Source organism: Megalobrama amblycephala, linkage group LG14 (assembly GCF_018812025.1).
Source record: "Megalobrama amblycephala isolate DHTTF-2021 linkage group LG14, ASM1881202v1, whole genome shotgun sequence".
Classification (NCBI taxonomy): Eukaryota; Metazoa; Chordata; class Actinopteri; order Cypriniformes; family Xenocyprididae; genus Megalobrama; species Megalobrama amblycephala.
The window spans coordinates 34,579,032-34,643,551 of record NC_063057.1 but is presented as its reverse complement, the minus strand read 5'-3'; the positions used below and the strand labels follow the sequence as shown (position 1 = coordinate 34,643,551).

Here is a 64,520-nt window from a genome sequence, read left to right as displayed (position 1 = left end):
TCATTGGACCTCTTCAAACTGGACAACAGACCGTTCGACCACCGAATCCAGCAGTGTCTGCCATAATACTGAAGTAAGTGTGTATCACGGATCATTGTTCTCGCTAAAATATTTTGTCAGAACGTCTGTGTTACAGGTAGATAAACACAGGGCAGGAACAAACAACATACACATCCCAGTAGGGATGAAAATCCTGGTAGGCGCGTCCTCGCGCCGTAGATGGAACAACCGGGAGGGGGGTGGGCGCCCTGGTGCCCTGCACCAGGTGTAGGGAGAGGAGCGGACTGGAGTGGAGGTCTCCAGGGCGGGTTCAAAAGCCATGGCGGGTCAGGGGCCGTGGGCGGCCGTGGCGGGTCAGGTGCAGCGGGGTGCCGTGGTGGGTCAGGTGCCGTAGCCGAATTGCAGACAAGCCCAGGTGGAGGTGAGGATCCGGCGGGACATGGCGATGCTGCAGGCTCTGCCGACTGAGGCGCAGGCGGGGCTCCAGAAGGCCGCAGAGGAGCCAGAGCAACAGACGACCAAAGGGGAGCAGGAGGGAGTGAGGAAGCCAACGGAGCGTGAGGGACGAAGGGACGAGGTGAAACCCGAGGAGTGCAGTCCTGATGAGAGGACAGGCCGACGAACGACCGATGCGGAACCGGGGGAAGGATGGAGCCTGGCGGAACTGGTGGACTGATGGGCCACGGTGGAGATGAGGGAGGTTGGAGCCAAGGGGGAGCAGATGGACCAACGGGCCGAGGTGGAGTCCTGGGTGAGGTGGCTTGAGGTGGAGGTGCAGTGTGGACACAAGTGGGAGGAGGCGGGAGAGGGAGGCAGGGAGGGAAAACAGTCTTAGGGCTGAAGAACAGCGGGGAAACACAAAGTTCATAGACTGTAGCAGGATCGGGCTTGTGACAGGCTGGAGCTGAGGGCTCGGCGGCGGCGGCTGGAGCTGAGGGCTCGGCAGAAACTGGAGATGCTGGCTCGGCGGCTGAGACTGGAGATGCTGGCTCGGCGGCTGAGACTGGAGATGCTGGCTCGGCGGCTGAGACTGGAGATGCTGGCTCGGCGGCTGAGACTGGAGATGCTGGCTCGGCGGCTGAGACTGGAGATGCTGGCTCGGCGGCTGAGACTGGAGATGCTGGCTCGGCGGCTGAGACTGGAGATGCTGGCTCGGCGGCAGAGACTGGAGATGCTGGCTCGGCGGCGGAGACTGGAGATGCTGGCTCGGCGGCGGAGACTGGAGATGCTGGCTCGGCGGCGGAGACTGGCTCTGCTTGCTCGGCGGAGACTGGAGATAATAGCTCGGCGGCTGGAGCAGAGGGCCCGTCCATCCCCTCAAATACAATCAAAATTCCTGTAGGAATGGGAGCGGGCTCGGCGGAGACTGGCTCTGCTTGCTCGGCGGAGACTGGCGCTGCTTGCTCGGCGGAGACTGGAGATAATAGCTCGGCGGCTGGAGCAGAGGGCCCGTCCATCCCCTCAAATACAATCAAAATTCCTGTAGGAATGGGAGCGGGCTCGGCGGAGACTGGCGCTGCTTGCTCGGCGGAGACTGGAGAAACTTGCTCGGCGGAGACTGGAGATAATAGCTCGGCGGCTGGAGCAGAGGGCCAGTCCATCCGGCTTTCTTTTCTTCCTCCGCCTTCTGGACCCAGCCGAGGAGTGTGGGTCCAGCATGGGACAGGCAGGGAGTTCGCTGGAGGGGTATGCGGAGGAAGACGGAGGCTGACTGACTGGCCCGGCCAACCGTGTTTCTGGATGGACTGGAGACAAACACTCATCCTGAACCTTATCAACGAGGAATTTGGAGCCATTTAACCACAAAATTAAATTGATAGTTTCGCTTAAGGAGAAACGATAATCAGGTTCATCAAAACGGATAGTGTCGTCATCCAGTCCATCCAGAAACAGGGAGATTAAACAAGCATCAGGCCAGTCAGACAGAAAAGCGAGTTCAACAAACTCCTCCACATACCTCTCCAGCGAAAGACCAACCTGCAGGAGCCCGATGAGGCGATCGCCGGTTGACAGAGGAGTGGGAGGCGTTGGAGGAGCAGGAGCCAGGGAGCGGAGGAAAGTCTCCATTCCTTTGTGGAAATCCAGCGTTTTGGGTCCGTTCTTCTGTTACAGGTAGCTGGTGTAGAGATGAGGCAGATACGGATTTCCACAAATATAGAGACTACTTTAATAAACACAGGACAGGAACACCAAACATACACTTTAACACAACAGAGAACGGACGAGGAGTGAATGGAGTGAGTGCAATATAAAGGCAGTGAGGATAATCAAGTCCAGGTGCGGGTGATGAGTGATGATGGGGAGAAGACGAGGGAAGTGAGTGCAGGTGTGGAGAACAGGAGGATGATGGGAAATGGAGTCCGGGGAACAAGGGATCTGTGACAGTCTGCAGTTTAGTTTAAAGAGGAATTATTGTGCTCCTAGCACTCCTCACTGTCATTAAAATAGCGTGTCACAGGAAAAGTGATCAACAGTAGCACATCCACTATCTAAATTGTTTTAAAAAGGGATGCAGAGATGGCTATTTTTCTGCTGGACAGGTAAGACAATTAATGGTTCATTGGGTAATAAGGTTACAGTAGCACACGTTTTCATTCAATTCATACATTTATGGATAACGATAATACACACTACATACACAGAGTCACACAATGTTGGTGTTTCAATTCGAGAACAAAGTATAACAATAATAATTTGCACCATTGGTTGTGTTATTTAAAGTGGATGACATGTTACTTCTTCAGGTGAAACTTCTTATTTTGGACATACATACAAGACGTAGCATCTGTAATTATGGTGTAGAGTGAAGATCCACACTGGTGCGTTGACTGACAGCCCACACACAGCTGTAGCTGCACCTCACAACATTACATTCATCCGCACTCATTGAACCGCGCTGAAGCACAATCCACGTAAAGATGATAATGCCACAAATAACTGCAATTGCAGGTTTTAAACAGAAATGGTGATAAAGAGGTAAAACTTACAGACTGCAGCTTTAAGTGAAATAATTCTATATTCTTGTTGTGACATTTATCTTCAGATATATTATCAAATTGTTCATGAAAAATTACAGTGTTAGTTCACCCAAAAATGAAAATAATGTCATTTATTACTCACCCTCATGTTGTTCCACTCCCGTAAGACCTTCGTTCATCTTCAGAACACAAAGCTCCAAAAACGGCAACAAAAACTACCTGGTGCAGCCTGGACCACAAAACATAATAAACATGCTCCAGCCAATACGTAAGCTACTTCCATTTTAAATGCGCGTTCATGACTGTTTCAGGAAGCACGGAGGGGAGGGGAGGAGGAGGAGGAGGAGGAGGAGGAGGGAGGGTCTAGCTAGCCTCTGTTTTGTTTGACAACTCTTCGAACGTAAACAGGAAGTTACTCCACCCAGGATTGCTTAGAGCACCTTTAATCTTATTTTGTCTTATTTCATATTTTATGTATTATTTTAATTAATTCTATGTAAAGGACTCCGAAGGATTCTGAGTTGTCTATGAAATGTACCATATAAATCAACAAAACACCGACCTAATCAACTTGAGATTCCCATCTATGTGCCATAAACTGTTTGTCACTGGATCACTATCCTGTCATTGCTTTGCAGTCTGTATTGATGCCAGCGTATCCCTCTGGATCCACCCTTTCCATGCATGCCTGCACATGATATTCTGATATGTCTTGAGAAAGAAAAAAAATACATTGAAAGAATTAAAAAACATTGCAGTTTACCTTATAAAACAGGAAAGTGCATGGGAGGTGTGGCTACGGGACTTGAGCAACTGCCCCGTCACACTCGTCATCTAGTAAATCTGCACTCACATTGTGTTTCCTTACACATTATCTGCATCCAAAATCACATACTCTAAGTAGATGCTTATTTTTAGTAATTAATTATGACAAGTAAAAAAATCTATATAGTATTAATATGTGTGGTATAAATGTATCTGGATGAGTTAGATTTGTCATGTTGTCATTATCCATAACCTACTAGTGTAATTTGCTCATGGGATAGTAAAGTTTCGATCATATGCACACTTCAGATTCTCGCTGGAAGTAGTAGGTCTCTTTTATGAGTGCTGTGAGTTTGGACATGCTTCTTTCATCATATACGGTTGAGACGGTCACAGAATGACCACACATGGGAAAATGAGTAAAGTGTAAGTGAGTTTGTCCCTCCCCATGGAGTAATGGTGCTGGCCGCCAGTATAAATGAGCTCTTCTTTGTTTAATGGGGTTCAGATTATTCCTGTTTTGCAGGTTTAAAAAAATATTCAATTATATTTTAAACTTTTTGTATTCACTCTGCCTGTTTATTTCAGCCACACATTTTTGGTGCCCATTACTGGGTTTCCATTACAACAGTTTTTCTATATAGTAGGGAAGTATGTAATTTCTGATGTGGCCCGTGTCTGCACTGGACTCCAGTGACACAAAACAAAACAGAACCCATTATAACCAGTAATTACTGTCTACACTGGCTGCGTCACGTGAAGTTTGTTGCCGTATGTACTGAGTAAGAGTTCATCACACAATGAAAAGCTTACTTTGCTCACCTTGACATCATAAATAAAGAAAAGAGATGCATAAATTAAAAGATCAACATTCATTTACTTTCCTGTAAACTCCTCCATGACAGAGTTTGTTTCTGTTTAGTAGTTTTAACTCCTTTTTCTCAATCCGGTCACAAATTCTTCTTTTCATATTTTAATAATCATCTGCAGTGCTGGTGCGCTATCAAGATGAAATAGAGAAAAATATATCAGTGTTTATAGAGTGGTGCAGGGATGATGTGTTTTTGTAGGCCAAGACCTGGAAACAAGTTAGCATTTTATTAAAACACACATAATACCCTCTTGTGATTTATTTTTAAAGCTTTTAATGTAAAAGGCAGTTGCTAATTAGTGGCTAAATAAGACTACAGAGGTTATCAGGGACATAAAGTGTCATCAGCTGAATAGATAAACTCATCTATACTCACTATTGCTTTCACAGCCTCATGTTTACAATCACACTCTTCATAACTATCATAACTTGAACTTTCAGTTCAGTTCAGTAAAATGTTTTAAACAGAGACTGAAAGATTTCTCAGAAGTTTAATAGTGCTGATGTTGAAGTCATGTGACCATGGTGTAGTTCATTTATAACCTGCTTTTTACTTCTGCCGATCGTATTTAATATTCGGATGTGTGTAATGAATGATCGGATTCGATATTCATAAAAGTTATATGTATTTGTGAAGATTTTCATGTTTAACAAAAGCTTATGATTCTTACATGTTTGGTTAATCACAGAGCTTATTTTCTGCAGTAATCCAAAAACCAATGGAAAAGGCCAGTTGAGTTTTTGTCAAGGGACTGAAGAGAAATCATCACACACCGCTTTAAAAACATCTATTAGGCTCGACAGATGAATCAAGCAGTATCAGGTACATAAACATTGACTATACACTAAAGCTGACTCTCACAAACCATTTCTATTCTGAAATTTAAACTAAATACATTCTGTTGTTAAGATTCACACATTTCAATTATATGACAAAAATCCAACAAATTGGATATTTTTTAAAATGTGGTGTCATATTTCTTTTATATGTAACCGTGTTTAGCAAGGAACAGATGAAGATGATGGTGAAGAGAATCAAAGTGCAATGTATTTACAGTGTCCAAAAACATGAAATATAAACTAAAGAAAATTCAAAACATGAAACAAACCATGAACAAATCATGAATAGACTCTGAACAGACCTAGTGCTTGAAAACATGGAACAACATGAACTTCAATATACAATGAAAACAAATACATGATAGAGGGGAGCACATGACAATCACAACCAATGAACATACAGAACTAATGAAACTAGAACCAACCAGAACATGACATCTGTACTGAGGAAACACATTAAAGGATCACATGAGGGGAACAGGGAGTCACATGACAGAATACAGGAAACAAAGGAACCATGACATGATAAATTACAAAATAAAAGACAAGATTCATGAGCATGAAGTCAAACCAAAAACAGACGTGACATTATAACGGTTGTCTAGAGTAAGTGTAGCGTTCACACTCCAGTGACTTTATCGCTGCACATCTCCATTGTCTGGTGGTGAGGTCACTACTGCTGTTCCCATTACTGGCTGCCTAGTCATATTTATGAATGACATTCATGAACGTTATTACATGTTTTAGACACTGAATCAGTTTACCTGCTGCTAAAACAAAATTTAAGTTAAAGGAATAAATAATGGAACCAGTACATAAAATGCTTAATATTAAAGATGAATGAGAAACAGTGAGTTTTTCTTTTCTATCGTGTTTATTTATCTGCGGTAAAAGCACAAGTGCCGGTCTGTCTGGGTTCACGAATTCATTCAGGTTCAGAGTCGGCACGGCGAGTACTAACGTTTGTAAATGGAGTCATATACATTATAGGGAAGTTGATGAACGCTAAATTAATGACATGGGCTTCTTACAATATATGGACCTCATGTATGATTTTTACAGAAATCTCAATGACTCTACACTGGTTTAAAAATCAAGTTAGTATTTATCAGAAGTAATTCTTTAACATTTCTACATGTTTTTCATTTATAATGTATCTGAGGCCCAAACATAGACTTTATCCACTGTAGTGGACGTTATATATTAGCAAATTTCTCTGTTTTCAGAGATACCAAATGTTTGGAAGTTTTAGCAGGACATCTGCCTCTCTTTGGTCTTTGAATATGACTGATATTGATGATCAAATTTAGCACTCTTATGGAAATATGATATTTTGTAATTATTTCAATCTGACTGATTTTCTAATTGTCATAAATCAGCATCTCAGGAAAATGTTATGGGGTTTCTAATCAAAATATTACTTTCTCTTACAAAACAGGGCATTGATTTCATACATGTACTCAGTAGAGGACACCAGTAAAAAGCTGCTTAAAGCATGAAAATCAGGGATTTTGGGAGACGCAACAAGTGAATAGGGAAATAAATTATATATCAATATTCCTATGAAATATTGGATATTATTATGAAAATGCTGCCAATAATTACTACCATTATTACTCTTGTTTTTTCATTACTTGTTGCTCCAAGAACACGTTAATATGCAAATTAGATACAATGTATCAATGCATTGTATAGAATGGGAAAATCCACTTATGTACATTTTACACACATATTGTAAAAATAAAATAGTATTTCAAAAAATTGAGAATAGTTCAGCTGAAACATGAGAAACCAGGAGCTGAATATGTGTAGATCAGACACCCTCAGATTTGATCAAAAATATCTTAATTTGTGTTCTGAAGATGAACGAAGGTCTTACAGGTGTGGAACGACATGAGGAGGAGTAATTAATGACGGATATTTAATTTTTAGGTGAACTAACCCTTTAAGTTCGTTGAGTTTGATGATTCATTGAAAGCAATGTCCCATGTTAACGTAGGCTTGGTTTGTGAGCGTGACACACGAGCATGATAACTTCCTTAAAACTGCTCCAAAAAACACAGAAACGAACACTGCGAAATCAAAGTGCTTTATTCATATCTATGTACAACTGGTGAACTATACATTTTTAAGTATATGATCCGTTGAATATCATGTGATGAAACTGTCTCCATCTGCTGGAGATCCTGGTCAATACACTTGTGTTCAGGCACACGTCCACAGTTGACCCGTAACAAAGTGAACCAAGCTGCTCCATTTTTCTGTAAACAGTGCTGGTTGACAGTGAGATATTTCTTTAGCTGACAGTCACATCATGTTTGCCTCGATCGCACTTCTGTTTTCTTCCCTATTGATCTCTCACAGAATCAACATGTGTATTTTCCAGTTGAACACAGTGCTCAGATCTATCAAGTTAATACCTGTTCAAATAACTTAAGTCTGCACATTTTTACATATTTTAGTAAGTAAAACAATATTTTTTGTTAAGTAAATACAGTCATTAAAGCATGTTCTTCACACACACACACACACACACACACTGATCTCACTGTCTATCTGAGGATTCATTACACACATTTATTCTTCATGTTATTTCACTGACAGAAGTTCAGCTGTAGTATTAATGTAATGAAGAGAAAATAAGAGACTCTATAACATCTCACTGTTACTGATTCATCATGAGCTCAAAGCATTATGGGTAGAATCTCTCTACAGTCTATTCTGATTCATCAACACAGTTTCACTGATGATCCAATATAAACACCAAACCCAGGATAGAGCGGTTGAGTGAATGTGGTCTGGACTGTGTGGATGAGGCTCATTGTGTCTCCAGAGACGCTGTAGAAGGACAGAGTTCCTGCACTGTGATCCACATACACTCCTATTCTCCTGATGATGGACTTTACTGGGAGTTCAGTCTTTATGTTATTGTGTCTGAATGAGGAACTGGAGGAAGAGCAGTACAAACTCCAGGACTGATCATTATACCCAAATACATGCTCATTACCCAATCCCTTCCTGCCGATGCTCTTATATGACACTGATATATCCACACCATCAATCCACTCAATCTCCCAGTAACAGCGTCCACACACACTCTCTCTACACAACACCTGAGGATAACGATCAAATCTGTCTGAATGATCAGGATACGACTGCTCTTTGTCAGTGTTAGTAATCACTCTGTTCCTCTCAGACAGATGTAGATATTTATTCACAGTGTTCAGATCCAGATTGAGCTGATGGGAATCTGATGGAGAGAAAACACATCACAATCAGGAATTATTAATCTGTCTGATCTTTTACACTGTAAAAATTATCTTTGTTGTTTGTTAAATGTACTTAATTTCAACATTTCATTTTAATGTTATTGTGTAAAATTAACTTAAATATGTAAAACAGAAGTTTACGTAATCCATTTGTGTTGAATGAACTGAAACTGGGTAATGGATTTTTAGTTCCCAGCATGCTTTGCAATCATCTGGATCTATTACAGAGATTTTCTATGTTAAGTCTTAGGCCCCGATCATTCAGGATGTGTGTTTCAGGTTTGAAAACTGCATTGCCTTTTGCCGAGGTGCACTGCATTGCCTTTTTTTGGCTGACTTTTTTTACTTTTTTAAAGAGCAGTGCACTGTGGGGATTTTATGTTGCTAGGCAACCACCGAATCAGCTGACCTGTCAGTCTAATCAAGGATTACAGCGCGAGCGCACGAGAATCTCAGGTTTGCTGTGAAATAAACTGTCATATTAGCAGAAAAATTAGCATGATTGAGATTAACCCGCGACAGACAATTTCTCAGGGCAAAAAACACTCACTGCCAAAAAACACGTTCTGTCTGATCGGGGCCTTGAGGCTTAATTAACTTAATTAAGTTAATGTCTGACAATTTAGGATTTTTCACAAATTTGTTTTACAGAAGCAAATCTTACATTTATTTATGATGCTGATCTTATCTTATAAAATCTCATCTGTACTGTAGTTCAGAAATCTTAAAGCGCTATAGATCGAGTTCGATAATCAACTCTCAGGTCTGTTACCAAGCAACCAAAGACGCACGAGCAGCTGCTGTGAAGTACAGGCAAAAAATATACACAAACATGAAGCAACACTCAATAGAAAGTTCCATTGCAACACAGGCGCCCAGCAGCAGTCCTGCGTTTCCGCCATTTTGTGGTGAAAGTGAGTCAGCAGTCCACTAGTTTCTATGGCAATATCAGCTTCTTTGTTAAAAAAACGTACATTAAAGCTGAAATCCAACCTGAATGATGACAACACAGAATAAAATACTATCGCTAGTGATCATCAAATCCTTTTAACAGTTTATTTTACACACTTTGTGTTTAAGTCTTCCAATTTTTTTTACAAAACCTTTACTCTCTAGAAACCCAGTCAGTTTGGGTTAAAATTCTTTAAAGCATCAGAAAAAGGGAATGTTGGACAATAAATACATGAATATAACAGCTTGACTAATGTCCATTAAAGCAAAAGATAATGGTGCGATAACGGACACGGCAATGCATCATGTATTATAAGATCATTATGTTTGTAGCGTGATCCATTAAAACATACAATATAGACTATTTCAATTCAGACCTAGATATTATTACTATTACTCCACTAGGTCTGAAATATATTGCTTGCCGCAAACATGTTGATCTTCAATTTACACATTTATTAATAGTAAATAAATTAATAAAGTTGCAGAAAAAGGAAATACTCAAAGTAGGCTAACTACGTTACCTCAGATGGAGGATTGGTTGGATTCCACAACTGGTAAAATAAAACATATATAAGACAATACAACATTTACTGTAGGAGCCATACAATTTACTGGTGACTTAATTTAAAAAACTGTTCTATTGCGTTTCTGATTTGGCAGTGAAATTTGCAGATTTTGGGTGCGTAAGATGTGAAGGATTCAATGGTCCAGTTAGTATTTTCACCCCATAATGGCGGCCGAGCTACCGAAGCGCCATCTAGTGGCTGTTACCCAAAAATGATCAGAGTGTCGCCTCTTGGGTTCTAAGCTCTTTGGTACGGGGGCACGTCAAAGAGCGTAGAACCCAAGAGGCGACACTGATACTTTTTGGGTTACTGTATTCTTTGGGCACGTTCAAGCTGAAACTGGTGCGCAATGTTTTGCTATGGTTTCCGGGTTGAACAACATGTTTCCTGGAAACGGTGTGCAACGGGGTTTGAGATACGTTTGCTCTTGTTTGGTGGGTGTGTCAAAAATGTCAGCCCAATCAGCAGCATGTATATAAACCTCGGGATTAAAGAGACAGCTCTGGGTCCAAGTAAAGTCGTTTACAACTCTGTTCTCTCTTATTCTAGACAGCAAGGGCAGTGACTGTAACATAGAGGGTATTTTGCAGTATTAAACACGTATTTATACCGATTTCATCTAGCTCTGAAAATTCTTCAAAAAGAACACAAAGAATGGCCTTCTCAGCTGCCGTAGTTTCAACTCGTGCATTATCAGAACAGGGTGTTCAACGCACCTCCGTTTCTGTTTAAAAAAATGTTTTGTCAGGGCTGAACGCAGCCCAGGCTCGAGATTAAAATAGAGAAACATAACAGGTGTGCTTTTAATGAAGAGCTGCAGAAAGAGACGTTTTGATAAGCTTGGTAGAAAAGGCAAAACCTATCACTGTATTTCATGAGTCTGTAATTATTTATCAGTGTTCTTTCATGAAAGTGCAGCACATTTGAGTGTTCAGAAAGTCTTTCCACCATCAAACATCGCTAATCTTCATCGTTTATCATTAATAAAAAAAGCAGTTCTCAAACTGTGCTATTTATAGTAACCCGGTTGAATAAAATAAATTTGCTCTCTCACTGATGTCTGTGAATGTCCTCCTTTTTCAATTATTTTCCATTCACTGACTCACGATATACCATAAGAACTAAAACAAGCCAATAAAATATTGCAGGGGAAAACTAGATTTGACAACGAAACAAAACAATTTGCTATTATAGGACAAAATTACAAATGAAACAACCTAAATGTACTCAATCAAATTAGATCAACTGAATTGGCACAAAGATATACATAATATAAACTGAAATAAATAAAATGAACATTTCTGAACTTGTGCTCTTATCAATCTGGTACTAAACAGTAAGTTAAGAAAAAAAAAAAAAAACTTATTTTAACTACTCATTTTTTAACTCAGGAACAGTGAATCATTAACTTGCTCAAATCGGAACCACACCTCAAAATAAAAGTCCCTATAGAAATAATAACTCAAATGGAGGAAATAATAATACAATATAATAATTTTAAAACAAAATAAGTACACAACAAATACTAAAACACACACTAATATACATTATATATTATACTATAGCGAACAAAACGTCTCAGGTTACGCATGTAACCATGGTTCCCTGAGAACAGGGAACGAGACTCTGCGCTGATTACGCTATGGGGAACGTGACTTGTGTTCGAAATGCCAAAATCACAACACTCCAATCCTATTGGCCGGCGACAGAAAATCACCCCCAACGCCACCAAGGAGGCCTTACTAATCTATCGAAAGCCAAACCTTGCCTGCCTAACCTTGTCTGATATACAGAATCTCCAAGCGCAAACTACAAAGAGGAGAGCAGGAAAGAGTGACTGCGAAAAGGCAGTAAGCAACTCAAACCCACACACAGAGATGGGCATCCTGGAGAGCGGAACTCAGCTGAGCGCTATAAACCCTCGTATTGAGGGGAGTAAAACCACTCATACTAGGAACTACTCAGCTTCTGATAAAGCGCTGAGGAGGCTGTGTGCTAAAGAAACCCTGGTACGGGGAGCACAAACCAGCCTAGGGCCAGTCTGAACGGGAGACTTCACAGAAGTCTACAACCAATGACCAGCTTAGGGAGCTAAGCACAATTACACAGTCAACCCAAATGGCAGTACGAAGCTCAACCTAACGGATAGACCATACTGCAGGTACATAGCCATGGAGGCCAACCAGAAGGGGCCTACAACATAACTAAAGTTCTAAAAATGAGCTTTATATCACAACAGAACCCAATCCATAAGGTGGCATTCAGGATGGCCCATAAGGCCATTTGACTGGAAACATAGCATGCTAAGCGCATGACCAACCAAATAATTAGGTAGCTGTGAGTTCCCACAAAAACAGCCCGTCCAACACAATCCGAGCAGTGTACTCGGTAGAAGCACCTTCTACTCTTTAAGCAAGAGGAGTACAGTGTACGCCATTACGCGCTAAGGAAGGCCCCATGAGGTTATAGCAGACACGTGGCATCAGCTCGTGGCAGTGTTATCAAGGTTCAGGCTAAAAAGACCGACTACAAAAGGAGGTCATCAGTCAGCCTGAGCCCCGGCCAGCCAGCGACACAAATCCTTTTACTGCTACAACCATTGGTTTGGTCCGGCGCATGTTCTGCTGCGATGACACATCTGTCATGTCAGCTCATGTTACTGTCCTGGCTTTGTCTAGTTTTTCGTCTTTTATGTGAGTTATCTGTTATTAAGTTTTTGTCAAGTGTGTGCGGTTAAGTTAAACAACGACATAATGCTGAAATTGCTGTGGATTACCCTCGTGATTTTGTGGATTATCAAGAATGGCACAGCGCTCACGCCACTACAGTCAGATGTTACCAGAGGCGCACTACTCACCTACAGCTGGGACGAGCTTCTGCGACTCCGGTCATCTATTCTCTGTAACGAAAAACCTGCTGACATCCCTCCGGAGATCCGACCGAGGAAAAGGGGCAGCCGTGGTGGTGTCCATGCCCGGTTGGTAACATATGAGCAGCAGCAGAGCTAATAGCGGAGAATGCTAACTCAATGCCAAGTAAATACCCCCGAGCCCCGGTGTTTTATATGGGCGATTACAACAACTGCAGTCTTGACAGCGTACTGCCTTCCTTCCATCAGTATGTGCATTGTCCCACAAGGAAGGGAAATATCTTGGATCTGTGTTACGGGAATGTTTTGGATGCATTTGCTGTTCGGGCTCATCCTCCTCTGGGCTCTTCGGACCATAATGTCTTGGTCTTTTTTCCTGGTTACAGACAGGAACTGAAGCGCATCAAGCCACAAGTCCACAGCGCTCCTCAGTGGTCGGCGGATGCAATTGCATGTCTGCAAGGTTCTCTTGCTTGCACTGACTGGACCGTTTTTAGCGGCACTTTGGATAAGAGACTGTCAGTTATAATGAACTATATAAAGTTTTGTATGAATAACTGCATACCAACAAAAACCTACAAAACTTTCCCCAAATCCAGGCCTTGGATTACCCCACAGATTAAACACAAACTTGTTGAAAAACACAAAATATTTCAATGCAAGGATTGGCTTTCACTTAAAGTACTAGACAGACAGATAAAAAATGACATTATTAAAGAAAAACTTAAATACAAAGAGAAAATAGAACATGGGTTTTCTACAATGAACACAAAACAAGCTTTCCAGAAAATAAAAATATTGACAGGACAGAATGTGAAACAAGATCATAGCACAATCACCAATCCCACAACCTTTGCAAATAGTCTTAATACCTTCTATTCCAGATTTGACGTCACTGACTATTCAGCTGTCTGCAATGAGCTACTTAATGCTCTCCCTTTAGATCCACCAACAACTCCTCCCTTTACAGAGGTGGATGTTTGACGGGAGCTGAGTAGGTGTAAAATTGGCAAGGCCATGGGGCCAGACGGCATCCCTGCCAGGGTGCTCAAGCTTTGTGCAATGGAACTCTCCCCGGTTCTCTATTCCATAATGGATGAATCATACAGCACAGCACGGTGGCCCACCCTATGGAAAAATTCCACCATCATTCCTCTACCAAAGAAACCCCGCCCATTAGAGCTCAACCACTACAGACCTGTTGCTCTCACACCCATAGCGAGCAAATGTTATGAAAAACTGATTCTGCGCACCATCCTGTCAACTGTCAATCCACAGCTGGACAAACATCAGTTTGCCTATAAAGCCAGGCGAGGGACGGAGGATGTTGTTGTATGTCTCCTTCATTCCCTCCTTCAACATCTGGAAGTATCTGGTAACTTTGCTGCAGTTCTTTTTGTGGACCTAAGCTCAGCTTTTAATACAGTCCAACGTCATCAGATGATTAAAAAAATTACACCAACTCAATGTTGCATCTCAATACATCCATCTGATTCACAGTTTCTTGAGCAACAGGCCACAGGCTGTAAGGATAGGGCCTGTCACATCAGACACCACCATAACTAACACTGGAGCTCCTCAAGGCTGTGTCCTTTCTCCCTTTCTCTATACACTCTACAGTAATGACTGTATTAGTCCTTCACCCATTACAACATACTACAAATATTCTGACGATACTGCAATTCTGGCTCTCCTCAATGATCACACTACCATTGCTGCTTACCACGACACAATATCACATTTCACACACTGGTGCACAGACAATTTTCTCCATCTCAATGTTGAGAAAACAAAAGAACTGGTCTTTAATGCACCCAGTCTCAGTCAGATCTCCATTCATGGCAACATGATAGAACAGGTTGAGAAATTAAAATATCTTGGACTCATCCTGGATAACAAGCTCACTTTTGACCATCACATAACAGACATTCAGAAACGCTCACAACAACATCTGCATGTTCTACGAAAACTCAGTTCCCTTCACATTGCCCCTCATCTTTTGTTATTACTGTACACAAGCATTATCCAGCCCATTTTGCTATACTGGTCCACTAGTTTTTACACCATGCTGTCAGTCATCAACAAAAACAAACTGAATAAAATAACATACATAGCTTCAAAAATAAGCTAGTGCAATCATGACTCACCCATGGTGATGAGACATACAAAAACCCATACAAGCTGTGCCAACATGCATAACGAAAGGAGGCCCTAATGGGGGCCTACAACTTCCATGAACACATGGCAACGACCAGTGGTAACTTGTGACAGATGCCAGCCAGCAAGCCAGTACTCGAGAAACCCATAGGTAGGAGAAGTACACACTACGCCACAGAACTCAACGAAAGGCCTGACCTAAGGCCTATTTGTACAGAGGGGGGTATGGCTAATGGCGGCATGCGTCATAAGACATGACTCAACCATGGAACGAGTCTAGATATAACCAGCTCAGCTGGGCCAACACAGAAGCTACAAAGGAGGCCTGGTAAGGCCTGCTAATTTGAGCACCATGTGGCACCAGCCCATGGTCATAACAGGGCCCAAGCTCAAAGGGGACCAGCTCCAGACCCTAGACGATAACTGATGGTAACTAGCTACACAACCTAAGCTTAAGCCTACACATTCCAACAGGCAATGAAAATATAAATATGCTATCACGGTCTAAGGAAGGCCTATAAGGCCTAACACCTCAAATAACGTGAGCATAAGCCTAAGGCAGTGCTAAAAAGCGTGAGCAAACTAGTGATTGTAGACCAACAGCGCCACAAAAACAAGCTGTATTAAAGAGAAGCTATAATAAAGAGCCAACAATCTAACAGCAAATGTAAAACAGCTGCTGCGGTCAAGATCGACTGGGAGAAGTCGAGATCACACTATTCTAACCAGAATAGGACCCTCTACACTCACCCTGAGTGTGCAATCCAACAGGTGATGCACTCAGTGAAACACAAAACCCTAACCGGGGAGTACAACAAAACACCACGTTCATAGACAGAGGCTAAACACAGCATGCTACCACAGAAACAAGTGTAACCTGTGGCAGCACTAAAGTAAGCTCACATAAATATGTAGGGCTAAAGTCTAAGAACCCCAAAGCAAAGAAAATGCTTTGAACACACATGCCATCCATAAGGATAAATGTTTTCCACAGGACAAATATGACATTTGTACTGAACCCAAGAAAAATGGGGGCTACGAAGCCAAAACACCGTAATATCAAACTTAATAATACAAGGGGTTCACGTGAAAACATTAAAGCATGAAAGGTTCTGAGCAGTGGGGCCTAGCGTAATGCACAACTTATCTCCTCAGAGATAAGGGCCTGCCACCTGAGACAAACAGCATCAGGAAGACTAATAACAACCTAACACCCTAGCTGTTGATCTGACTAAAGCACCTACATACAAAAATATCAAGGGGAAATATGGGCAAAAAAACGGCCACCAACTCCCTCAGGAGGAGGCCAGAACTAGGAACTATACAACCGCAAGGGGATAGAAAATAACAGGGGTGATGTAAACAACAAACACCTAACCTAGCTCTAGCCTACCCGCTAGCTAAGGCCTATAGAGACCAAGCCATGCTCAGGCTTCATTACAAACCTTCTTAATATAAGGAGAAATGAAGCAACACAAGCGACAGCATCAGATGGCCGAAAAACCGGCTAAACTGATACAAATAACTGAAATAGTGATTGCTAGCTCTAGCTACAAACCACAGTATCAGCCGAGAAGCTACTCAAGCACCGGAGGCTAAAAACAACATAGTGGCCATCAGCAGCCTGCCTGTAAAACAGCCAGCTTAGCATTCAGTTATTCGCCCAAACAACCCCTCTAATAATGACTATATACACGGGAAGCTATACAGGAAAGCAAGGTCTACATTAATAATAAAAATGGACCTGGCTTACCTCCTGCGGCTTGTAGAACGCAGATTTCTCCTTGCTTCTTCCACATGGAAAAGGATAAAGTCCAAAGTTCTTTAAGCCTAAAAGCACTTTCACTATCAAGCCAGATGGCAGGCCGTCAGAAAAATATTCATCATAGGCCCACATCGTCAGCCTGACTGTCAAAGCCCGTAGCATATAGTTGTCAAAGAGTGCTACCGGGAGGTGGAGGAAGAAGGAAGAGCGAGGGCAAAAAACAGCCCTCATGAGAGAGGAGATGGATCATCGGCGCTGCTGGGGCCGATTTTCGATCACCTCCCTCAGATCCTGTTTCTTCCTCCTTGCATCCCGCCGTCTCTGCGACTTACTCCGGGGGAGGAGGAGGCGCACGAGCGGCGACGCTAGTTTTCTGGGCCTGCCGAGAAGGCCCGGGACCTCCCGGCTGTCTGGGCCCAGAACGGGATCTGAGCAGGATGCAAGATCTAAACACAGCGGAGCGAGCCTTCGCCTCCCTGAACTTCTCAACCACCACCTGCACAGAGGTGCCAAAAAGTTCAGTAGGAGAAACCGGGGCATCGAGGAGAAAGCGTTTTTCTTTCTCCCTGATTCGCACAGTTAAGCCACAGATGTCGCTCTGTGGCCACCATGCCCGCCATAGATCTCCCGAATCGAGGCAGTTTGTTTGGTGGCCCTCAGAGCAAGATCCGTGGTTCAGCGCAACTCCGCGACCGGCTCAGCGGACAGACCCTGGCCCTGATCCAGATCTGTTAGCAGATCAGCCTGATACGTTAGCAGCACCACCATTGTTTGCAATGCAGCACCAGCCTGACTTACAACGGCGTAAGTACGGAGCTTTTAGTGTCGGTGCACTCCCTGTAGCGAGATAGTTCGTAAACGTCTCATCTATAGGTGGCATCGACACATACCCATGCTGGCCCAATCCCTCAACATCAGCAAAATTAGCTCACTGATGTCGATGAATTCTAGCGGAGTATGGGTTCTTTCATGCCTTTTTTGATCTCAATATGCAGATCGGGAAGGAATGGAAGGCTCGCTGGAGTTACCGGGTTATGGCTCGAAAGAAACCGATTGTCCAACCTGCTGCGAGTGGGTTCCTTTCTAATGCGCTCCCAGGGCAGCTACAGCCTGCTCAAGGTGCATTCCATAACCTTGAGTAACTCCGAAAATACCGGGCAGGGCGGCCCAGGAGGAGATGCAAACTCACTCACTTCTCCCTCTTAGGCCATCTCCTGCTCTCTGGGGCTTTGAGCCAAAAGATCACTCGCTCCTGGATCTGACGATATCAGAGACAGGAAATTTTGTCCTTTTTTTGTCCTATATGAGGTTCTGACTGAAATTGCTATCATTACCAAACAGATAAGATAGGATTCTAAAGTTAGGATCTTTCTGTAATATGCTGGAAAGTAAATGTTGAATTCAAGTGTTATTATATGTTTTTGAGGGAAGGACCTGTTAATGTTTAATGTTCAGTTATGAAGAGAGAGAGAGAGTGAGTGTGTGTGTGTGTGTGTGTGTGTGTGTGTGTGTGTGTGTGTGTGTGAGCGTAGACATACATTTGCATACTCCTGCTGTAATCCTGATCTCTCCCCCGTGATCCACACTAGAAAACACACACACAGTTAGTCAGTAAACACACATACACAGGTTTGTTTGTCTATATTAGTGACTTCCATTGTCTTTATATCAGGTTAATGACACACACACACAGCAGTGCAGGGCTGTAAGCAATTAATCACATATTTTCGATATCTAACTGCATCTAAAGATTTTTCTGGTCGACTAGTAGTCGTTCATTTAAAAGTGATTAGTTGACTAATCGCACGTTTATTAAAGTGGTGAAACTTGTTCACGGATATCTGTGCCCCATGGTGATTATTAATTGAGGGTATTTAGGAAAGGGCATCAAAACACTGCTTCATGAAGCTTCAAAGCTTTGTTTCGAATCAGTGGTTCAGATCACGTATCAAACTGCCAAAATCACGTGAACTTGAAATTGTGTATCACGTGAACTTGAAAGTGCGAAACACTTATGATGTAATGAAGCCTCGTTTACTGAAATCACGAACCACTGATTTGGAAACAAAAGATTTGTAAAGCTTTGAAGCTTCCTGAAACAGTGTTTTGAAATCAGCCATCACTAGATATGTGACCCGTTCTGGAGAAATGAGTCAGAAGTCACATTGTTCCATTTTAAGATACGGGCCGATAATGTGGAAAAATTCTCTCTCTCTTTTTTTTAGCTAATTTCAAAGAACAGACATTCAAAAATAATCTCCCAAAGTTTCGTAGTCCAGATAACTGAGTAAAGGTATTTAAAACCCTTGTGTTATGTTGGGGGTCAATTTGACCCGTTTAGATTTTCTAGTTGTTGGAAATACTGGTTAACCTATGTTTTTTTTCTTGATATTTTGTTACTTTTTCTCATTTATCATCTTGAACATGCATGCAAAGTTTCAACATGCTGGTGTTTTTTGACATATACAAACAAAATTACTATTACGTTCGTGATGTTCGCGGGTCAATTTGACCCGCATATTTTAACGCTCTAAGGCAACTGTACTGACCCAAAATAATAACATTTCTTGGTTATATTTTGTTATTTTATTTTTTTACTACCTTATGAAGCTAAAAAATTAGGTTTTCCACACTTATTTCAATACAGAAAAATATTTTGTCAGCCACAGATGGTAAAAATTACCTATCATTTATTTTTTCAAGCTACCTGATATAATATTAAACCTTTGGTTTTTTTCTTGAAATTTTGTGACTTTTTCTCATTTATAGGGTCATGAACATGCATGCAAAGTTTCAACACACTGATGTGTTGTGAAATGTGCATACAGAAATTTTATAAGTTCGTACTGTTCGTGGGTCAATTTGACCCCCATAGGCAACCATTCAAAATCATCTACAGACCCTAAATTCAAAACACTTCTGTGTTGTACGTCAGAACTCCTCAACTGTAGTACTGATGTGTCAGTGTCTTAATGAGTTTAACTGCTTTTTATTTTCAAAGTTTGTGGAAATATAATGTTGTTTTACCTGTTAATTATCTATCCCACTTTTTGAGCATAGATATTAAAATTACTTTTCTAACTTAAATTGTTAAAAATTTTGAATACTTCAGAGCACAGACTTAAGTTTGGTATCTTTTTAAAGGGAAAACTTCACAGATTATTGTAGAAGTAAAAAGTAAAAAAAAAAAAAAGTTGTAAAAGTAAAGTTTAAAAAAGTTTATGAAAATTTAAAATATATAAAATATATATTTTTTATATTTTATATAAAATATATATTTTACAAAACATTTTCAACTCTAAAACATCAAGAAAATCAAAGTTAAATATCTGAACAAGTTCTGTGCCGAATTTTAGGTTGATATCTCAAAAAAACAAGTTTTAGTAAGACTTTTTGTGCGCAGTACCAAACTTTTTCACTAGATGACATCAAGACTCCACTGGTGACTCTTCGATTTCCATATATGGTTTGAGTGATCTGAACCATATTTTCCATACTTTTCAAAATATTTATGAAGTAGACATCCTATTCATTAGAAGTTTGGGGAGTAATATTAATATTTGATTTGAATTCGATCCCTAAAACACATTAAAAAAAACATAAGGAAAGAATCAGAGCGTGTTATAGTTTGGCACCGCATCACAAATGAAGAATCTATCGCTATGTATCTATTGTTCTGTCATTTATTTTGAAAATCAGTCACCAAATATGAAAACTAGAGTCTGAAAGCTTTCAAACGATATATAGTTTGTCATAGATTACTTTAGGTTTAGACTAAGATATTATTGTTATAAATGTATAATGGTAAATGTCCCACAGGTCGGGGGAGGGGCCATCTTAAAAATAGTGGTTAAAAATATTTTTATTAATCATAAATTCAGATATTTATTCTTTGTAATGTGTGAAAAATATTGATATTAAAAGTTAATTATTTAAACATGATTGTATGTTTTTTTTTATAGTGTGATTTTTGTGGAATTGTATAGAATCCAATTAGGGTCAATTTGACCCGGACCATAACGAGTGTACACAGAATTTGAACAGTGCACGATGACTATTAAAATTCGCTGGAAATGAACATTGTTTTTCTCAACTCCTCTCGTCACTTTTGCGCATTTCCCTATAATTCCAGGTATCCCCTGAAATGTCACTATCTCTGCTTTCCAAATATGGTGTTAAACATTGTATAACATTGTATAGCAATCAAAAATCTTAGAAATGTACACAAACAGTGACAAACACTGATCATTTGTCAATGGAAGCCCTGTTTCGACTGACCGGCACGTGATTAGTCCAGCCACCCTCCTGTCAGAGTAGCAGTGCTCAGTGTAAACAAGCTAGCAGATCTCATCAGAAAGATAGTTCAATACAAAAGTCGCCAAAGCGTTAAACTCACTGGAGGCTCTCTGTGACTGCGTGTACATGTGCGTGTATGCGTGAGGTGACGGTCAGGGATGCAGACACACACACACACACACACACACACCCTCTCTCTCAAACAAAAATGTAGCACCTCTGTTCAATCTTTCTGATTTTAGTAAATCTTTGTACAAGTGCCTTTTAATATTTATTCAAATAAATACTTAAAAATAATTTGAGTTTCAGCCTGGTTTAATAGCATTTATATATATACAAATGTCTTTTGGTCAAATTAAGCTGTAAAATAAATAGTTTACCCCTTTAATGGATTTTAAAAGATATCAACAAAAAAACAGGCAAAAAACTTTAAAAGCTTTTTCTCAGGTTTTCAATTGGAAAAAGATGGTAGACGACCATTATTCAAATGGGTATCTTTAAAACCATTCAAGGTTTTGCTGGATCAGATTACATATAGTTGAAAAGCTGGGATTTTTTGGGTCACAAAAAGTATTCTTGACACTTCCTAACATTTAGGGTTGAACCACTGTACTCACATGAACTGTTTTAAATATGTTTTTAGTAGCTTTTTGGATATATGAAAGTGTTAATGATCTTGCTGGCAACAGAGAACTGACTAAGCCACCGGATTTCATCAAAAATATCTTAATTTGTGCTCCGAAGATGAACGAAGGTCTTATGGGTGTGGAACGACATGAGGGTGAGTAATTAATGACTGAATTTTCATTTTTGGGTGAACTAACTCTTTAAAGGTATGTAATTTAACTTAATAGTTTGTTTTGTGTATTTTAGGCCTGTAAATTGGGTGCGGTCTATCGTGGCATAGCTTAGTCTCGACACTGCTGTTTTGCGTTGCCTTTTTTTGATTGCTCCTGTTTATTTTATCTTGTTGCTTTGTTTTGATTGATGTCATGGTGTTTCTGATTTATTCAGTTCTTTTCAGACCATTTTCTTTTTTTGGTTTATTCGTATTCTTATTTCATATTTGCATCCTTTTTGCTCTTTTTGTTTAGTGTTATTTTGTTTTTGTTCTGGCTGCCAAGTATACATTTGGAATTTTAGTTTAATGTGCTATTTTTGGTGCTTTTGCTTTCTTCAGTAAAGGCTAGTTAATTTTTTTTTTTTTTTTTAGTGTGTGTGTGTGTGTGTGTGTGTGTTTATAATTGATTATTGCTGTAAGATTAACAACCAAATCTTCCATTACTGAGTATGCCTACAATTTGAATTAATATTCAATCCTTTGACCGACTGGCTAATCGTTAGCCAATAAAGATATCCGATCGTAACGAGTATCTCTCCGTCAAAGAGTTTGACACACACTAGTGATGCAAAGTCCGATTCATTTCTGCGAACCAACTCTTTTCAGACAGTTCAGCTCAATGAACCAGTTCAAAAAGCCAATTCATAGGTTCATCATGCTATGATGTCACTATGCATTTATTTTCTGACGACTCAATGGCTGTCACAGACACGTCAGGTTCCACCTCACTCCCTTACCCACGCACTCAATCACCAGCATACTGATCACCGCCACCTGTTACTCATCAGCACCACAATCAGCACCAGTATATAACCACCACACTCACACACACTCACTGTCCGGTCTCGTTTGCACTACTACACATGTATGCTTACCTTAAGGACTCCAAACGCCATACTTACCTGCTCCAGTCATCTCCTCCATCTCCTCCATCTCCTCCATCTCCTTCGTCTCCCGCTCTCCTTGTGAGCTTACCTGCCTGTGTGTGTGAGTGTCTCCGTCAGCTTCAACCATCTCATCTCTTCACCTGCATCTGCAAGACAAGAATCAGGACAGTATTATATTCCCTTCATCTCTCAAGAACTCTTTACCTGCTTACCATAACCCTGTGCTCTGCTTATTGTGAATAAACTCACCTGGATTGTTTATACCTCTGCCTCCGTGTCTCTGTACGTAACAGAAGACCGGACCATAACAACTTCACAGCATGAGCACCAACGACCCGTTTCACTCACACCACAGCCATCCTCACCATCACCATCCACCGCTGCAGCTTCCGCACCTTCCGTCACCGCTCCTTCACCAGCATTCACCGCCAGTCCCATGGCCAAACCGGCGCCCTACTCAGGATCGGCGGAGGAATGCAGCGGATTCCTTCTTCAATGCGAACTGGTCCTGGAGATGCAGCCGCACCTCTACACTACCGACACGGCAAAAATAGCGTTCATCATTTCGCAACTGCAAGGTAAGGCCCTGCAGTGGGCAGACTCCCTGTGGACTCAGAAGGGCTCTGTTGTCCAATCATATTCGGCGTTCGTCTCTCACTTCCGTGAGGTCTTCGGGAAACCGCTGAAGGATTCTTCCACTGGTGAGAAACTCTATAATCTAAAGCAAAGGAACCTCACTGTAAATGATTATGCCTTGCAGTTCCGAACGCTAGCCGCCACCAGCGGATGGAATGAACAAGCCCTCATCACCTCGTTCCGTCAAGGGTTGGAACCCAACGTGCGGCTGCATCTCGCTGCATACGAGGACTCAATGGGACTTGAACGCTTCATCCAACTCGCCATCCGCGTGGGTTCTCGTATGCAGTCGTGTCTCCTCGAGCACCAGGGCCAGTCGCCTGCCACCAACCTCCTCCGCCGGTCTGAACCCGTCAGCTCCCCAGAACCAGCCACCGAGCCTATGCAAATCGACCATTCACGTCTCACCTCCAATGAAAGACAAAGAAGGCTGACCCTGAACTTATGCTTATATTGTGGATCTCCGGGGCATGTTATCTCCACATGCCCAACCCGTCCTCCTCGGCCCATGGTGAGTGCTATTTTCCCCTCCATTCAGAAAATGAAACCACTCACGACTATTGTAATCCTTACTGCTGCTAATACCTCTGTTCCAGTGGTGGCGCTCCTCGACTCAGGGTCAGCAGGAAATTTAATCTCCGGTGCCCTCTGTCGACAACTCAAGCTCAAGATCTCCCCGTCTCCGGTTAACTATCAAATCCACTCCATCACGGGCAAACCCCTGAGCCGTAAGAACATCCGTCATTGTGCGGGACCACTTCAACTCTGCGTGGGCATTCTGCATACGGAAAAGATACATCTGCTGGTTCTGGAGGAATCCACCGCTGACGTGGTTCTAGGGCGCCCGTGGCTGGAACAACACAACCCTACCATCTCTTGGCGCACGGGCGAAGTCCTGAAGTGGGGCGACCACTGCTTTCCAGATTGCTTCCCAACGCTTCCTGTTCCAAAGTCTCCACTCTCCAAGTCTCTCTCCATGAATGCTACCTCTATCGAAAGCCCTGTCGAGAATCGCTCCGTGGATGTTCCCCCGGACTACGCCCCCTTCAGTGACGTTTTCTGCCCGCAACGCGCCTCCAAGCTTCCTCCACACCGGCCATGGGACTGTGCCATCGATCTGCTACCGGGTGAACCAGTGCCCAGGGGACGCATCTACCCCCTGTCAATACCGGAGGAGAAGGCCATGGAGGAATACATCAAAGAGGCCCTCAACCAAGGTTACATCCGCCCGTCTACTTCCCCTGCTGCTTCAAGCTTCTTTTTTGTGGCGAAGAAGGACGGAGGCTTGAGGCCCTGCATTGATTACCGTGCCCTCAACAAAATAACAGTAAAATTCCGCTACCCGCTTCCCCTCGTCCCAGCGGCCCTGGAACATCTCCGTGGTGCCACTGTGTTCACTAAGCTGGACCTCCGCAGCGCGTACAACCTCATCCGGATACGCGAGGGGGACGAGTGGAAGACCGCCTTTGTCACACCCACCGGACACTACGAGTATCTCGTCATGCCGTATGGCCTGGTCAACGCCCCCTCCGTATTCCAGGATTTCATACACGAGGTGCTCCGGGAGTTTCTCCATAAGTTCGTTCTGGTGTATATTGACGACATACTCATCTACTCCCGGAGCTTGGCCGAACATCGCCACCACGTTGCGGAGGTCCTCCAACGCTTACGGCAATTCCACCTCTTCCTCAAAGCTGAAAAGTGCTCCTTTCACCAGCCCTCTGTCCAATTCCTGGGGTACGTAATAGATCACAGTGGCATCCGGATGGACGAGGGGAAGGTCTCCGCCATTCAGTCCTGGCCCACTCCATCTTCAATCAAAGAACTCCAACGCTTCCTAGGTTTCTCCAACTTCTACCGCCGGTTTATCAAGAATTACAGCACTATCGTCAGTCCATTAACCAACCTACTCCGTAATCAGCCCAAGTCTCTGTCCTGGTCCCAACAAGCCACCAACGCCTTCGAGACCCTTAAAAGAGCCTTCACCACCGCTCCCCTCCTCGTCCACCCTAATCCAGAGCTCCCATTCGTCGTGGAAGTGGACGCCTCCACCACCGGAGTGGGAGCGGTCCTCTCACAGCAGCAGGGGATACCCAGTAGACTCCATCCATGCGCCTTCTTCTCCCGCAAGCTCAACCCGGCGGAGGTCAATTACGACATCGGTGACCGCGAACTCCTGGCCGTCAAGCTTGCCCTCGAGGAGTGGAGGCATTGGTTGGAGGGAGCTACTCATCCATTCCAAGTCCTCACTGATCATAAAAACCTTGAATATCTGAAGGCTGCCAAAAGACTTAACCCTCGCCAAGCTCGCTGGGCCATGTTTTTCTCAAGGTTCAATTTCTCTATCTCCTACCGCCCTGGTTCAAAAAATACCAAAGCTGATGCTCTGTCTCGCCTCCATTCCCCTGAGGAAAAGCCTGAGGATCCTGAAACAATCCTGCCGGAGTCCATCTTCGTGAACCCCATCCAGTGGTCCGAAGAAACCATTCCCTCCTCCAATGCCTCCACACGGACTCCGCCGGGTTGCCCTCAAGGCTTGCAATACGTCACACGGGCACGTCGCACCCCACTTCTGCACAATACCCACTCTTCACTTGGCACTGGTCACCCGGGGGTCAATGAGACCCTCTCGTTGCTCAAACAACGCTTCTGGTGGCCCAACATGGCCAACGATGTCAGAAGGTACGTGCAGGGCTGCAGGGAGTGCGCCATCTCCAAGAGCCCACGCCATCTTCCCACCGGCAAGCTCCTACCTCTGCCCGTTCCTGAGAGACCCTGGTCACACCTGGGAGTGGACTTCGTCACAGATCTCCCAGAGTCTGACGGTCACACGTGCATCCTGGTGGTGGTAGACCGCTTCTCAAAGTCCTGCCGCCTGATACCCCTGGAGGGTCTACCTACCGCCATGGCAACTGCTGAACTGATGTTTAATCATGTTTTTCGTCATTATGGAATACCTGAAGATATAGTCTCCGACAGAGGACCCCAGTTCGTCTCCCACGTCTGGAAAGCCTTCTTCTCCCTCCTGGGTGTGACCGTCAGCCTGTCATCTGGATACCATCCTCAGTCGAACGGGCAGACGGAACGCAAGATCCAGGAGATAGGCCGCTTCCTGCGTACCTTCTGTCACGGCCACCAGAACTCCTGGAACCAGTACCTGGGTTGGGCCGAGTACGCACAGAACTCCCTCCGCCAAGCCACAACTGGACTGACACCCTTCCAGTGCGTACTCGGCTACCAACCCCCACTGTTCCCCTGGGATGGGGAACCTTCCAACGTCCCCGCAGTCGACTACTGGTTCCGGGAGAGCGAGAGGGTTTGGGACTCAGCTCATCACCAACTGCAGAGAGCCCTGCGCAGACGCAAGACGACAGCCGACCTTCGGCGCTCCGAAGCTCCAGTATATCAACCGGGGCAGAAGGTCTGGCTGTCCACCAGGGACATCAGGATGCGTCTGCCCTGCAAGAAGCTGAGTCCCCGCTTCATTGGCCCGTTCACCATCATCCGGCAGATCAACCCCGTCACTTACCGTCTTCAACTCCCAGCACAGTACAGTAGGATCCACCCTACATTCCATGTATCACTGCTTAAACCTCACCACCCTTCTGTTGTTCCCTCCACAGAACCTGACGTGGCAGCCGCCGAGCCCCCCCTTCCACTCATCCTGGAGGACGGCACAGCTTACGTGGTTCATGAAATCCTGGATTCCCGGCGCCGTGGTGGTCAGCTAGAGTACCTCGTCGACTGGGAAGGCTATGGCCCCGAAGAACGCTCATGGGTTCCCAAGAATGATATCCTTGATCCTATTCTGTTACAGACCTTCCACGCCAATCACCCAGACAGACCTGCCCCACGCCCTAGAGGAAGACCACCACGACGTCGGGGTCCGCGGCCCTCAGGAGCGGGCCGTGGGAGGGGGGGTACTGTCACAGACACGTCAGGTTCCACCTCACTCCCTTACCCACGCACTCAATCACCAGCATACTGATCACCGCCACCTGTTACTCATCAGCACCACAATCAGCACCAGTATATAACCACCACACTCACACACACTCACTGTCCGGTCTCGTTTGCACTACTACACATGTATGCTTACCTTAAGGACTCCAAACGCCATACTTACCTGCTCCAGTCATCTCCTCCATCTCCTTCGTCTCCCGCTCTCCTTGTGTGCTTACCTGCCTGTGTGTGTGAGTGTCTCCGTCAGCTTCAACCATCTCATCTCTTCACCTGCATCTGCAAGACAAGAATCAGGACAGTATTATATTCCCTTCATCTCTCAAGAACTCTTTACCTGCTTACCATAACCCTGTGCTCTGCTTATTGTGAATAAACTCACCTGGATTGTTTATACCTCTGCCTCCGTGTCTCTGTACGTAACAATGGCATGTTATATCAATGAAATGTTTCAATATGCGTTGATACAAATGACTTTATTCAACTTTAAATAATGTCATTTGTGTCAACGCATTTTGAAACATTCAAATAAAGAGTTAATAAAGTATAAACTCATTAATTTCACTTTACAATTTATAATCTGCATATATATGTAACCGGGGCAAGAATAATATTTGTCATTTGATTAATTCCCCCCCCGGCGAATCACCTTTATGTTTGCTCCGACTCATGTGTGCTGTCTCCTTTAAGAGTTTGTGTATGCGTCAGAGAGGACTGCACATCAGACTGAGAGAACGCGCAGTTCAAAACAGGAGTTAAAAGAGGAAGAAATAGTTGATAAAACTGTCAAAGAGAGGAAACTTCCAGTTTTATATACACTTGTGAATATGTGGTGATTACAGTTGTGTGATCGTATTTAGCGGATGGGTTAATTTACCATTCATACGAGTATTGTGTTGCTACGTGAGAGAAATCTTCGGTGGGGTGGAGAATTCAGACCACGATAACGGAGATTGAGCGTGAGTTAAACTGTTGTGAAAGTTGTTAAAATGTTAAATAGCCCTGTTTATTTCTTATATTAGCTGAACATACGGTAATTTTTGCCCTTTATACTGTGTTAGAGGGGAGAGCAACGATATATGTGATCACACGTGTGGCAATTACCACGTGAGCTTCTTCTTTGACTCAAAAAGTGAGTTTTGCTCATTTTATTCATATAAAGTGTGTAAGTTTAAGACATGAAAAGCTTTGTATTCTGTATTGAGTGTATACTGTTGTCTTTAGTTACAGATTCATTTATACAAAGGGGGTTAAAGTGTGAGAGATAATGTGTGTGATGTATTAATGCGGTAAAATGTGCTGATTTCTCATTTATTCTGTGTTTTATTTGTTTTATTTAGGCACATGTAGTCCACTACCTTGTTTTGCACACCTGTAATGGTTCTTTAACATTGTTTGCACTATTTCCAGTGAAATTGGACTGGTGATCCGGTGTTTTGAATAGGGGTTATCGATGTAAAGAACCCATTTTATGTTTTAGAATTTTTCTAGTACTTACTGCTCTTTTTTGGTACCCATTGGAGTCAAGTGGGTGGGTTTGTTACATTTTTTTGGATTATATAGGCCAACTTTAACTTTAACTGGATTTTCTAAAACTGTTTATTTTGCCCTGAACAAAGAATATATTAATGCTGTGGCCCTTTTAGGCCCAGTCAGGAATAAAAGAGCCCCTTTGCTTTAGATGTTGTGGCTGTGTATTATTTCCATACATAATATTGAAGGGTAAGCGGCCACATCTAATTTTGGTACCAGGAGTGGGGTTCCGTTTCTTGTTTGGGGTTCATTTTTTGTCGAAACTAAAGTGTGCTAAAGTAGTAGGGTGCAAACAACGGTAGTGGGTAAGAGCAGCTGAGTGCAAGAAGAGCCTGCAGAGGATTGTGTGCCATCCTGACTGGAGCTGCAGGAGGATCAGGGGCCAGCACGCCAGGACTGCTGTGTGTGAGGAGATTGTGAAGGACGGTGCTTATTGAACTGACTGTTTGAGAACTGAGACTTTCTGCATCCACGAGTCATGGACGCTGAGGACATGGACGGTGCAGCCGCCCAGGCTGAGGAGATTCAAGGTGCAGGAGCTGCAGCTCCAGAAATGGACATTGACGGAGGTAACCCCATCTCACAGCTACAGTCGCAGATCCTGGAGTTGGGACGTAGACATGACCAAGTAATGTCTGCCCTTTCTAACATGACTAATGTACATACTAGGTCCTATGTGTATATCCCAAGAGAGAAACAAATTGTACCTTTCAGTGGGGATCCGAGTAAAGATTGCCAAAATGTTGATGAGTTCATTGAGGAACTCGAGCGGGTCATTAGAGTGAGGGGGTTGAATACAGAGGATCAGGTAGATTTTATCCTCTCCCACTTAAGGGGTTCAGCTCTAGATGAAGTCAGATTGTGTATGGGAGGGGAGGATAAATTACCACAAGACCTGTTCTCCTATTTGAGAGCCGCCTTCAGGGAAAAGCGGAGCACCCCTCAGTTGTTACATGCATTTTATGCACGAAAGCAATTAGACGGTGAGGATTTCCGTGATTTTTCACATGCCTTATCATTGCTGTTAAATGCTGCACTTCAACAGTCACCCCACATTGTTCCAGATACACAGCTGGCATTGAGAGATCAATTCATAGAGGGGGTGAGGGATTCAACCCTCCGGAGGGAACTGCGCAAGTTGGTTCGAGAGCGGTCTCACGCTACACTATTTGAAGTCCGTGAGGAGGCCCTCATGTGGTTTTCGGAAGAGAGACCCCGTGTAGTTAATGTGGCTAGAAACCGGAACCTAGTGGGTGTGGGCGAAAATGTAGAGCATGCGAGGATGACTGCCACCATACCAAGTGACTTGACTGTAGCCTTGCAAGAGGTAATTAAGGTAATTACACAACAAGGGAAAGCAATAGGGGAACTTACCAATGCTGTCCGTGATCTCACAGTCCAGAGGTCTAACCCAAGTGGTGAGAAACCGAGTAAGGCCAGATTTAAGCCAAAATACACCCGTGAAGGCCAACCCATTTGTTTGAGATGCGAGGGTGTTGGACACATAGCCCGGCAATGCACTATGCCGCACTTCCAGGGAAACCCCGCACCAGCTACACCCGAGCCTCAGAGTCTGCAGGGAAACGGTGTGCCTCCATTGCGAAGAGCCGAGCAATGAGAGGTAGCATTGATGGCTCAAAAAGTGGCACCCTGACTAAAGACAGATTCCTAGAGCGTGCAGTGGGCAAGTGCCCAGAAGTAGAAATACACATTGGAGGGGTCGCTGTCAGGTGCCTTTTGGACACTGGCAGCAACGTGAGTACTTTGACTGAGAGTTTCTTTCAAAGAACATCTTAATGGAGAAGACAAAGACATGCATTGTACAACCAAGTGGTTGAAGATCACTGCTGCCAATAAATTGCCGCTTCCCTACCTTGGGTACGTTGAACTTGATATCCAGGTAATGGGGTTGACTATACCTGGGTGTGGGTTCCTAGTGATATGTGACCAAGATGATGGGGAGACTGATTCAGCACCCCCAGGCATACTCGGTATGAACATAGCACAGCGTTGTAAACAGTTGATTCTGGCAGAGTTTGACAATGCTTTGGAGGGGACGTTGGATGCTGATTGGAGAGCCGTCTTCAACAAGGTACAAGAGGCTACCCCAGTGGAGGCGACTTCTATAGTCCGTGTGGCAGGCATACATAAGTCGTATGTACCTGCAGCTTCTGTGGCTACCATTCAGGCTAGAACACACAAAGAACTAATTGGAAACAGGGGCCTAGGTTTGTTTGAACCAGGTAATACATCACTGCCAGGTGGCCTGGTCCTGGTTCCTACCTTGGTGCCACCCGGTAGGCGAGTGTTCCCAGTGCAGATAGTAAACTTGTCGCCAGAGGATGTGTGGTTACCGCCTAAGGTGAAACTTGGCATACTTGCCTCAGGTCATTGCTTTGAAGGTAGCTCCTGTGAGGTTACATTCCATCGGATCTCAGCTAATCATGAGGAAGTAAAGGTTAGCCAGATGTCAATGATAGGGGTGGGGAGTGACCTGCAGTGCCCATTGGAGAAAGTGCAGATAGGTGGTACCCCTACACAGCAGACAGAGCTGAAGGCACTCCTGATGAAGTATCTGGATGTGTTCGCCATCAGTGACGAAGACCTTGGTTATGCTGACCTGGTAAAGCATGAGATTCCCCTGAATGATGACCTCCCTGTCTCACAGCCATACCGGCGAATACCCCCTAACCAATTCAAAGAGGTAAAGGATCATATCTCTGGGCTTCTCAAAAAAGGTGTCATACAAGAAAGCTCCAGTTCGTACGCATCTCCGGTGGTGTTAGTTCGTAAGTCAGATGGAAGTCTCCGGCTATGCGTGGACTACAGGAAGCTAAACTCTAAAACTAGACGTGATGCATTCCCGTTGCCACGGATAGATGAGAGTCTAGATGCTTTGAGCAGGGCCAAGGTGTTCTCATCCATCGATCTCGCAAGTGGCTATCACCACGTGGCAGTTCATGAGAAGGACCTGGCACAAAACAGCCTTCATTACACCATTTGGGCTATTTGAGTACCAACGGATGCCGTTTGGAACTCTGTAATGCGCCTGCAACATTCCAGCGCCTCATGCAAGCCATAATGAGTGACCTGGTATTTCAAATGGTACTTGTCTATTTGGACGATTTGCTTGTCTATTCGAGTACATTTGAGGGACACTTAGTGAGGCTAGAGACTGTGTTGCAGAGGTTGAGGGAGGCCGGACTAAAGGTTAAAGTGGAAAAATGCCACTTCCTGCAGTCCGAGGTAAAGTTCCTAGGGCATGTTGTATCTGCTCAGGGGGTGTCTACAGATCCGGACAAAGTGAGTGCAGTGAAGCAGTGGCCAGTCCCTGACACTCTGAAGGAGCTGCGATCCTTTTTAGGGTTCTGCAGTTACTATCGGAGATTCATTGAGGGTTTCTCTAGGGTGGCGGGTCCGCTCCATGATGTGGTAAACACTTGTGTTCGACAGGGGAGTGTTGCTCAGGCCAATAAGTTGTTCAAGGACTCCTGGACGACAGAGTGCCAACAGGCCTTTGAACACCTCCAGGAGAAGCTTACCTGTGCTCCAACGCTGGGGTATGCAGACTTTACCCTACCTTTTGTGCTGGAAACTGACGCCAGTAATCTGGGATTGGGCGCTGTGCTATACCAGCAGCAGGGGGGAAGGAAAACTGTAATAGCCTACGCGAGCCGGAGGTTAAGGGGCGCCGAGCGAAATGACAGAAACTACAGCAGTATGAAGCTGGAGCTCCTGGCACTGAAGTGGGCAGTGGTGGAGAAATTCAGGAGTTACCTGCTGGGATCTAAGTTTACTGTCCTAACAGATAACAACCCCCTGTGCCATCTCAACACGGCCAAGCTGGGTGCCATTGAACAGAGGTGGGTTGCGCAGCTTGCAGTATTCGATTTTGACGTGCAATACCGTCCTGGGCGGTGTAACACCGCTGCCGATGCTCTCTCCAGAAGACCAGGGCTAGAGGGGACGGAGGTGGTAACTGAGGATTCGGAATTTGACGGCTGTGTGGCTATTTGCAGTGGGCTTCGCACAGGTACTGCAGTTGAGGCTGACCTGTCAGAGCTAATGGCAGGGCCTAGAGAAGGTGAAACAGGACAGCTTCAAGTAGCCATAGATGATGAAGGGACTGAAGGGGAACACTTCCTGGAGAATACCCCCACGTTACCTGGATACACGAAGGATGAACTTCGTCAGTTCCAAGAGGCAGATCCGACCATCAGCATACTTAAGAGTTACTGGGACAAGAAGAGGAAACCCACAAAGAGTGAGAGAAAGGGTTTTTCTCGACCAGTGCTATCGTTGTTAAAGCAGTGGGACAGAATCCAAGAGAAAGAAGGTCTGTTATACAGAGTCATTGACGATGTGTTCAATGGAGAATGTCAACAGTTGCTGCTTCCGGCATGTCTGGTCGAACTGGTTCTGCGATGCGTTCATGACGAGATGGGGCATCAAGGGGTGGAAAGGACGCTGGGACTGCTTAAGCAGCGCTGTTATTGGGTTGGGATGTATGATGCCGTGGATAAGTGGGTGAAGAAATGCCCGCGGTGTGTGCTATCCAAAATGCTGCAGCCCAAGATACAGGCACCATGGACTCCGTTCTTGGCTTCTCATCCATTGGAGGTGGTTGCAATGGATTTCACCACATTGGAGCCTGCAACGGATGGACGAGAAAATGTCCTCGTTGTGACCGACGTATTTACTAAGTTCAGCCAGGCATTCCCCACCCGTGATCAGAAGGCAAACACAACCGCTAAGATCCTTCTTAAAGAATGGTTCCTCAAGTACGGTGTGCCGCAGCGTCTTCACTCAGATCAGGGGAGGAACTTTGAGAGTGCCGTTATTGCAGAGCTCTGTAAGCTCTATGGGGTAAGGAAGTCCCGCACTACGCCACATCACCCACAGGGAAATGCGCAGTGTGAGAGATTTAACCGAACTATGCACGACCTCTTACGCTCCTTACCGCCTGATAAGAAACGGAAATGGCCAGAGTACTTACCCGAGCTGGTGTACGCCTATAATGTCACTCCTCATTCCTCCACCGGCTACTCCCCTTACTATATGCTGTTTGGTATGCAGCCACACTTACCAGTGGATGCGTTGTTGGGTCAGGAACCCCTGAGAGAGAAGGAGCCTACCTGGTTGTCTGTCCATAAGGAACGGCTTCAGGATGCACACTCCAGAGCACGAGAGTATGCTGAAAGGAAGGCAGCAGACCGTGTTGTTAAGCGTGAAAGTAGGGTGTACTGCCCAGAGGTAGCGGTTGGTGAACAGGTGTACTTACGATATCGTCCCCTGGGACGGAAAAAGATCCAGGATGCCTGGGCGCCAGCAGCATATAGGGTGGTGGAGGTGCATGGTACAACCTACACTGTGGAGCCAATCGGGGGAGGTCCTGCAAAAAGAGTTCATAGATCCGACATCAGACCCTGTCCGAGTTCAGTACCAGTGCCGATGCCTAGGAGAAGAGTGAAACCTGTTGAGGTACCTACCTCTGAGATGGTGGAAGAAATCCCTTCGTATGAGCCAGAATGTGTGCTGGTGGAGGAAACCAGATTGTCGGAGGAGGATCTGGTGGGCCCTGTGTTTGGAAGGTTGAAGCAGCCAGTTGCAGAGCCTGGGATGGATGCTGGAATAGGAGAGGAGGAAGTACAAGAGGACAATGATAAAGCAGATAATGCAAGTGTTGTCCAAGATCTCTCTCAGCCTGGAACCGAAAGAGCTGATTCACCTTCGGACGTAGTAGTGGCTAGGCCAGTTCCTGCTCCCCGAAAGCCCAGGGAAGAGATTGCCCAGGTGGATGCACCCCATCCTTTACCACGCAGGACCCAGCGATCAACTGCTGGTGTGCATAGTAATCCAAACAGATTGCCTAAGCCCGCTTGTAAGGCTGTGACCCTCAGTCCCGATGTTCTCTCACAAGTGCTAGCTGGTATGGTTTTGTACACATCTGGAAAGCTGCAAGAGGTAGTAGAGGATTGAAGGGTGTTTGCAGTCATCGGGGACGTTGACTGTAGGCAGGGGAGAGTGTAACCGGGGCAAGAATAATATTTGTCATTTGATTAATTCCCCCCCCCGGCGAATCACCTTTATGTTTGCTCCGACTCATGTGTGCTGTCTCCTTTAAGAGTTTGTGTATGCGTCAGAGAGGACTGCACATCAGACTGAGAGAACGCGCAGTTCAAAACAGGAGTTAAAAGAGGAAGAAATAGTTGATAAAACTGTCAAAGAGAGGAAACTTCCAGTTTTATATACACTTGTGAATATGTGGTGATTACAGTTGTGTGATCGTATTTAGCGGATGGGTTAATTTACCATTCATACGAGTGTTGTGTTGCTACGTGAGAGAAATCTTCGGTGGGGTGGAGAATTCAGACCACGATAACGGAGATTGAGCGTGAGTTAAACTGTTGTGAAAGTTGTTAAAATGTTAAATAGCCCTGTTTATTTCTTATGTTAGCTGAACATACGGTAATTTTTGCCCTTTATACTGTGTTAGAGGGGAGAGCAACGATATATGTGATCACACGTGTGGCAATTACCACGTGAGCTTCTTCTTTGACTCAAAAAGTGAGTTTTGCTCATTTTATTCATATAAAGTGTGTAAGTTTAAGACATGAAAAGCTTTGTATTCTGTATTGAGTGTATACTGTTGTCTTTAGTTACAGATTCATTTATACAAAGGGGGTTAAAGTGTGAGAGATAATGTGTGTGATGTATTAATGCGGTAAAATGTGCTGATTTCTCATTTATTCTGTGTTTTATTTGTTTTATTTAGGCACATGTAGTCCACTACCTTGTTTTGCACACCTGTAATGGTTCTTTAACATTGTTTGCACTATTTCCAGTGAAATTGGACTGGTGATCCGGTGTTTTGAATAGGGGTTATCGATGTAAAGAACCCATTTTATGTTTTAGAATTTTTCTAGTACTTACTGCTCTTTTTTGGTACCCATTGGAGTCAAGTGGGTGGGTTTGTTACATTTTTTTGGATTATATGGCCAACTTTAACTTTAACTGGATTTTCTAAAACTGTTTATTTTGCCCTGAACAAAGAATATATTAATGCTGTGGCCCTTTTAGGCCCAGTCAGGAATAAAAGAGCCCCTTTGCTTTAGATGTTGTGGCTGTGTATTATTTCCATACATAATATTGAAGGGTAAGCGGCCACATATAATAAACCATAGTAAAATTTATTTACATCTCTCGATAAAAAGGTTTTTGCAGGTTTTAATTAAATAGTCACAATAAGCATATTTCCATTACGTGCCTCAAGCTTGCATGGTATCATCAACTCACTCAAGACTCCTTGGCAAACTTCAACAGTTGGTTGAAACAGCTCAGTCGGTTCTTTTTGAGTCAGATGTGCTACTTCAGCTTGTGCGTCTTGCGTCATCAACCCAGAACTAAAGTTCAATTCAGTTCGATTAGTGAACCGGTTTGACCGGTTCCTTCCAATGAACCGGTTTCAACCAACCCAAAAGAGACATCACTGCCGTTGTCAGAGCGCGATCAGACCTCACTAAACGAGTGCTGAACGCAGTTGGACATAGCGGTGTTTTAGAGGTAAAACATTATAAAAATACTGTTCGGTTTCTCACACAAACCGATCGTTCGTGTCTTAGGACATCAATGTGCCGCAGGGTTTAATTTGGATTTGTCTATGGAAGTGTTTTAGACTCTTATCGTTTGAGTTCCCATCCACTGGCATTATAAAACTGACAGACGGCAGCAGTTGGAGTTAAAAATCATCATTTGTGTTCTACTGAAGAAACAAAGTCACCTACATCTTGGATGCCCTGTTGGGTAAGCAGATAAACATCAAATTTTCATTTTGGGGTGAACTATCCCTTTAAGCACAATTTATTTGCATGTACTTTAGTATAACTAAATGTACGCTATAAATTGTTATACTTAAAGTCCGCTAAATTGGAACAACAACTTTTGTTAACACCCCTGCTGATAAATGTGCCACAATCTGCAACACAGATTCCCAATAGTGTGCACTCCAGTGAGTTCGGTTGTTTAGCAAAAGTACAGCAAAACCAATTGTTGGAGAGTGTGATGGCATTGGCTTTATGGCATGTTCAAAACATATCAATCATTGTGCTTCAACCAATAGTAGGACATTGGGGCAGGCCAATGGGGGTCAAGGTTTAGCTTCAGCAATTACAGTGTTTTCAAGTCGTGTCAGAAAGAATGTATTTAAAATGCACATGAACATCAGCGCAACTCATAATTATGAGTTTAGTTAACTCTGGATTTCTTTAAGAGTTTCAGAGTTAAGTACGTGACGGTGAGAAAACTTGTCAGAGGCAATGGATGCAGAGTCTGCCTAGTGAAAAAACCCTACCAAAATGTATTTAAAATAGGCCTACATTCATTTCACACTAACTAAAAACCCATTAATATACAGTAGTCAGCATTTGAAGTGGATCAAAAAAGTTAATAAAAGTTGTCCTTAGAAGGTTTTAGGACAACTTTGATAAAGGGTTTTGATCCGCTTCAAATGTTATTTACAGACGTACTGACAAATATTTTAATTAAACTTTATTTGCAGTTCTTCGTTATTGCACAATGCACAATGCAAAATGTGTTTAATATCACTATTAGTAAGGATCGTATGATCACTGTATAATTTGAATGCAAGATATATATATATTTGTACTAAAGTATACTTGCAATAGTTCCACTTAAGCATAATCAAATATACTTCAGTTTATCTTTAGTTGGACCTCAACACAAAAATACGTGTTCCAGTTTAGCAGACTTTAAGTATACCAATTTAGTATACTAAAAGTTCAGTTGCAGGGTATTTATATTAAGTAAATGCAATTGTAGTACACTTAACATAAAATAAATGTATTACAAATAGATTTTAGTATATTTATTTTTCACTAGAGTAAACCGCTCCACTCAAATTGATTACTGTTACAGTAAGTCATGTGCTTCTTGAAGCTTAAAAATATGTGAACCATATTTTTGCCTTGACAAAATGGATGGACATAAAAATATCTATATGGCACCGATCACGCATCACTGATGAGAACCTCCATGCTGTTTTACGGATTGCTACAGCACAAGACCTAAAACCAGACGTTGACACACTGACCATGGGGAAATGGTGTCAGACATCTGGCCAAAAACTAATATGTAAGTATATACAAACATAAAAAAAAAATTTATTTAAAAAAAAAAGAATAAGAACAGTTTAATATGTATACCTATAATTTTATACATATATGTATAATTTGATGGTTGAGTTCACATTTTGTTCTGTATTTTCAGAGCATGAGAATGGTGTGTGATATGGTGTCTCAGGATGAGGAGGGATTTGCTTGGTGTGTTCAAGGATAAACAGCATCACCTCATCAACCCAAAACTCAACCAATATAGTTGTGAACTAAGACAGCCCGTATAGTTGTTATTTTGAGTTAATACATATGCTACTCTGTATGTGTAGTAATGTGTTCACTGTCTTTAGAAATGTTTACTGTAATCAAACCATTTCCAATTTGTTGAATGAATGCCCTCTGCAAGGCTGCGTGCAGCCATTTGTTTTTGTAAATGCCTTATCTGTCACACGTTCTTAGCAGCTCACAATTTTTTGTTGTTCTATAGCCTAGTTCTGCCCCTCTCAAATGTGACAAAAAAAGGTTTTTAACAAAGTTAATGTAATGACTTGTGTTTGATGATATTTGTATATTATTTATATAGCACCTTTCAACACCCAAGGTCGTGTTACAGAGATAGGTTAAGGAATAGGACAAGATAATCATCAACATAAAAGCACAACAATATTAACAGTCACTTATATATATTATTTACAGACTATAAGCAGAGGAATAATATTCAGAAAATGTAAGATTCTAAGAACATCATGTGCCCGTTTTTGTGCTTCTGTATCTCTGTCTAGCCATTACATCATGCTTGCTTAGAGAACATGTTGCTTTTCTTAGAGTTGTGCACAACCCCTACTGATTGTATTAATACTGAGGTGCCATTTTCACTTCCTATATTTTCAGTATATAATTGGCTCTCTGGCTGAATAAACTTTGTATCTTGGTTGAACTGCACTCTTTGTGTCTGAGTCTTCCATTTGATACCCAGGTACCTGCTTTTCTGTGCTGGATCGCTCAACCCGAATAGATCGTTTTGAATTGTATTATTAAGTTGAATTATTAGATTCTAACAGAAAAATAATGTGTTTTTATGAGATTTTTGAAGGAGTGAAAGGTTAATGCTTGACAGATGTCTTGAGGAAGGGAATTCCACAACCTTGGAGCCACAACACTAAAAGCCCTAGCTCCCATAGTCACCAGACTAAACTTGGGGGTGACTAACAGTCCTGCACTAGAAGAGCGTAATGAACGAACTGGAACATAAGGCTGAAATAAGTCGGATAAGTAAGAAGGGCCAAGGCTATGGAGAGCTTTGCAAGTAAGAATTAGTACCTTGAAGTTTATACGCAGGGAGACTGGAAGCCAATGAAGATGATATAGGATTGGAGTAATGTGTTCTTTCTTGTATGCGTAATCAGGCGAGCAGCATAGTTTTGAACGTATTGTAATCTTTTGATATATTTAGCTGAAAGGCCATAAAGCAGTGAGTAACAATAATCCAATTGAGATGTGACAAAGGCATGTATTATGGTTTCAGCATCCTGCTGACTAAGAGAGGATTGAATGCGAGATATGTTATGTAGGTGAAAAAAAGCTGTCTTTACCACTTTACTAATGTGGTCATTAAATGAAAGAGTGGAATCAATGAGAACACCAAGATTGCAAACAGTCGTAGAGGGCATTATCAAGCCACCATCCAAATTCATCTATTGACCGGAGAATTTAGAAACAACGGATTTAGAGCCTGATCAAACTCATTAATTAACCGGCTTACTTTGGTAGCCAAACGAGCACTTGAAAAAGCACAGGGAACTGAGACTGAGATGCTCTGACAAACAGGAAAGTGGGTAAGATTGTCCTGTTCCAGTTGAGACTTCCAATGGTGAAGTTTACGCTGGAAAGCTACGATCATGTTGGACATCTGCGTGATGATTTGTTTGCGTCCCTGCAGCCTCTGATTCAGTTGGGCGAGATGCTCAGTTATGTCACACAACATAGCAAAATCACACAGCCAGTTTGGATCTGACAGTTCAGGCAAGGGGTTTCCTTTACTTTGCATGAAAAGAGCAATTTCTTTCCTACGCTTAAAAAATCATTTGAGGACTGCACTTCTGCTCAGCCACCTTACTTCTGTATGATACGGGACGTCCCCCTGCTTCGAGCCCACCTCCTGCAAAAACACCTGGAACAGGCAGTGATTCAGGCCATGCGCCCTAATGAAGTTCACTTTTTCGTGACCGTGGTCATTATATCATTCAGCTCCAGAACCTTTCCACACAGAGCTTCTTGATGGATAATGCAATGATACGTTATCAGAGGTGTGTAGCAGTTACTTTTTTTGCAATTTGTCCTTCATTAATCCAACCAAGCCTGTTTTTTCTACACACATTGCAGGTGCACCATCGGTAGTTATCCCCACCAACTTTCCCCACGGTAATTTATTCTTACTTACGGACTTCTCCACCGCATCAAAAATGTCCCTCCCTGTTGTCATCCCATGCATGTGTAGTGATGTTTGTGACATGTCTGAAATGTCACCATCATTAAATACATGGCCAATGAGGTATCGCTCTGCTTTTATATATAAATCTGTTGTTTATGCCCCCCAGAGTGCGTATTGGTCGAAAGACTGCCCCTTTTCTTTCACTGCTGTGGATTGCAGAGTGTGACGCTGGTCCGCCAAGGCTGTGTGTGTGTGTGTGTGCACGCTTTTGTGACATAAGGACACAAATGTATATAATAACATGGGTATGACATAGGTATTACAAAAAGAGGTGACTTATGAGGACATTACCCCATGTCCCCACTTTTCAAAAGGCTTATAAATCATACAGAATGAGTTTTTGTGAGAAAGTAAAAGTGTGCACAGTTTCCTTTGATGGGTAGGTTTAGGGGTAGGGGTAGTGTAGGGGGAGAGAAAATACAGTTTGTACAGTATAAAAACCATTACGCCTATGGAATGTCCCCACAATTCACAAAAACGAACGTGTGTGTGTGAGTGAGAGTGTCACGTCATCTAATTACAAGGGTCCTTGTTACAGGCACTGCATCTATCTTTCTCTCTCTCCAACCCTCGTTCTGGGCTGCGCTGCTGCTTTGGGTCATCAACACTTTTGGTCCAGTGGCTAAGTGGGCCTGATGTTTGTTTTTTGTTTTTTTTGGTTTCTTTTGTGGTCGTATCATTTTTTGTTTGGGTTATTTGTTTTAGTATTGATTTATCTTTGGTACTGTCACCAACCCTTAGTTTTTTGTGATTTTGACTGATAACAGTCACTATTAATTGGAGTGATTACCGCTATGCGGTATTTGTGATCTGTCATTTTGAAACCTTGAGCTGTGATCAGTTCTGAGTTTGTGTGATCTTTGTTGTTGTGACAGTATATGTAGTTTGTTTTGTCTTTAATTTGTTATATTTTGTTAACCATTTTAAAGCTGCTGTCCGCAACTTTTTTTGTGTTTAAATTTACAAAAATTATATAATGAGAATATACAACATGAATCCATTTTCCAAACCGTGTTTTTGTCTTATCCTGAATCATTATGGTACACTTATAATAAGTGTTTATATTCGGACTATTTCAGACCGGACTGGTAGGACGCAGAGTATCACAGTAACTGCGTGACTCGCCATAGACATACACAGAGAAAAGTAGCTCCGGCTACAATGTTCTTCCACAAGACGCGTGCAGTTCTGTTTATTAACTGCTAGAGGGCCAAAAACCATGGACTGCAGCTTTAACTTTAATGAAAGATTTGTTTAAATGGAAATTCACACCTCTTGCCTCTTCTTCTAAGTGGAACTTATTTGTGTGTTTTGATTCTTTGGTAATTCCCCCGTTATTTTGGGGTGGCGTAGTCACTACAAACCAGCCAGTCACTACACATGGCAGCCACATCCAAGTGCTCTTCAGTGACCTCTTATAGAAATGGATAGCTACGCTGTATTCGTGTTGTCTGTGCTTTCTAGTGATGCACCAATTGCTATTTTCTTGGCCGGTTTACGATTTTTATTTTTGTTCACAAGTTCACATGTCCATATAATTAAATAGAGTAAAGTTATGCATATTTGCCATGCTGTCCGGGGAGAGGGCACCAAGCTCAGAATTTTGGCCCGAACCCAGAGTGCTCCCCCCGGTGTGGTAAAAATAGATAGAACTAGAAGTGAGGAGATGGGTGGAGGAGGGATGCTAATAAACTCTCAGAAGAACAGAGGCAAGTCTGCTGTATTTACACCTCTAGTCATTGGTTGAGTTGATTAACTGAATGCTCTCCACCTGTGCTAATTAGGTTAATTATCTGAACTTGCTCCTCCCAAACTTTGTTAATAAAACATCATTTAGTGAGATCTGCCGATACCGATTTTTGCCGATTCCGATTTTCTTTTAAGAACTATAATACAAAAATCTATTTCAATGCAAAGTTTTATTTTCATAAAAAAAAAAACAAGTAAAAAGTCAGTAATAAAATAAGAACAACAACAAAAAAATTGCAAACAACAGCACAAATAAATGCAATAGAATAAAGAGAGCTATGAAACTAAGTTTTTCAGGTTAAGTAGGTTTTTATTCAGGTAAGAAATACTACAGAAATTAAAGTAATCTAATGTAAAATAGCACATCCAGTGTTATTTTACATGTTTACCTTAATTTCTGTAGCCTTATTGTTATTTACCGATTTATTCTTACTATTAAAGTTATAAAACATAATCCGTCAAGAGCAGAAAGTGATTTTCTTTGATTTTGTTCTTTGATTAACATGACAGACAGCAGCAGTAATATTGGACTGCTGTCCCTTTAAGAGTTTATGAACGGATGCAATACTGTTACACACATGCTTTCTCTTTCTCAACTATACTGATCCAAAACTGACTGTGTTTATCTGAATAATCGCCAAGACTGGCATTTTGGCATAATTTTGTTTGTATTTGACCGTTTAAGTGCAGTAAGCCACTTATTTTGGAACTTGTGTGATGCTGTTTGACTTCTGACTCTGTTTGAGACTGAGTGTGGCTTGTCCGCTCCACCTATATAGATCAATGGTGCATGCACTTTTGGTGTGAGTGCGAAACCTGTGGTAATTATTAAAATTATGCACTATTAAAATAAGCACTATTTAACCGGAGCGAATGAGACGAGTGAGAGGAGGCACCCACGCAGGTGTGTGTCACTTCACCATCGGAGGGAAGAAACGGATCGGCTCGGAATCGGTAAGAAGTGAGACTGATCAGCCAATCACCAATCCGGGCCAATCATGAGGAAAATCAGCCAATTCTGATCCCTGGCCGATCAATCGGTGCATCTCTAGTGCTTTCATCAACAGCTAATGAAAAAGCCAGATAACCGTGGGTCTCTTCGGCCAGCTGTGTTGTTAGATTTCCTGATAGCTCCTCAACTCGGTCTGTGATGGTGTTTCTTGGCAAGCTGACATTTTTAAACTCTGTATCTGGTCGGGACACACCTGCTGACACACTTCTTTGGTGACATTGTTGATTTCGTGCTGCGCTGCCGACGACTTCTGTAAAGCCGTACGCTCGTTGATGGGCGTGCCCTTGCTCTCTCGCTCTGGTCAGCGTGTGCATGCACGCCCTTCCAGGAGAAGTGGCCATATATGGAATTCTGCCCCCATTTACATCACTCAGGCCCATACTCGAAAAAAAACCCAGAAGTTTGTGAGGATTTGGAAGAGTATTTTAGGCACAGAAATACTCAGTCATACATCCAACTTGTGTTTTGAAACTTTGGCCATGTTTAGCATGATAATCCAACTCTTTACCCATGTAGAAGTCAGAATGCATGACCTAATACTTGCACAAAACATGTTGTTAAATACATTTGAATGACACAGATATTACTGAAATTATTGATATTGATACTGATACAATTATTGTCTTTTTTGGAATGCTTGATAAAAGTGCTGCTCAGGTGGAGCTCAAGACCTGTTCACGTGGAGTAACCCCGTTTAGCACATAAGGGGCAAATCACATCAAATACCTTCAATATCCTGAAGATGGCAATATCGCCCAAGAAATAAGCTACAGCAGATAAAGTTGCTGACTTGCAGGGCACAATCACAGTGTAATGAGTAACGGTAAGTGTCAGTTCAAATGTACAGGAGTAAAGAGTTCATACAGTTGCAAAAAAAGTAAGTGAACCACTTGCAGAAAATGTGGATAATTTTAAAAAAATAAGAGAGTTATGTTATTTTTTATTTAGTACTGTCAGATATTTTACATAAAAGATGTTTGCATTTTATTTGCACTACCATTCACTTGCACTACCATTTCTGACTACCATGTCCTCATGTCATGTATATGCCATTTTATCTCTGTATTTTTATCTTCTTTAATGTTATTAATATCATAAATATGTTTATTTGCTCTATTGTTCAGCATAAGTGCCATATACCGTTAGTGAGTGAATTTGCACGTTAACTCGGTGCATCGCCAGTGAAAATCGCTTGGGTATGAACATGAAAAACGTCTCGAAAAACACATTCCTGGAGCCTCCCCAACACTGCACATTTTGCAGGTCTCCTTTGTCTGACAATGATTTCAGCCCTGCATCCCAATGCCCATACTATCCATTCTAAACAGAATGTGGGATTACAAAATGTGTGTCCCGAAGCATAGTATGTTGAAAAGAGTATGCCAAAAGTCCCCGGATGGTGTACTATTTCCTGCAGATTTTCGTGGTGTGGATCCATCGATGCGTCCCAATGCCCATACTATCCATCCTAAATAGTATGTGAGATTACAAAAAGTATGTCCCAAAGCATAGTATGTTGAAAAGTGTATGCCAAAATTCCCCGGATGGTGTACTATTTACGGTTGATTTTCGAAGTGTTGACTCATGAACACTTTATCGGCTTGTGTTGCCCATAATCTCTTGCGTTTGGGGGAGGAGTTTAAGATCCATAAGGTGAACAAACATGACGGATGAACGTGATAACAATGTGAATGTGTCATCATCAGCGTTTAAATGTAAAAGTTTATACATTTATAAAGCAAATAATTTATTGTCACTTGTCACTGATGGCCTAATAGTAGGCCTAATTAAAATACGTCTTATATTTTGTAGGGTCAGATGAACACACTGAACATCTAATTACTTGGCAAACTACTAATGAAGCTGTTTTCACGGGCAAGAGAAATGCTGCTATAAAAGGATTCGAGTGAGTAATGACCTTAGATTGATATGTTGCATTTTATGTGGCTCTATGGTAGGGCTGCAGGATATATAATTAGAATCGACATTGCTTAATGCAATAGTCAAATCATGAAGGCTGTGATATAATTAAATAAATAAAACTTTCCACGTCCATGAGTTTGTTTGTTTGCGCAAGGCAAAGAAAGTATACATTAACTCAAATATAGCGTAAAGTACATACTCAAAAGTATGTACTTTTTCTTCACAAAAAAAGTAGATACTTTTAGGGTGTAGTACAAGTAAGCGAATTGGGACGCAGCACAGGTCTTAAGGTATTTCTCAAAATCAAGTTCGCAAAGTTTGGACTTGCGTCCTTGGTAGTTAGGACTTGGCAAGTTCAACTCAGGAGAACAGACTCCTGTGGACGGGAGAACACAAGTCTGGTGATTCTGCAAATGGAACAGCAGAGTACTTGATAACGTCACTCAGCTCGGTCTGGCTTCTCCGGTTATCTCTTTATCTCCAACAATAAAATGAAATTTGTTATAAAACACCACTCTGCCTCTTTTCGTTTTATTTTAAAAACAAACAAAAACACATTAATAGCCTCAGGCAACGGGTGATTGATTATCTGCAATGACTGCATTACACACACTTCACTGATGCTGCAATTTGTGCTAGGAGCAAGTCATTTGCTGTAGTATGTGCTGCCGACCAAGTATTGAGTGCACAAATGAACATACTTTAAAGAACTTGAAGTTTTCTATTTTGCAAATCCATTTTTTGATTGATCTTAGGAAATATTCTAATATTTTGAGATACTGGATTTTGGACTTTCATGAGCTGTAAGCTCTAATAATCAAAATAAATAAAAAAAAAACTTTTGAAATGTTTTACTTTACATGTAGGGAATCTAGAATATATGAAAGTTTCATTTTTAAAAATAATTTACAATAAAAAAATTAACTTTTTGATGATATTCTAATTATATGACCAGCACCTGTAATGTTATATTCTGTAATCCAATATTGGATTTTTGCATGTCTCTATATGTCACTATAACGGAGTCTGTCTTTATTTGAAGTTTATATACGAGATGTTTATGCTTACATGATTAACTCTGTTAAGCCCGTGTACAGTTGTGTTGTGTACAGCCTGGATGAAAGTTACCATTGTGTTAGGAACAAATAAACCTCCTTTGGATAGAGCTGATTGGATCCAGTGTTTTGACCAACACCCAATAAGGAAAGCTAGATGTCGCACATCACTTAATACAGTCCCTTTTTTAAAACAGTTTTGCAGATGAAATTGCGAGGCAGCACTAACAACAAGTTTCTGTGCATGTGTATGTCTGTACTGTATGTGTTTGTTTGTATAATAAAATAAATAAATTCAAACTCTTCCTGCTCAACATACTTGAGTTTATCCAGTGGGCAGTTTTGATGGATGACTGTATCGGTGAGCAACTTGACTCCTGAATCTCCTGGGTGATTGTAGCTCAGATCCAGCTCTCTCAGGTGTGAGGAGTTTGAACTCAGAGCTGAAGACACATAATGACAGCCTTCCTCTGTCACCATACAGCCAGACAATCTACAAACACAGCAACAGTTAACAACTATAATTTTCTGTAGATTCAGTCACTTCTGAATTCCTGCAGGCTGCCTTCCGTATTCAACTTATGGAGAGGAAAAAAAATGGAACTGGCATCACATCAGTTAAGCTTTTTCCGTAAGATGAATAGGGAAGGCATAGGATGTAATGCAAATTTTTTTGAACTGCAAGAGTTTTACACTTTCTTAAGTTGAATACAGAAGATGGTCTGGTGGAAGCTAGATATTTTACTTCATAATTTCTTAAATAAGAGTGATGGCTGAGCTTGTTTTTCATTCAGTTTAACCTTAGTTTTTATCATCTCCGGTTTTCAAGCAATCAGTCCATTTTGCTTTCAGTTGTTTTTGCTCAAATTCAGTTGCGTCAAACCTGCTGTAACCATAGCCAATGATTAACTGGGAGAATAGTCAAATTGCCCCATCTAGTGGATGACTAACGATTTGCTAGTAAAATCTCACATTTACAGCTGTTTACTCAGGTGTATGCTTCCGAATTGACAGGTGCTGCTCGTGCCCCCTTAACGGGTGCTGAAAACCACTGACGGCCCACAAGTTGAAAACCTCTGATTTCAGGCAAACTATAAAGTATTTGAACTCAAACCTCAGTATCTCCAGCTGACAGTTTGGACTCTTCAGTCCATCAGAAAGGAGCTTCACTCCTAAATCCTGCAGGTCATTGTTACTCAGGTCCAGCTCTCTCAGAGCACAGATTGAGGATTGTAAAACTGATGATAAACTCTCACAACACTGAGCAGTGAGATTACATTTGGAAAATCTGAACAATAAAAACAAAATGGAATTGCATACATAATCAATCATAGTAGTGTGATTTTTAATAATTAACTTAATGCAAACAATAAAGTATATGAATTCAAACCTCAGTATCTCCAGCTGACAGTTTGGACTCTTCAGTCCATCAGAAAGAAGCTTAACTTCTGAATCATGCAGGTCATTGTTACTCAGGTCAAGCTCTCTCAGAACACAGTTTGAGGATTGTAAAACTGATAACAAACTTTTACAAGACTGAGAAGTGAGATTACAGCTCTGTAGTCTGTGTAGAGAACATAAGTGTTTCTTTAATTTATGATACAATTAAGAATAATAAAATAGATAAAACTCAGACACTTTGGCATTTAATATCTTCACACACATTGATATATTTTATCATAGCCATAACATACTTATACAGTCAAGGCCAGCAAGTAATCTATGTAAAAATTATACCCAATTACAAAAGACCAACAGTATATGAAGAGTTTGGTTCCAAAACGCTATAAATCCATTTTGATTCATTTGAGTAAAAAAAAAAAATTTTTTCTTTACCAAGAAAGTGGCAATATGAAAATTACTATTTTCTGTATCTAAATTATCGCTGTGGTAATTGCGCGCAGTGTAATAATACAACTAAAACCTCATTCTTTTGTCATCCTAGAACTGGGAAGATATTTGGTATTCATTCTGTTATCACTTGTGTTTCTACACATGTTATTTATCTGATTCGGTGTCCTTGTGGCTTGGGCTATGTGGGAAAAACTTCACATCAACTAAAACAAAGAATTAGTGAACATAAAAGTTCTATTAGAAGAAAAGATGTTAACTATCCAGTCGCTGCCCATTTTTTGTCTTTTAATCGCAATGTTTCCTCCTTACGCTTCTGTGGGATTGAGAAAGTGAGTGTGCCACCTAGAGGTGGCGATATTGAATTGCTCTTACAGAGACATGAATTGTTCTGGATTTTTACCTTTCAGACTTTATCACCTATGGGTATGAATGATGAAGCATTATTTAATGTGATGTTATGAAATATGAGTGTTACATATATAATATCTTTAATAATTTCCTTATTTTTATTTATATATATATATATATATATATATATATATATATATATATACACTTTTTATTTACTATGTATGTAATTGTGGAGTTAACAATGTGATGTGGTGTTAATGATTATTCAATCACTAATCTTGATTGGATATTGATGATTCTTTGTGGTTTGTCATGTTTTAAATACAATGGAGTTTGAATACATTGTTGATGCCTGATGAAGATCATTCGATGGAAACGTTGCAATAAAGTACCTTTTTTATTGTTTTGCAAGTTGATAGTGTGCAGGATTTTCTTGTTTTTTTTCATATTTTGACTACACCAGTTTTTTTTCCTACGCACCTATCTATTACGTACAGGTGTGCGACGCTAATTGATCATTGATTATAATAACATTAAAAATTCAAATCTTTTTTAATTTTCAAAGATTTATTATAAAAACTGATTTCCATTTCCATTACACTTTTATTTCAAAATACAAGTAATCTAAAAGTTATTTTTTCATATTGAAAATACACAACAAAGTAAGTTGATCCACATATATGAGAGCTCTGAACTTGGTCAATACTAAACTCGTTTACAGGCATTGGACTAAAAATACATTGTCATCACTCCAAAAATGAATTCAACATGTCATCTTGTTAATGCTATAAATTATGTCTCCGTTTGTTATTACCAATTAAAGTGTATCTGGTGCCACCACGTTTAAAATAAACACTGATTGCAGATTACACTGGAATTGATTACAACTACCCAGGGGTGTTGCTATACTGGTGTGACGGTAAATCTTTGTCGGACAGTGCAGATTTTGGCAATCATGTTGTTGTTGTTTTCAGATGATTAATATCAAAACTAGAAATGCCAGATTCAAGACTTAATCATTCTTGGTCAAATGGCTTTTAAAAACTGTTCATGATTCAGTTTTGGGGATCGTGACAGAAGTTCTGAGTGCCTTATCTTCGTAATCTCTTCACTTAAATGATTAGATTTCAATGGCTTACGTTTCTTCCCCACCACAGAAACCACCACAGGTTCATCAATGCCGTCAAAATTATAAATTTTTCTCTTTTTTTTTTTTTTTTGATCACAAAGTACAAAGTAGGTAAGAAAAACTAGGATGCCAGGTGTATTCAGAGCACCACCATTACTGTTTACAATGCGTGGAATGGTGCACTGTGATTGGTTGAGCAGATGCATCGCATTCAGCAAAGAAGGGAGAGTAGTGTTTGTCATGTTTTGGAAAAAAGGAGAAAACATGACAGAATAACATGCTGGATGTTGCATTTTGAGTAAAATTAAGAAATAACTTTTCAATAACGACCAGACACAATACTAATTTTGGCAGGAACTTTTTTTTCTTTAAATGCAGTTTATCATATTTTGGAACCAATCTCTTTATTTATTTAAATGAATGTAAAGAAGACTCTTACAGTGCTCTTCTGGTGTTTTTGATGACTGGCAGCATTATTGTTAGTGCTTCATCAGATCTTCTGTATTTTTGCAGTTCAAACTTCTCTTGAGCCTCTTCTGACATCAGAAGCGCAAACACCAGGCTAGACCACTGAGCAGAGGAGAGATTCTGTGCTGAAAGATTTCCTGAGCTCAGATTCTTTTGGATTTCCTCCACAAAGTCATCTTTTAGTTCACTCAGACAGTGGAAGAGATTGATGGTCCTCTCTACTGATTTTTCTGTCTCTATTGTCTGTTTGATATAGTCAACAGTGTCTTTAACATTCTCTGTTTGTAGTTTCAGTTTTGGCAGCATTACCTCTAGGTCTCTCTGATTGGATTCCAGAGAGAGACCCAGAAAGAAGCGAAGGAAAAGGTCCAGGTGTCCATTCTCGCTATGTAAAGCCTTGTTGATCGCAGCCTTATGAAGCTGAAACAGTGGCTTTTTGGAGAGTTTCCATGTCAGATTTTCTCTCCAGGATTCAACAAATGGGTTTGCTTTCTTCTCTTTGCTAATCAAAAACACATAGAGAGCAGCAAGGAATTCCTGTACACTGAGATGTACGAAGCTGTAAACTTTTCTTGCTGAAACCTTTTCCTCCTGAAACATCCGGGTGCAAAGCCCTGAGTACAATGACCCTTCACTGACATCTAGTCCACATTCCTCAAGATCTTTTTTGTAGAAAATCAGTTGACCTTTCTTCAGCTGTTGAAATGCCAGTTTCCCAAGTTTTAGAATAATCTGATCAAAATTGGCTTTAGGTTCATGATTATCTTTGTATTTTTTTTCCATCTGTTGCTGCTGAGTAAGTAAGAAGTTTGTGTACATCCCTGTGAGAGTTGTGGGAGTTTTGTCATTGCTCTCTTGAGCCAGTAGAGGCTGAAGAACAGTGAGAGAGATCCAGCAGAAGACAGGGATGTGGCACATGATGTGCAGGCTCCTGGATTTCCTTATATGACTGATAATGTTATCAGAAACTTCAGGACTGCTGTTTGTTTTGAAGTATTGCACTTTCTGGTCATCGTTAAATCCTCGCACTTCTGTCACTTTATCAATGTAGTCTCGGGGTATCAGACTGGCTGCTGCTGGTCTGGATGTGATCCAGATGAGAGCAGAGGGAACCAGATGTGTCTTGATAAGGTTTGTTATTATTTTACTTATTGTTGTTTTTTCTTTCAAATCTGTGAATGTGTCATCCTCCTTAAAGCTTAGAGGGAAGCGACATTCATCAAGCCCATCAAAGATGAACATGACCTTACCATCATCTTCAGGAAGAGAGGACAGTTCTTCAGGACTAAAGAAGTATTTGTTAAGTAGTCCCATGAGACTGTACTCTTCTTTAATCAAATTAAGTCTACGGAATGGAAGTGGAAATATGAAGACTATATCCTGGTTTTCTTTTCCTTCAGCCCAGTCAAGGATGAATTTATTGACAGAGACAGTTTTTCCCACTCCTGCAATCCCTATTGTCAGCACATTTCCATTTTGTCGCCCCGAGTCACACTGGACTTTAAACATGTCATTACACTTGATTGGTGTCTCTTTGGCAGTTATTCGGTTGTGACTTGATTCAATCTGTATCACCTCATGCTCATTCACTATTCCTCCGGTCTCATTCTCCACCACATATAAATCAGTGTAAATATCGTCCAGGTATTCCCGATGACCGGTCTGTGAATTACCAACCAATATCCGGCTGTAGTCCCGTTTTAATTTGTTCCTCAGTCTGAGGCTGGAATCTTTGTAATCATGAAGAGCATCTTGATTGTTGTCTGCACTTGAGCCTTTAAGAAAAAGGAAAAAGGCAGTGATTAAGGGTGTACTCACACTAGGCACGGTTGCCTTGAACTGAGCCCGAGCACGATTGTCCCCACTCCTCCGCTGGCCTGCACTCAAACTACACTTAACGTTCCAGGCTGAAACACGCTTGTGTCATATACGATGCAACTTTTTGAATGGAAGAAAACAGGAAGAAATGCACAGATACTGCCTGATATATTTATAATTTATGCCACACAGCGATTTTCACTGGCACGTATCAGATGATTATTACAGCAGCTGGAGGAATTTGCAGCTTTACTCCCAAACTACAATTTCTGTTCATCAATAAGGTGAGAATCAGACCCATTATAAACCCAAATACACTCAAATTATTTGAACATGAAGAATTGATAAGTGTACTATCAGAGTAGTAATAAAGATGTTTGCCATGAGTAACAACACAATTACCGACAGTAGTGACACAAAAGCTTGAACGACTGCGTGTCTACGAGCCATTGCGATACATCCACTGTCAACATTAGCGCATGGTACCGTGGCCGTAAGCTGGTTAAGGCCACACACCCACCCTCCACCTTGCCCCGCCTCTCTCCTCCTCATTAGCATTTAAAGCTACAGACACAGAAATGGCATGTCCTAAGGAAATCTCATTGTGGGACTGGCTGGTAGTGGCTGAAATTCTGCACCAAGGCTGAACTTCGGGAAAGAGACTTCAGATACAGTACTAGGGACCACTTAGGCCTATATGAAAGCATCCAAAAAGCAGCATGTCATGGGACCTTTAACATCACTCTAAATAAGAGACGTCCTCTGTCCCAGACGATGACTAAAATACAATGTGTAGTGGAGGGCACAAGATAATTTAATAATTATAATATGACCGTATGGTGAACCTATAATATGAACCTAACACATATTTAAGCAACTTTCTCTTTGTGTTGTTGGCCAGATAAAATGACAAAAAAGAAAAACGGACATTAGATAATTTCAGTGCACCAAAATGCTAAGTACATGTCCCCGCCCCATGCAATGTTCTCACTTAGACAGTGTTCTGAGACAGTGAGAGTAGAGGAAGGGTCAGAACCAGGGAGAGAGCCAGAGACAGCAGCAAAGGGAGATGAAACTGCCAGCATCAGCACAGGGGACCGGAGCACAGTTTTTAGTTCAGATCTCAGTGACTGCTCAAAGCCATATAAACCACATCCCCAGTGTATTGAAAAACTAATATTTCCAAACAAGTCATTGGCATTTCAAGAAAAATGGTACCAACATTTTCCATGGCTACATTACAGTCCATCAGTGAAAGGTGTCGTGTTTTTACTGCAGCAAAGGTGTATCAAACCAGTCCTTATTAGGTCATCGACCTGATGCTGCTTTAATTAGTACAGGCTTTAGAAATTGAAAAAAAGACATTGAAAAACTTAGGGCAGAAGAGAATGATCCTATTTTATTGAAATGGTTAACACATCGCACTATTGCATACACTAGCCCTAAATCACAGAATGAAATCCTGAACATTATGGCAAAAACAATAATCCAAGGCATTGCAAGTGAGATTAGGTCTCCAGCCCTTGTTCAGTTTTCAGTAATAGTTGATGGTACCCAAGATATTTCAGGTGTTGAGCAGGAATGTGTCTGTCTGTGCTATGTGGACCATGACCTTGTCCCACACAAGGAGTTTTTTGGGTTATACCGTTAATCAGAGATAACAGGCCAGGGCATTGCAAAGATGGTAACTGATGTGCTGTTGAGGCTCAATCTACCCATGACTGCTTTACGTGGGCAGAGTTACGATGGTGCCTCAAACATGGCAGGAAAGTACCGCAGTGCACAGACAATAGTGAGGGAGTAGCAGCCATTAGCCCTCTATGTGCATTGTGGTGCACACGGTGTCAGTCTAATCACACAGGCTGGCTGCTCAGCTTCCCCATTGATCTGAGACTGCCTTTCTTGGGTCCACCAGTTAAAGATTCTTTTGAGCCGCACACGGTGTCAGTCTAATCACACAGGCTGGCTGCTCAGCTTCCCCATTGATCTGAGACTGCCTTTCTTGGGTCCACCAGTTAAAGATTCTTTTGAGCCAGTCAGGAAAATTTAAGAGCATGTTTGAAAACATAGTTACCTCTGAAAATGAACCCATGACCACACTGAAACCACTATGTCCAACCAGGTGGACTGTGTGCAATTCTGCTATAATAGCTGCACTAGGGCAGTATGAGCGAGTACTTGGCAGCTTAGAGGAGATGGCAAAAATTACATCTAGGACAGCTTCAACTGCCAGTGGGTTATTTGAGCACTTCAGCGAAGGTAAAACTGCGTTGGGCCTCACACTTGCTTCTGGTGTTGTTGGAGAGCCTGAGTGCCTAAACATTGCACTGCAGAAGAAGACCCAGACTGTCTCAGGTATGCAGGCTGCAGTAGATTGTCTCCAGTCCTCTCTTCAGGGAAAGAGAAATGACAAGAGGTATCTTGGGCTGTATGAGAAAGCTACAGCATTGGTTAACTGGACTGAATCAGTTGACTCTATTGAGACAGCAAATTCAAGGTCTTTGCTGGTAAAGCAGTGGATCATTACAGGGCAGAGTACTTTAAAGTATTGGATTGTGTGGAGGTTCAGTTTGGTGACCGTTTCAATCAGGACAGTCTAAAGACTCTGCAAAAGTGTCCTTCTGACCGGGGTGTTAAGTGATTCAATAGATGAGTACCCCGAGTTGCATAGAGGATCCCTCTCAATACAGTTGCCCCTCTTTCGCCGGAAATACCCCTGTAGCAGCAGTGGAGAGGCAGCAGAGGTCCTAAGGGGAATGCCAGTGGAGGTGTGGGGGTTGTTTGACCAAGTTAAAGGGTTAGTTCACCCAAAAATGAAAATTCTGTCATTAATTACTTACCCTCATGTCGTTCGACACCCGTAAGACCTTTGTTCATCTTCAGAACACAAATTAAGATATTTCTGTTGAAATCCGATGGCTCAGAAAGGCCTCCATAGCCAGCAATGTCATTTCCTCTCTCAAGACCCATAAAAGGTACTAAAGACGTCATTACAAAGTCCATCTCACTACAGTGGTTCTACAATCATTTTATGAAGCGACGAGAATAGTTTTTGTGCGCAAAAAAAAACTAAATAATGACTTATATAGTGATGGGACGATTTCAAAACACTGCTTCCTGAAGCTTCGAAGCGTTATGAATCAGTGTATCGATTCATGATTCAGATCGCCAAAGTCACGTGATTTCAGTAGTTTGGCAGTTTGACACGTGATCAGAATCATGAATCGATACACTGATTCATAACGCTTCGAAGCTTCAGGAAACAGTGTTTTGAAATCGGTCATCTCTATATAAGTTGTTATTTAGTTTTTTTGGACACAAAAACTATTCTCTTCGCTTCATAAAATGATTGTAGAACCACTGTAGTGAGATGGACTTTGTAACAACGTCTTTAGTACCTTTTCTGGGTCTTGAGAGAGGAAATGACATTGCTGGCTATGGATGCCTTTCTGAGCCATCAGATTTCAACAGAAATATCTTAATTTGTGTTCCAAAGATGAACGAAGGTCTTACAGGTGTCGAACGACATGAGGGTAAGTAATTAATGACAGAATTTTCATTTTTGGGTGAACTAACCCTTTAACATCCTCGTCAGAATTTTGGTGGTGGTGCCAGTGTCCTCATGTGAAGCTTAGAGGAGCTTCAGTGCATTGCAGAGACTGAAGACGTGGCTAAGGGCCACTACGGGCCAAGACAGACTTAACAATCTGTTAGTCTGCAATGGGCACAAAGACAGGCTGGACAGCCTTAATATAAACAACATATGCCAAGAGTTTGTACTAGGGCCTAGTGATACCAGAAAAAATACATTTGGTACTTTTGTTTAGTAAATGACAGTTTGCTTTAAATTACAGTTGTTGTTTTTTTTACTACATTTAAAGCAATGACTATAACATAATGAACTTCAAATTTAATTTGTTACAAAATCATTTTATTTCTTTTGTATAGGGACACTTTTTCACAATAATAGTCATTATGTTTGAAGTTAAGTTCAAATTTAATCGTATTTTGGTGACTTGGTTGTAAACAACTTCAAAAATATTGTAATAAATAAATGATTTTGAAGAAGAATATTTTGGTCAATTTAGTTTTTTCATTGAACCAAAGAGAAACATTGAGAATAAGCATAATGGCACAGCCTCTATGCTACACTAATAATAGTAGTAAGGCTTTCCTCTGTGTACATATATCATTATAAGTAATTTTTGCTGTATTATTTGTGTCCCCTTCAAAAACTGCTCTTGAGAAATTTTGTTTGTTGTCCTCCCCAACTGTTAGATGAAATTTACACCCCCGAGTACACCCTAAGTGATTGTTTTTCATAAATTCATAATAAAATCAATATGTAAATTCTAACCTGGTCTACAGTTCTTATTAAAAAAAAATCACTGTGATAAAAACTGTGCTTTTACTATATTCAATTAAATCACTCTCTTACTGCAATAGTGTTTACATGCACATCTTACATTTATTATGCTGAAATTGACAACATACAGTGTGTGGGATTACAAAGAATCTTAAGAATCTGTTTAACATTTTGCTGATCCTACGTCCTGACATAATATCACATGGAAAACAAGTACATTGTATTAAGTACATTGTATTTAGTATTTTAAGGTAAAGATGATGACATCAGATGAATAATTATGTTAAGCAAAGTTTCCAGTAAGTTCCTGTTCTCTTTATTCTAAGTCTTATAAATAAGATTTACTGACACTCTCACCTTTTGTCTTTAATGGCTCTTGGAGCCCCTGTCCCATTCTTTGAATAGTTATGATGGGGCAGGATCCTATATCTGAATATTTAATTTACATGCTTTGTTTAAGGTCGTCTACCAAGTGCTTTGTCTCCATCTCTAGGCACTGCCCCTAAAATGTATATAAACGACCATGTATCACTGCCTTAGTTGGACTTGATGACTGCAGCTACCAATAGCATGTGTTCTCAATAAAGAATCCTGCTAAAGATACAACCAAGTCTCCTGGTCTTTGCTTCTGCAGTTTCTAACAAGTTCCTATAGAAAATCATCATACCCATTTGAAATAGTTACTTTGTACAGCCTGAAATCAAAACCATTCCAAACTATTTTTTTTTCCCCAGCGTAATTTACAAATTTTACCAAGCAACAGTTCTGAAAACTAATATATTTAACTTGAATAACAGGGTTGGAAAAGTCATCAGTCCCCTGATTTAATACTTTGTAGAGCCAAATGTTGCTTAAATTACAGCCATTTATCCTTTTGGAAATGTCTGTACTAGCTTTTCACACCTAGATTGGGGAATATTTGCCCATTCTTTCTTTGCAGAATTGCACAAGTTCAGTCAGATTCCATGGAGAGCAGTATTGGATTGCTCTCTTCAAATCCATCTACAGATTTTCTATGGGATCGAGTCAGAGCTCTGACTTGGGCTCTCAATGACATTAACCTTCCCATCCTTAAGCCAATGTGGTGTTCTTTTGGCACTATGTTTAGGGTTCCACTCCACTTTTAGACAACCACTAGCAAACTTCCCTAAACACTTTTCCTCGGGGGAACCCCCGCTGCCATTTTGAAGTGCATTCCACTTCATGAAGTGGACAAGGGAGGTTGGAGAGAGATGTCAGTCATTCGCGAGTCACCTCATTATCCAATATTGCGGCCACGCCCGCGGAGTGTGCGCACTTATTCAAACACAAATACAAAAACAATACTTTTTGTACAGCTTTTTTACTTTGTCCGGATCATGTATCAAACTTCCAAAGTCAGGTGAACTGTTGAAATTTGTAAACACTTATGATGTAACGAAGCCTTGTTTATTGAAAATCACATGACTTTGCCGCTCCAAACCACTGATTCAAAACAAAAGATTTGTAAAGATTTGAAGCAGTGTTTTGAAATTGGCCATCACTAGATATTGTTGAAAAGTTGATATTTTTTCTCCTCTCTTTATACGTCTCTTTATACCACTGTATTCACATGAACAATTTTTAAGTGTTTTAGAACATGATGGACGAGTTGACAATGTATTGTTATGTATTCTCTGGTTTCCATGTATAGGCAGTGATTGTTATATTTACCACATTTCTCTTTAGAAGGAGCTACAACGGTGGCAAATGTCATCATATTGCCTTTAGCCTGATCTGTATGTGAGAGAGAGAGAGAGAGAGAGAGGATCACTCACTGGGAAACATTAATCACACAAACACATCAGCAGAGGAAAAATTAAATCAAACCATCACAATGGATGTTCTGACCATTTAAGTAGTCATTTATTTTTGGATTTATTTCATTGGCTAAGATATATCATGTGACTTAGGTTAGAGGTCACGGCAGCCATCTTAGATTTCACTTTACTATAGCAGTGATGCAGCAGCAGATGTCTCTCTGATAAAGGCTATATTCTTGTCATTTCATGCCAAAGAGGCCATCGTCTGTAAGTTTAATTGTTCATTGATTTTCATTTATGTTAAAAAAGAAGTATTTCATGCCATTTAAAATAATTTGTTGAACATTCATCAAAGAAGATTTTTGATATCTCTCTTTCATATATTAGCGCTAAATTCTGTTTCTCTCTTAAAAGTTAGATTTATTAATACTTGATACTTAATATATGCTTTATGTTTGCATTTTAGTTTCACAAAAAATGATGTTGGCAACTGAAGATTTCAAGTAAAACACTGAAAGAGAACTCTTTTGGTTTCGACTTTTTCTTCATCCCTCATCCTGTTTAAATATCTGTCGAGGTGCAACCTACTTGCAGCAGGGACAGAATAATGGTAAACTGTCAATCACGTTGCACTCATAGTAAATTAAGCGTCACCTTGCTTGTGTTTGTTCTCTAGCTGCTCAGCCAGATTATTCTGGTTTATCTTCCTCAGGATCTCAACTGTGTTCTTCACAGCTTCTTCTGGTCCAAAACATGCCACCATCTTATCCACTGTGTCTAAGATATCTGCTTTCTCCACATCAGACCTTGATATACACTTATGATCATTCTTTAAGTACCACTGAAACTCCTTCAGTTCAGCTTCTACCAGTTCCTTCAGTGATTTCTCAAGCAGTTCTTCAACAGACGCCATTGTCCTTTCAGAGTCACAGCTGCAGGACAAAAAGAAAAGGATCTGAAGTAGTTCTCACCCTTAACACGAGGACCTAAATGTTCAAGTGTTATTTGGATTATGAAATGAAGCTGTGATTGGATCAGGATTATCAGAGTCAACTCATCTATTAAAGAGGTCCCCATAATGTATCTGTGAAGTTTCAGCTCAAAATACCCCACAGATGCTGTAAATGCCCTGATGGAATTAATAATGAATCATAACTAACATTTATTTTTCTTGTAGGAATAACCTAAGCTTTAGAAACATAAATGTCCCCAACACTTTGGCCAGAGTCAGTGTGTGTCTGAATCATGTCCGAATATAACAACAGTGGAAATGAAACTAGACTCAAACCACTCAAGACAGTGGAGGCGTTTCAGTGAGTTAGAAAACAGTGCGCAATGATATAGAGAATAACTCTCACTAGAGATTTTATGCTTTGTAACTTTGACAACCATTTTCATTCAGCAAAACTAAAGAAATCGGAACATGTAAAAAAGCAGAATAGAACCCCTTAAACACTCAGCAATTCCTCACACAAGAGTCACACAAACACTGACTCACAAAAGCAAGGCTCAAAGTGAGGATGTCAGATGTGCAAGCCGAGGTTTGACACAGAATATTTTGCTGTGGACTGACTGAATTATGAATATATACACTCAAATGAATTGTTGAAATTCATTGTTGAAAAAAAAGGTTGTGAGATGAATGTGTGTATTTATGAAGAGAGATCAGAAAGCTGAGTTGTTTAAATCTGCTACAATTACTATAAAAGACGAAATAGTTGCTTTGAGTTTTGGTAGTGATCAAAAAAAGTTCAATAAAAATTATACATGATTTGTCAATGCTGTTTGAGTCAATGTGAATGGATACATGACATGATAAATCTATATATGTCACTATTTTATAAAGTAAAATACTAACCATGAATAATGATGTAGATTCTTCTATTCCTCCACTGAACTGGCGTCTTGAGCAGTTGTTGTTTTGAAACTGCTTTCAATTCTGTATTTTCATGAACGGTGGAGCAGGAAGCTTTCTTTAGAACTTAAACCTGTTAAACCAGAACCATTGCAGAAAAACAAAACCAGTTTATCAAGAAACAAAAGACATGGGAGTGAAACTGTGTGGAGAGACAAAATGACAGACTGAGGATAAACAATGATATACTAAAAACTAAAAAAATTTTTCTTTGTATAGATGACAATGTTGGCAAAGATTCCCATACACACTGATCCATGAAAACGACAAAAAAAAACACTGTATTATTCACGGCAGGCCCCTAGTTGGCGATGTCACTTTGTAAAGAAAGACTGCGCACATATGCATTCTTTTACCGAGCACTTGTGCCAAAATCACATTCCTGTAGTCTAAACACAATATATGCATGTGCATTCTGTCACTGTTTTCACAGATCCGTGTTTTTGTAGTTCACATGGAGATACAGGATCATTTTCAAAAACCTGTCTTCAAGTGTTAGTATTGTCCGGCCCCCAAAACACCATTGTCGTGTAAATGAACAGCCTAAACACATAAAGTTTTTTTTTTTTTGGTAAACGGCCCCTGAAACAGACAGCACTGTCATCAGAGGTTTCTCTCAGTTCATTCTGAGCTGTTGTGTCTCTGTAATCATTTAAGCTCATGAGATGCAGGTGCATCTGTTCATCATCATCCTCTGAAACAGAACCTCATTCTTGTGACACTGAATTCTGTAACTAATTATTAAATTATTTATTATTTATATTTATTAATAATTATAAAGAATTATTATTAGTCTTTCTTTTCCAATCGTACATTTCACAGCTCAGTGAGTGCATTTATGGACATTTTATTTAGTTTCTGCCTCAGAGTTCAGAGCACATGATAAGAAATACTGTTTGAGCCTCACTAATAAACAGTAAAATGACCATGTGACCGCAATATCAGTGCGGCTTTCTGTAATTCACTTATAAAGAAACACTTTATCACCTGTTTGATTGTGACATGAGAAGGTTTAAATAAAATCATCAAAATTATTTAAGCAGAGCATTAAAATCAAATAAGTGACCAATGACACATAACACAACACACATACATGAACATAACTAAAAGAAAAATGAAACACTCACATCAGATAATATTTGCAGATCTTTCTCTGAACTGTCGTGAACAGCATTTCTGAAATTCCTTCTACCAGGACGAGACGTGAGAATGAGAAGAATGACAGTCAGATGTCAACACGTAATCACTCTGATCTGGGTTGTTATTCAGAAAGGTTCATTCTCAGGAAACAGAGTTGAACTTTTACTAGAAGTAGTTTTGCAAGTTTGTGAATATGTGTTTTAGACATTAAATGTGTATTGGTGTATGTTACTCATCTCGTTCGTGAGCACTTAACCTCATCTTAAAAAACAAACAAACTTCTTATTCCTATCCTTTTACTTCCTCTAATCCCTCTCTATTGTAGTTTATGATACTCTGAGCACTGCCTATAACTTGTATTGTGAGCACTTCTTGTCTATTTGCCTCGTCATGACGACTCGTTTGTTGTATTCCTCACTTGTACGTCACTTTGGATAAAAGCGTCTGCCAAATGAATAAATGTAAATGTAAATGTTTCCATTGTTTGTGTTTCAATTTGAAATGAAATAAGCATAAACAAGAAAACTGTTCCATTGTTCATATTTTCAGAAAATAAATAATAATAAAAAAAAGTGAAATGGTTAGTTCACTCAAATTAAGATTTTTTTTTTTTTTTAGTTTTTTTTTTTTTTTTTTTAATGAAATCCAAGGGTGATTTTTATCCAATAGAAAGCAATCAAATTACCACATTATGTTTAGTTTTGTTCAAAAACAGTTGTGTATTTTATAGTCATTTTACCTGGTCAGAGTTCCTCTCATAGGGACAGTGTGTATGCATGAATTCTTTTGAAATGCCAAATATATGCAATGGCAACGGCAGTTCAATGAAGAGGGTAAAAGACCATGTCTTTCAATAACTCAAACCCTTTGGCAGATGATATCCCCAAAAAAGGAGTATAGTTTATTTGAACTTAAAGCGATAGTTCACCCAAAAATGAAAATTTGATGTTTATTTGCTTACCCCAAGCGCATCCCCACAACAGAAGTGATGTCTCACGCATATACTTCAATGAGTGCTAGACATCACTGCCGTTGTCAGAGCGCGATCAGACCTCACTAACAGAGTGCTGAACGCAGTTGGACATAGTGGTGTTTTAGAGGTGAAAAATTATATAAATACTGTTCGGTTTCTCACACAAACCGATCGTTTCGTGTCTTAGGACATCAATGTGTCGTCACAAGCCGCAGGGTTTAATTTGGATTTGTCTATGCAAGTGTTTTCGACTCTTATTGTACGAGTTCCCATTCACTCCCATTATTTGACTGACAGACGGCAACGGTTGGAGTTAAAAATCATCATTTGTGTTCTACTGAAGAAACAAAGTCACCTACATCTTCGATGCGCTTGGGGTAAGCAGATAAACATCAAATTTTCATTTTTGGGTGAACTATCCCTTTAAGAGCAGCAGGAATGTAGTTCAATGTAATTCATGTGGGGCGTTTTCCGAGACCTAGTGTGGATCAAATCCAATGATCAAAGTTTTTTCCTTTTTATTAAACAACAACTTGGCCAAAATGGAAAAGCGTGATTCAGTTGCTTATCTTTTAGCAGCAATAACTTCAAGTAATAATTTTCTTTATGACTTTATCAGTCTCTCACATCATTTTGGAAATTTTCCACATTCTTCTTTACAATGTTGCTTGAGTTTATTGAATATTTTCAAGAGATCCAGACACACTGAACACATGAACTCATCCTGAGATTTTTTTCCCCCCATGTTACTGCATGAATACAGAGACACAAACACACAACAGCTCAATTTTTCAGTTTTCCCTGAAGTCATGTGATTCCTGTTTCCTGGTTCTGTGTTTGAGTGAGTTTGGAGCAAAACAACTGAGTGCCTGTGACAGTGAAATTTGTAGTTAGAGAGAATATTCAGACATGTATCTGTACATTTGAAGTCACAGAGAAAAATTTAAGATTTGCAAACTTTAAAATTTTTTTTTCCTCTCCCACAAACTAAATACAACAGTTACACCTTCTCAAATTGTTCATTGCAGGTGTACAAATCCTATACGAATGACAAATTTAGAAACTCACACACTCACATTTTTGCTAGTTCCTGCAGTGAAAATCATGGACAAATTTTTTTCTGTCTTCTGTCTTGCACACTTGTAGAATATTTTCACACAATTACCTTTTTTTTTACTTAGTTTTTTTTTTAACACACACAAAATTCCATAACTACAACTGCTTGAATCTGCTGCAAATGCAATATAGGCAATTTATAGCATGTTTGTCATCCAACATCGCTGCAAATAAGTGTTTCATATAATATAAAATATTTACCTAGTCTAAGAATTGTAAGTTATCTCAATCCAGCATACAGCCTCCTCAGTGCAAATAATCAAGCGCTGAGTAGATCCTAGGATGAGCGGATTATACTCCCCTCAATGTGAGGGTTCATAGCACTCAGCTGAGTTCTGCTCTCCAGGATGCCCGTCTCTACGTGTGGATCTGAATTGCTCCTGCCTTTCTGCAGTCACTCTTACCTGCTCTCTTCTCTGAACAATGCATTATGGAGATTCTGTACTCAGACAGGGTTGGCCAAGACTAAGTTTGTCCTATGACAGACCAGGTCGGCCTCCCTGGTGGCATTGGGGGTAACTTCATTCCCCTCTGGTGACTGGCCGGGGTTCCTTTTGGTTCTCTGGCCACATTCCCTTAAAGGGATCACTTTCTCTTCGGAAAAGTTGGTTCCAGATGCCTTTAGCGGCCTTGGTAGGCCCTCTGCAGAAGGCCTTCTTGAGGCTCAGCTTAGGCTGTTGGCCATAGGGAATGCCGTCACTGACAGCCTGGTGTGACCCGAGGGGGAGTTGCTAAGCAGTTTCCTGTAACTGCTTTTACCTTTGTCTCAGCCATATTTTTGGCATGCACTCTCCTCAAGCATGGTGGCATGGGTATATCATTCCCCATTGCGTGTCAAACGCAGTGCGAGTTCCCTTTCGAAAGGAAACATCTCAGGTATGAGACGAGGTTACGTATGTAACCATGGTTCCCTGGGAACCAGGGAACGAGACTCTGCATTTCCTTGCCATGCTTCGGGTTGCCTGCAGAACAGTCCCTCAAGACGATAGATACTGACTGTTTCTCCAGGGGCTCCTTTATACTTCCGGGTCGCGCCATATTACGTCCTAGGCTGTTGCCGG

At 41.3% G+C, this 64,520-nt stretch overlaps 1 protein-coding gene across 1 annotated transcript; it reads right to left on the bottom strand.

Annotated features, from left to right (window-relative positions):
• Window positions 1-8,183: 8,183 nt before the first annotated feature.
• On the bottom strand, window positions 8,184-60,788 carry LOC125244442 (NACHT, LRR and PYD domains-containing protein 3-like). The gene is made up of 9 exons (XM_048154525.1): window positions 60,174-60,788; window positions 58,970-59,247; window positions 58,227-58,289; window positions 50,322-52,125; window positions 47,939-48,112; window positions 47,663-47,836; window positions 46,868-47,041; window positions 18,573-18,619; window positions 8,184-8,704 (listed from the first exon to the last, which is right to left on the bottom strand). The coding sequence occupies exons 2-9, from the start codon at window positions 59,226-59,228 to the stop codon at window positions 8,184-8,186; spliced, it is 3,216 nt and encodes a 1,071-aa protein (XP_048010482.1). The 5' UTR covers window positions 59,229-59,247; window positions 60,174-60,788.
• Window positions 60,789-64,520: the final 3,732 nt, after the last annotated feature.

Excerpts from the sequence above, each read along its gene's own strand:
- LOC125244442 (XM_048154525.1), bottom strand. The coding sequence starts at position 59,228 with ATGGCGTCTGTTGAAGAACTGCTTGAGAAATCACTGAAGGAACTGGTA. Across the intron at positions 52,126-58,226 it reads TCCTTCTAAAGAGAAATGTG|GCTCAAGTGCAGACAACAAT; the intron begins GTAAATATAACA and ends TTTTTCTTAAAG. Across the intron at positions 8,705-18,572 it reads TACAGCAGGAGTATGCAAAT|ATTCCCATCAGCTCAATCTG; the intron begins GTATGTCTACGC and ends TCTCTCCATCAG.